The following is a 72,089-nucleotide window of genomic DNA, read 5'->3' as shown; positions in this document are numbered from 1 at the left end:
CAACCTGGTGCAGTGGAGGGTTTCCCTGCCCATGGAAGGGGGGATTGGAACCAGATGATCTTTAAGGTCCCTTCCAACCCTAACCATTCTATGATTCTATGATTTTATTGGCAGTGGTGTCACAGGTCCCAAGGTTTGAACCGTTTCTTGTTCTGGGTGAAACCAAAACGCTTTACTGAGGCTGCTCAGAGCTAGACGGTGTGGTTGTCCTGTGATATGGGCATCTTTTCCTTTCTCTTCCCATGCTCTGTGAGCTCTGCCCACAAGGATACTCAGGCACAAGAACACTGGCCATCACCCAGAGACACAATCTGTGGCCTGAAAAGAAATTGAGCTCAGTTTTTCCAAATTTCGGCCCCACCTAATGTGCAAATACCCCAGCATCCTTGATTTCAGCTAACAAGAGCAGCTTCTCTCCAGCATCCTTCTGCTGCCTGAGTTTCAGACAGATGCTGACCCTGAACAACTAAATCAGGTGCTACTTTCAGACTCCCTCTCTTATTTCTGCTTAGGTGTGAGCTGCCCACAAAGCTGGACCTCCCTTAATCTTTATCTCCATTTCTTACTACATGGGGACTAAGAGATACTCCTCCTAGCTAGGTAATATACAGAATGTACAGAATATGTACGTATTTCAGGTGCAATGCAATATGTAATACAGGGTGCAGTATGTAACTAGCATTGCCCGGTCCCGGGCCTTCACAAGCTTGAACTTTTTATACACTCTTTTCTATTTTTCAGGTTTCATTTAAAGCTGTGGTGAAATTTGCCAAACACAAGTATGCTGCCTCTCTGGTTAAAACCACTGATCTTCTCAGAAAAAGTTTCAAGCATATTTTTCATATTTTTTTACTTTTAGGAAACTTTAGACTGTGTTGTAGGGAAATCTAATTTCACAGAACTCCTTCATTTTATGGACTTTTTTGTCATTATAGTTGAAGACATAAATTATGAGGCCTGTTTTTTCATCCAGTAATAATAATATAACAACAGCTTACTACCACAATGGACTGCCTGTCACAAAGTGATCCCACATTGCAGCCAGATTCAGGCTCAGAGAAGGTCTAGAGGATCTAAACAAATCATCCTTGTTTAGAAATGTTTACATACTGGCTTAATATGGCTTGTTTATATGTAACTATTACAATTTGTTCATCAAATGCTGAAATAAGGTACCCAAATGAGCACTTTGCAGTTGCTGTGCCATAGTGTGACTTTAAGCATTTAAGTGTGGTGTTCATTTTTTCCTTACTACAGTCTTCTCTTGAATATCAAGGAAGTTCATTTATAATGGTTCACACTCACTTTTACTCTGCAAAACATTCAAATGTTCATGTTCATGTTCAAATTCATCAGTAATCCAAAAGAAAGAAAATGCAAATTTTATCTCTCTGTTTGCACTTTACAATAAATTGTGCAGACCTTGCTGAAGTGATCTAAAACCAAAGGTAATGTGCACAGTTCCTGTTCACTTTGATTCCACTTCACAGCCAACTATTACTCTCACCTGGCTCTTGCCCACAGCCTAACCTGTGAAATTTTGTCAGTATCCCTCCTCTCTTCTCCAGCCACAAGCTATTTGGCGATATGGTCAGTCTTAGAGCAATGCTGGAGGAAGCCTTGGTCCATGCACATAGACATAGGTATGTGTGGCATTCTCTTTTGATTGGCAGCCTTCTCACTGCCTGAGCCTAGATGCAATACAAAGAGCAATAATTAAGTAAAAAAAAAAAATCTGAAAAAGAATTGCACGCATCGTTGAGGAGAACTGCATGTGACACGGGAACCATATGTGGAAGATCATTTGTCTGAAGTAAGTACCATTTGGGTTCAATACAAAATGTGCATTTGAAAAGTAAGAGTTGAGTATAATAACATATTTTAATGATAAATCTTTTTCTCCACAACAGTTTCATGTTGTTGTTAATGACCATTTTGGATCTGTGCCCAGAGCGAAGACATTATCCTTGGATCTGGATAATGAGTTTGTGAATGATCCTGAACAAATGGTGAAGTTATTTACTAATAACTTTGTTAAATCCACAGATGAGCTTTTCCTTAATCTGGGTAATTAGCATCATAATTTGAAAGTATTTTTTTATCTCAACTTGCCTCTGACGAGTGAGGATGGTTTTTGTTTTTCCTTTCCTATTTTTTGCTTAACTGGGAAACTGAAGGAGATTCTGAAGGCAGCAAAACAGCTGGCTATCTTTTCAGGATGCCAGAGTTACTCAGAGTTACAGACTTCTAGCTATGGTTTGGATGTTGATCATGCAAAGGCCCATGCGCCGGTTCTCTTGTCTTTCAGTTGCTGTGACCTTTCTCTTTGAGAACCTGGATTTCTTGGAAGGATAACATGAGATAGCTCTAGATTAGCCCTAAATTTAAAGAAAAGCAAAATGCTGGAATGCAATTAAAAGTACAGCTATTATGATTACCTGCTGATGATATTTAGGGACCACTTTTATGTTTTTGATATTTGACGAAACACATCATTATGAATTTTATTCATATTTGAAGGAAGAGTGATTATTTCCAGTTCCGAAAGTTTGGAAAATTTTATCCTGGCAATTTATAAACCAACTTCCTTGCACAATATTTGTCAAAATTACTGAAAACAACTGTAGCTGTTGTGTCTGCTGAATGTTTAAACCAATAAAATATTAAACTTTTGTGCACCAAAATTTCACATAATGAAAAACAATTCCATTACTGCTAGACTGCTTAAACGTTGAAGACAGCAAAACCAAGACCAAATAATTAGTGCCAGATTTTCTTAGGATGCTTGCAGAAGTAGATTCTTGTACATCAGTAATAATGTTTTGTTTGTTCGTAGTGTGTGTTTCTTGCAACACACAGAGCAAAATAATTCTGATTTCCTCAGAAATAATTTCTGATTGCCTGAGGTCTAACCTAGGTCGGCTCTTTGGCTGGAGTGTATCGAAACAACACTGGCCAGGGTTTGGTTCATGTTGATAGGGGGAAGGAAAGATCTTGCCATGTTTTGAGACTGTCTAAATGCCAATGACGTTCAGTTTCCAGTTGTGTTCAGTGGGAGCCAGCAAGCAGGAACCCAGAGTTGGGCTCTGTCAGTCTGGAGGAGTGTCCTCCAGCTGCCATTACATGGCACACGTTTCATCCGGGGTTCAGGGACAGCTGAGTGTGTTCTGCGCACTTCTGTCTAGCTGTGCAGCTTCTCCCAGAGGTGAGGTGATGCACACAGGTGTCTCCATAAGGCCATCTGGCACTAGAGGGAGTGAAAGCTGGTGTAATCTACTTACAGACACCAACACAGCTTGGTTCAGGTGTGCACACTCCCCAGATTTGCTGGTTATGGCAATATAGATCCACATGGCAAGTCCAAGTGCATCATACATGATCTTCCTGACCTCTTGCCTTCCAGTGCAGACCTAAGAGTCAAACAGAGGCTAAGCAAGTATGGCTTGTATACTGCTTGACCACATGAGAAGAGGACAGCAAGAAAAGCAAATAAAAAGACAGTGAATTCTCCCTACATTAAGTGAACATTATTGCAATGTATTTTGGCTCTTCAGCCTGTGAGTTACACCCACTAGGACTCCCTGACGCTTCAACAAGTGGGTGTAAGTAGGTCCAGGGGAATATTAAATTACGACTCTTCAGCTCTGAATTTGGCCCAAAAAGTGCAGAAAAAAACTTTGAAAATCAGGGAACATCATGATTGCAGTTGTAAAGTATTTTGCTCACTATGTAGAACACATCTGTAATTTATGTAAATTACTGTTTATGGACAATATTGAACCTTTGAAGTTTTGCTTGTTGGGCCATAATGACAATAAAAGATAGCCACTCTAATAAGTATTCTTAGTAGTATTTACCAGGTTTATATTGGTCTTACTTTTCAGAGTAAACAGACTTCAAAAGGAACAAATGAACCAAAGATAGGTAGAGATAAAATCCCTTGTATAATGCTTCTGAGGTAATAGTATCAACAGTTGCTTCTGATGCAGTATTTCTGTCTTCTTTCAGATAGATTACAGGGCATTAGATATTCACTGAAAACATTATTGAAAGCTTTGGAGAGATCCCATGTCTTTTTCATTTGTCAGGCTTCATAAATACCACACACAAATAATTGTTGTCAAAGAATGTTACTGAGGTGGTGAAATTGGGTTTATAAGCTAGGAGATGCCAGGAAAAAGATTTCCCATGGGACCTTAACTTACCTGCCTATGCTTGGAATTATTGACAAGAGATATTTATTCCTACTGATAAAAAGTATTGATACGGATCTTAGTTTATAACAGTGTATTAATTTTTCTCCAGTATCTCCATTTATTCGGTACAGAGAAGGGACTGAACTAATTTAGAGAGCATCCATTCAATATTTTATCTTCTCTTCATTGTTCTTCTAGGTCCCATTCACTGCAACATTCACGCTCTGCTCTGAAGATAAAATTATTGATTTCCTCTGTGCCTGTCATCAGGGTAGCATCTATACATTTCACAAATGTTAATTAAACTTTGCAAGCGATAAGGAGTATTATTACCTCTATTTTATAGAAATGTGCCATAGTAAGAGTAAGATTAAAGTTAAAAGTTATCCTCTCAGAAGAAGTGAATCACTTGGAATGATATGATTTCGCAGGGTACCCAGTGTTACAGTCGATGTTTACACTATACACAAAAGGACACCTTCTACTTTCCACTTTACACATCTGGCTAAAAGTCCTAGTCACAGCCCCACAAGACTCAGCTACGCACGATGCTGCCTCTGCTCTTCCTCTCTTTTCTTTCCACGTTTAGGAAACCTGAAAAGAGCAACTTGGGTGTACTCTGAGCCAAATCCTGTGTGTGGACAATTGAGATACCAGGAAATTAGGTGTGCTGCTGCTGATAGCACAAACCTGGCAATCCAGCTACAGTCATGCACAGTATTTTACAGGCTTGAAGGCTGAATCCCATTGACCTCCACGGCAGGGGTGAGTGCTCAGCCCTTCTGAAAATGATACCATACTGTTCCTATCAGGACTGTTGAGAAAAACAGGGGTAGAGGTAAACTAGGATGAGCTGGATGTTGGTGAGTTGCTGGGGTGGGTTGAGGCCAGCCAGTGACACCTCAGCCCCAATCCAGTTGCTTATTAACTTTCTTCCAGACTGACGGGGGAGAGAATTGGAAGGGCAAAGTGAGAAAAACTCGTGGGTTGATATGAATAATTTTAATAAGTTAAAGTTCAATAATTTGAATCAGTTTAATAAATGAATGGAGGGGGGAAAATAAAGGAAAAAAGTCCCAACTGATGCAAAGGCAATCACTCATCACCTCCCACCAGCAGACTGATGCCCAGCCAGTCTCCGAGCAGCAGCTACTTTGGGAAAAAAAAGTCCTTGTTTTATTGCTGAGCATGATGTATATGGTGTGGAATATCTCTCTGGTCAGTTTGGGTCAGCTGTCCCCTCCCAACCTCTTGCCTACTCCCAGCCTACTTGCTGAGGCAGCAGAGTTAGAGACAGAGAAGGCCTTGATGCTATGCAAGCAGTGCTCAGCAACAGCAAAAACATTGATGTGTTATCAACACTTGTTTTGGTCACAAATCTAAACCACAGCACCGCACAGGCTGCTGTGAAGAAAATTAATTCCACCCCAACCAGACCCAGCGCAGTTGCTCACATCACATAGATACTGGCTGGCAGAGTCAGAGTCTTGTTCTCTAGAACAGAAGCCACCAGCTTTGAAAATAAGAATTTCTTTTTTTCCCCTGCCTCTTCTCTGATCTTTAAAACAAGTAGGGTAGAACGCTTAAAAGACTTAAAGTTTTCTTCACTGTGCAAATCTGTGGTTGACGTCTTACTTCTATGCTGTGCAGATTTCCACTGAGAAAGAGAAAAGGCCCTTCCAGGCACAAAGATCATCTACCCACCAGATTTCAGGACTGTGCTCCAAAGCCTGGGAAATGAGAGTTTTTAAAAGAAAACATCTACAAGTTCTTGACATAGACAACATTATATACATTTTCCCCTAGGTTCTTTCTTGGAAATGACTGAAAATTTTCCAAAACAATTATCAAAAGAAGTCCAAACAAAATCATCCAGAGGCATCCAGCCAGCAGGAGAAATTACAGCTAGAATGACTGAACTTTGGCAAAGCTATAAGGTCCTTATAATGGAAAGTATTGGGTAACCTTAGTGAAAGGCCAAAACCAGTTGAGGAATGAAGAAAGAATGACCATGGTGGCCAGTGATTTAATCTTCCATGTATCATGCAACCCTGTAAAGGGAAGATACAACCCAAAATGCGTTTGGAGATATCTATGGAGAGGACACAAGAGAGCAAGCTGATTTGACCTTTCTTTTGTCACTCCAGGCTGTCAGGTCTTCCACAAGCTGTACAAAGCTTTTCCTCCAGTAGAAAAGTCAGTGTTCTTTATTTGAGATATTTAGGAGAAATGAGATATGTGCATCCATATCTTTCTGAGGTCCACATAGAATTACCCACAAGCCTACCTGAGCAATGAGTTACTACCTTCAGCTGCTGCTTCTAGGCTTGGCATTAGCTACTCAGACCTCCCCCAGGCAGAACATACACCATCTTTTTCTCTACTCAGTAGATGACAGCTCAGCGTGCAGCTGGCTTGCAGAGGCCTGTGTAAAGGATATTCCAGGCGTTTCAGTTTAAAGTTCAGCAAACAAGCGCTGTTACTAGCCCATTTCAATGCAGGTGCTACAGTGGAGTATTGGGATCGAAAAAACTCCCTCATGCTCTGGCAACAACACATCTGCTGCTGCTAACAGGGCAGCGAGGCCACCAGCTCTCTGCCTCCTGAAGAGGCAAAAGCACAGAGACCGAGAGCAAAGCTTCGTATCGCTCACCGGCTCTGTTGTTTCTGCAGGGACAGTTGGGATGGAGGGGGAGGGACTATGCCACACGTTTACAAAATAACACTTTGAAGTGCAGAGTTTCATGCTGTCATTTGTAATACTGTTTTCTTCACAGAATGAGGCCAGGTATGCTTGTTGACAGAAATTTTGGTCAAAACCTGTCAAAATCAGCATGAACTGCAGAACAAGTATATGAACACCTCTTCATTCAACCTTTTCCCTTATGATCTAGAGAACACTGGGATTTCTTGGGAAATGGAGAACTGCAAGACTGGAGAGGAGTGTGAAGCATGGAGCAGCAGTAGACACCATGTTCAGCCCTTGTGCCATATGCAATGCAAGCACGAAACATTTCCCAAGGGAAGGAAAACAAGACAGAGGCACCGCCTGACCACTGTTTCTGAGGGCTGTTTATAGGTTTAAGTATGGAAGGGTTCGGTTCTTCTGTTGCCATTTAATTTTCTGAGTTTAGGAGGACTGCTAGTTTTGCGTTGCATTAGACTTTAGAAAGTATGCTTTAAAACTGGTAACAGGCAGCTGGTCTGCTTGTAATGTTTTTTTCCCCCCCCCCGAGATCCTTGTGTATGTAATAAAGTTCCATTTTTCTATTTATTAAATGGATGTTGTCTTGCTAAGAAACTTGCAAAGAAACAAGTATCCAAATACATACAGAAGAATCAGACAACAAAAATCACTTTGATAGCAAAATTATAACACAGTGTCGTTTATGTTGGAGGGAACCTCAGGAGGTCTCTGGTCCAGCCTCCTGTTCCAAGTAGGGTCAGCTGTGAGAGCCGACTAGGTTGCTTAGTGCTTTCCCCCAGTTGGGTCTTGAAAAACCTCCAAGGATGGAGGCTGCACATCTTCCCTGGGCAACCTGTGCCCCTGCCTGGACGTACTCAGGCTGAAAAAGTTTCTTCTTATATCCAGGCTCCCGTTCATCGCACTGTCCTCCACAGCCCCCACGGCCCTTCCTGCAGAGCTGCTCCCTGGACACCCAGTACCCAGCTGTCCCATTGCAGTAGGTTAGTCCATCCCAGGAGCAGAAAAATTGTACTTGTTCTGAATTTCAAAACATTTCTGTTGGCCCATTCCTCCAGCCTGCCTAGATCCAGCACTGCTCTCAAGCATAGTGAATACACTGCCTAGTTTGATTTCATCTGCAGACTTAATGAAAGTGCACCGCATAACCTCCTTCAGGTCAGTAATAAAGGTATAAAATAGGATAGATCTCACTTGTAACTAGTCTCCAGACAAGAGGGGGGAACAATTAACCACTACCCTTTGAGTGTGATGATCCAGCCAGTTCTTCATCCATCTAATAGTCCACCCATCTTGACCATAACAACCCCATCTTGGACACAAATATGCTATGGGAGACTGCACCAAAAGCACTCCTAAAATTGAGGTAACTGATATCCACTGCTGCCCTCTCATCCTCAGGTCCAGTCTTTTCATCACAAGGCACTGAGATTGGTCAGGCATGATTAACCCTTGGCTCCTAGTCACCACCTTCTGTTTCATCTGCCCAGAAGCTAATTAGACTTGCTTAAGGATTTTCCCAGACACCAAAATAAGGCTTACTGGTCTGTAGATTTCCAGATTGTCCTTCATGCTACATTGTCCTTCTTGCCCTTTTGAAGATAGGTGCAACAGTTGTCTTTCTCCGATCACTGACGACCCTCCCTGATCTCCATGACCTTTCAGAGATGATAAAGATGACTTGCAATGATATATTACAATGACATAAATCAGCTTTTTTGGTACCCTTGAACAAACCCTATCTAGTTCCACAGACTTGTACACATCAAGGTTTCCCAAGAAACTATTGACTCAATTCTTTTCTCCTTTCCTGAGTTTCCTTTCTCCTGATGGTTGCTGCTTGCACAAAAGCCTGAGAGATCTTGTTGGTGAAGATCAAGGCAAAGAAATCATTGCTCAGCCTTGCATCTGCTGACACTGCTACATTCAGTAGCGGTTTCAGCTTGGAGACTATGAGGTGCTCCTTCTCTCCCTTGATGTTAACAGTCAAGTCCTAAGAAGACCCTGCTAATGTACATTAGGTGTGGGATGTTTGTGGCAATACAGCAATGATGCTTTGAGGCGGTTTGCTTTGCCCCATCTCATAGAAGCAATAGTATATGATGTAGTAAAGGCAGGATGTGAGTGGATCTGCTACAGAGCTGCACAATCTCTGTTTACCCCTGCAAGCCTCAATCAACCCAGCCAAAGAGCTCAACTTTATGCTATTGTATTTTATTTTACATATTGATAGTATTTGTGTTTGTGACTAAAGAAAGTTGAAACTTGCAAGCCATTTTCGTGTCCTGTTGGCCCAGATGCTACTTCTTTCACAGAACTAAAACACAGAATGCAAAATTTTGCTGGTGGTTGATGTAGCCCCTTTGTCTCACAGGAAAAGGGAGGGAGAAGTTTTGAGTCATTCAGCATAACCACAGGGAAATATAGCCCCATCCACATTCATTTCCAGAAAGGAATTTGAGGTTTGGATCATATAGAAGAGGAATTACTGGGCGGAAAGGACTTCCCAGGCTCTGCAGATAGAAGGACCTTCCAAAGTGCAGATGGATTTTATCGTTTCTGTAATTCTTCTAACTCTGTGTTTCTCATTTTACGAGTGTGAGCTGTCTCTGCTTCCCTGCCCCTTCCCGTTGGGCTCATTCATCTTTGTGTAACCCTGATTCAGCAGCAGCTCAGTGCCTCCCGGGATGAGGGTGAGAACTGGCTGTATTTGCTGGCTACAGGAACAAACATTACCTTGCCTGAGAGGAACGGAGCTGCTGCCAGCAAGTAGAGTCAGCTAGCAGAGCCTTGGCCGTAACTGCAGCCACCTCTCATTTCCCCCTCCTGCAGGGAGTGAGCTCCTTCTGACTAACTATGCTTTCTGGTAACACTTCATGATGCCTTGGACCTTCATGCAGCCCTGGGGTGAAGGAAGGGAACATGGAAGTGCAACCTCCAATTTCAGAAAATGTGTTCAACCTTTTCCAGAAGAAGTGACAACTGTGATGAATCAATGGACAGCCAGGCTCTAAACACATATAAGCCTTCGGAGAGCAGTACTTACCTGTTTTGACAGATGTCCCAAGTAACAACGGGACCCTCATGCCAGTCTTTTTAGCTGTACAGCTGGGTCCTCATCTGGCTTGCCCATGTACCCACTTCCTTGACATCTTAGCTCCAAGCTTTGAAAAAAGGAAATAATTACAGTAAAGCCCCTCTTTTCTATTTATTCAGAATGAATTATCTCATTACAGGGTTTGAGATATTCATTTGGGTGAGGAGAGTTATTCATTTAGAAAGATGGCAGAGCACTAATATCATGTTGGTCCTACTGAAGTCAGTAAAAGCCCAATTTCCACTGATTGCAATGCATTTGCTGTGAATACCAGGTGCCTGTGAGGAACTGTTGGAGCTAAGCTAAATCACAAACATGAGTTTTGCATAAGTTATTTGGAAAAATATGAAGTCTGTAACCCTGTTTGTGTCTTCTCAGAATGGATTTCAGTCCCAATTCAACTTTAAATCCATGAAATACGAAAATCTCTCTGCGCTGATAGCAGGTACAATACATAGTCCTCCGTTACTGTGACATGGCCATGATCTAACTTCTTTCATCAAACTAGAAGCAGACTGCTCCTGTGAGCCCTCCATTTTCTTCACTTTGGAGCTTCTTTGCTGACTTTGGTAGTTGCCCCAGAAACACAACTGCTGTAGGAGGTGATAATGCAGGAGATGAATTCATCCACTGACATAGCTATGTGGGCATTTGATCATGAGACAAATCTTGAAATTAATTTCTTATATGGTGGGGTCAAAATGGTGAAGAGTGCAGCATTGGGATATGATCTGCTCTGCTAATCAAGTAGGCTGCAGCATTTTATACCACTGGAAACTTTTTTCAGGGTGGTGGCAGTTCTTGTAATGGGCTACTCTTACCAAAAAATGACTCTTAATCTGAAGAATCTTGTAAAAACAAGACTGCAACTAATAACTGCAAAGAATGAATGTGAAAGCTGGACGTTCATAACATGTATGTGTCCAGGTGAACCCTATGGAGTGGATCGTTTTGTGACATTTTAAATCATGCATTGAAGTCTGTCTTCTTGCTAGTTTTATGGCTACTTTATGCTGGCCATGCAAAACACCCTTATGACTGATATATTCAGGCATATTCACTGAGTTGTAGACCTTGGCGTTACTGAATCAACTGAATGACTTCAGAGCTACTCTCTCCTCCTGCTGTTGCTGATAGTCTGTGGTCATGGTTTTTCTCGTAACTGAACACTTTAACTGTCCTGTAAACTGTCAGTGACCGATGTCTGATCTCATTTACACCCGAGCCTGGACAGATGTGCAGCCAGCACGAGGCTGCAGAGCTCAGGGATCGCAGGTGAAGAGCTTCGTTCATGGTCCAATGCGCTAAGCCTTCTGCAGGAATTAATTGGTCATGCAGCCAATACTTTGTTAATGTTTTTCTTGGCAAGAGTGAACTGAAATGGTTTGTATATAATTACACAGCTTTACTTTGACTTGTGCTTCCCAACTATGCTGACGGGCAACATTTTTGGCTATTAAGAAATCTATATATAATCTTATACTGTACATGGTGATGATATATGAATAGATATTGGAACAATGACTGAATTCCTTCATGGTTTATTAATACTGTTCTGAATTTAAACAGTTTTGATTAAATGCTTGCTCAGACTCATGCTGTTTTATAGCCATGTGACGCTTTTTAAAAAGAGGAATTTCCTTCTAACTTGTTTGTGTAAATACCAGTCTGATCAGAACATGGAATTTATGTGTTCACAAAATTTTGCCTTTGAAAATTTGTTTTATTCTGAATCAAAAGAAAAATGACATTTGAACATATTTTCCCTACACGCCATCGTACAGAAATTCCAACAATACTATTCAGAAAATGGCAAATTCTGTTGGAGTTTGAAATTTGATTAAAATTTTGAAATGGTTGCTGTATTTCTTTATGTTTTTAAATTTTTATATCGATATTACTTTATTCTGGTTTTAGTATTTTGAAATCAGTTCATGACTTCAGTGGGACTACATTTTATTCTATTATTTTTAAAAATCATAAAGTTTGGCTTCTGTTTACTACTCATTAAAGCACTTTATCTTCTCGATGCAACTGTCCCCTGTTTCTGTTGGATTGAAAGAATTTATCAGACTGTTCAGTTCCAATACAAACAGGAAATACTTGAACGGGAGAGATACCAGTTCTTTGCAAAAAAACAGTAGACACCATGATCAAGGAAAGAGGTTTCATTTAGTGATAGATAGCAGCGCACAGTAATGATTTTAAAAGATAGTACCACTCAGTAGGGAATAAAATATTTCAGCTATGATGTAGTTTGTATTACATTATGCTATGTTGTCATATGTCAACGGCAGTAGTATATAATGTGCCATAAGTTAGAGAAATGATTTTAAAATGAATACGAGACAAATAGGAACATATTTCAGAATGCCAAAATGAAGTTTCATAACGTATGATGAATTTTATTTTCTTGAAATAGTCAATGTTTGTGTTGAAAGCCTTTGGGGGTGGAGTTCATTTGTATTAACATATTTAAAAATGTTTCAATTTTGAGGAAAAGAGCACTATTGCATTGGAAAATACTTTGAAGGAAAAGTCAGCCAGGATTTAGGTACTGGTCTAAGACAAGATGGCAGTCTATTAAAAACTATGTACGAAGAAAATGAACACATTTCAGGACGTATGCAGATGTGGATGTAGATATTGCTGCTCGGTTTCCTGAGAGATGGTCTGAGCTGTCCTGAAAGTCAGTGGTAAAGATGCTATTTACTCTTCATCTCTTATAGGAGTGGGTATTTTTTAGTCCTTTAAAGCTACGAAATATCTGCTTGAACTTCAGCTGCTCTTTGAAGATGCTTTTTTTAGAGCACTTTTACTACTTTTGCTCTTTCTGATGGTGCTAGCTCTAGAGAGCCTGGTAAAGCGCATATTCACAGACATCCTTTGCTTTAAACTTTCACATTCAACAGCTTGGAAGACCAGAAGCCGTCACTGAAATCTTGGCCCTTCTGAAGTCAATGGGATATTTGCCACGGTTTCAGCGGAGCCAGGATTTACTGCATGTTGAGAGGATTACCTTTTTTTGTATTTTATTGGCAGAAAGGAAAGCCGTGCAAATCCAATACAGTTAAACAAACATATGATGGGCTTGGATGTGTAACTCCTCTTTGTATCTGTACTAGAGGCAAATTGTGCTGGAACCTGCCAGTGCTCATTGCAGGCAGGCAGTAGAGTCATCACTGATTCATAACAATGCAAAGTTGTTTGAAAGCCAGAATTTCGCATACATCTGTAGGAAATGTTGATGAGAAGCTCTACAAGAGCCGGCAATGTGCGCTTGCAGCCCAGAAAGCCAACCATGTCCAGGGCTGCATCCAAAGAAGCATGGCCAGCAGGTCAAGGGAGGTGATTCTGCCCCTCTACTCTGCTCTTGTGAGATCCCACCTGCAGTACTGCATTCAGCTCTGGAGTCCCCAACACAAGAAGGACATAGAGCTGCTGGAGCAAGTCCAGAGGAGGGCCATGAAGATGATCCGAGGGCTGGAGCACCTCTCCTATGAAGATAGGCAGAGAGAGTTGGGGTTGTTCAGCTTGGAGAAGAGGTGGCTCTGGGGAGATCTTATAGCAGTCTTCCAGTACCTGAAGGAGGCCTACAAGAAAGCTGGAGAGGGACTTTTATGAGGGTATGTAGTGATAGAACAAGGGGCAATGACTTTAAACTGAAAGAGGGTATATTTAGATTAGATCTAAGGAAGAAATTTTTCACTCTGAGGGTGGTGAGGCACTGTAACAGGTTGTCCAGAGAACTTGTGGATGCCCTATCCCTGGAGGTGTTCAAGGCCAGGTTGGATGAGGCTTTGAGCAACCTAATCTAGGGGAAGGTGTCCCTAAATGATGTTTCAACACTACCAATGATACAGCAAAGATAAAGACAAAGCTCTATAGAGGGGGAAATGATTTTACTTGAAAAACTGAACAAATTTCACTTATACTTACACTCTTGTGCACATATTCTGATGCTCACAAGCACCAGGAGAGGTATATACCCAAATCAATGCATTCAGGCATCCAGATGTGAATACCCAGGTCATCTGGTCAGGACTCCCTGGCAGGTAGGGCAAGGGGTGCCACCTATGAAGTCGTCCCCACATCTCCTGGTTTCTTCTTAGGTTGGTGACAATGATATGGTTTTATATGTGCCTCCTTTGTACCATCAAGGAGTTGAGAGTTATTAGTTTTTCCCATCTCTCTCACCTTTATGTCTTCCAGTCTGGCTGTCCTGGGAAGCTGCATCCAGATCAGCTGAGGTCTTCACAGGCTGCTAATCCAGGTGCTGTCGGCTGCTGTTAGGCTTATAAACCTTCCCCTGCTGCTTCTTCAGCTGGTTGCCCACCCTGACCTTCCCACTCCCGCTCCATTCGTACCAGTCCTAATGCTTCTACTTTACATGTAGTTCTTTACATCTAGTTTTTTACATGTTGATCCAAAATTCAACAGACTTTCTTTGTTGGCAACTTTTTCAAGGTCTATACAAATTTGAGCTACTTGTGAACAAATGCAGCCTCCTTTTCACTTATTTTGCTTTGAAAGTGGCTCTATTCTGATGCTAAGATTAACTTTCCCTCTCAGTAGAAATATCCATCTTATGATGGATAGTTTGTCAAGATTGCAAAATTTCACTGAGTAATTCTTATGTGTATATATATTTTTTGTATTACATCATACTGGGAGGCCTTGACAAGACATATTTTTGTGAGTTTATGTTGAAAAGAATCATCTTTTTCAGCTTAACTGCTTGGCTGTGAGGTTAAGAGACGCTCATTGATGGGGCCCCCTTGTGCTAAGCTCTCTAAGATGAGTGAAAGACATTATTTTCTGTCAAACTGTAAACATCACATACTTTAAAAAAAATATCTCGATACAGGGATGAGATAGTAGCAAGGTATCTTAATCTGTTGTCTAATGGTTAGTGTAGTTTTGCCTCTTATAGACTGTCGCATGTGAAGAACTGCGTGAAGTTGACCAAATTAGAAACAAAGCAACTTTCTAACTGGCAGGAATGAATGAAGGCTTTAAAATGAAATGCAAGAACAACCTCCGCCCACAAAAAACCAGTCCAAAAGTAAGATTTAGATTTATTTGATTCTACACATATTTTTGTCATTAAGCTTTGTAGCATATTCTAAACTTTGCTGCACTGTTATGCACGTTAAGCCACCGATTCCCACATGGCGCGCTAATGGCAAAGAAACACTTGTGTCACCAAGTTGAGGAAAGAGAAAGTCTCAGGCAGAGACACAGAAGATTTCAATGCTTTTCTCAGACATGTAGCCTACATGGAGATGACACCATACAGGGTTTCTTTGCTCTTCTCCCCTGTCTTAGGACACCTGCATGAGCTCCTGTCAGTCATAAGAGCAGAAGGAAGACAGAATTTAATGAAACCACAGTAAGGGGGAAGAAAAGAAAAAAAAAGGCAAAGCCAGCTAAGATCAGCTAAAATCTTTAAAATTTAGAGAGCTGGGCAGAGTTAGCGTGCAGTTTTGGAATAAATGAGTCAAAATTGCAGATGGTGCAGAAAAAGAAGAAGGAAAGCTGTTGATAGTAACAGCAGAGTTGCATCAGCTAAGCACGTGTATGTGTCCATGCAAACATCAGGATCCCCACAACAAGAGCCTGCAGCCTGGTACAGAGCCCATTCACATCTGCGGGAGTCCCACCACTGCTGGTGGCTGCCCCTGGTCACCGCCTTTGCAGGCAAGAGGCTCCTTGGACTCTTTCTTTCTTTTATAAACAGGGACAACAAATTGCGATTGCTAATGTATATGCCAAACCGTTCTCATTCTTCGAGTGGCTCCAATGATAATTTTCAGAAGCGTTCTGTAAGTGGGTGCTATACATAAGTTAGAAGTTTGATATATAACATTCCTTTATTTATTTGACTTTAAGCTTCACTGTCCTATGGACTTCTGCTTGCTCAGCTGTGTCAGCCCTGGCCCTGAAGAGGTGAAGAGAGTGAGACAGCTGTCCTGCAGAAGCTTTTTTGTATTTCCTACTATCCAGCACCTGCAGTTTCCTTCAGAGGTGGAAGAGGAGGGATGGAGGGATCAAGGATCACCTTGCACAGTGTTGTCAAAATAGTTTCCCTATAACCAAATACTAAGGCCAGGTTTCAAAAACACATTGATTAGTTTTCTTTTCTCCCTTTTTGCCTGCTTGCTCGTTTGCATCTGTGGGAATATGTGTGCATGTGTGTGGTTTTTTAAATTTTTTTCACAATTGTTTCACAGTCTCCCTTCTGATGTCTTGGAGACCACACATTAAGGAGCACTGGGTGTAGACTACTTGTAAGATTTCCTAGTAGCATGAATTTAAGCTTGAAATCCCTTCTGCTCTTTTCTTTTTCTTCCCAGAAGCAATATCAAAATGCCAACAGACATTTTCATATGGGAACATATTTATGTTGCAATCATCCAACGTACTCGCATGCTGCAAGCATAAACCCATCAGGGTATGGGACAAGCCACTACATTACTCTGAGGTAAATTAGGGAGTGAACTTATATCATAGTGATGTCCTAGTGATAACTGCAGTTCCCTTCCATTTTCCTTTCACGTGAAGTAGTGTTACCTGCAGTGACAGTGGTAACCTGCCTTCTGCTGGCTGCAAGGTAGGAGCTCACACCGAGGTACTGCACAGTAAGGTCATGGCTGGAGAATTTGTTCATCTTTCTGATTTTTTAAGGCTCACCACAATGGAGGGCAAGGTCACTGCAACACACGGCAAAGGAGCAATGAAATGCCATGGAAAAAATAAAGGAATATACACTTCATTTAAACATGTATATATGTGCTATGCTTCCTTCAGAGTAATGTAAATGAAACACCACAGAAAAAGTGTTTCGTATTTCTTTTAGATGTGGGATATTTGTTAACATTGTAGAGTGGACACAAAACCAATGGCTTCATTTTGAATTGTTATATGGTGTTTCTTTTTCCACTGTGCCTAACAAAAATCATTTATGAAGCAAAAGAAAAAAAACAACCTCTTTATATTACGTACTGTTAATTCAGCCTCAAAAAAGAAAGGAAAAAAAAAAAAAGAAGCCATTTGGGATCCATGGAAATATTATTGGATTGTTGCTGCAAATTTATTGCTTAAGACAAACATTGGATTAAATGACAACTATTATAATGGCACCTTCGTGGCCAGTACATGCATTCATGGGAAAGTGTTAATATTCCCTGCAAAGCAGCTGAACTTTTCAGAAAGGAAAAAACTGTACAGTTTTCTCAGAGGGCAGTCATGTTTTCTGAAAATTCACCAGAAATGATGTGAATTTTCAGAAAACATTGATGTGAAGGAGATGTGAATTTCAGAAAACATGATGTGAAACCTGCTTGATGTGCTCAGGAGCTCTGGATGACTGTGAACATCTCCTGCTAACAGCACTTTCCCAACAGCCCCCAGCACCCAGAGCACAGCCCAGACAAAGTCCGTAAGGAACAGCACTGTTGGGTGGCAGATGATGAAAATGAAGCAGAAAGGAGCTGTGCATCACTTCGTGTGATGGTGAAAGGGTCAGGAATAAACCTAGACCTCCTGACTCCATACCTTGTGGTCTCCCACTAGACATCTCCTGTTTTCCTTTAAAAATGTTGACAGCTTACTGAAGAGGAAAATCTACAAACATTACACATTCCACTGTCAAAAAAAAGGCTTTGTTATTTGATATAGCAACTCTTTTAATTATTGCGGTAACTTCACAGCATGAGGTTGCAAAGGGCAATTTCTTAGCAGCATTTATGATGATGTCTCCATGGATAGAACGCAAGTCCAAAGAACTGGCTTGACATGCTGGAGTTTTTACAGTCCCATTCAAGAACATTTTAATAACAAGCATCATGACTTCCTTGACTGAAAATAGTGAAATTGGTACTGATCCAGTGAGAACTGACCTGATTTTTCATGCATCACTTGAATCAACACCAGCAACTGTTTCAGCTCCTGTTTCTTTGGATTTTAGTTTCTGATAGAAACAGATGTACACAAACCAAAGAGACAGCTTTTCCCTGTAGGAGCCAAGAATTTAAACAAAACTTCATACACCTTCATCATACTGACTGTACTTCAATAGTTTGAATTTTCAGACAAATGCAAACTTGTTATTAGCAGGACTGATTAGACATCTGGATAGTTAATTTAAATGCTTTCATTAGTCACGGAACATTTTTGTTGTTTCTTATGAGTATTTCTACTAAATGTGTTCACAATAAGCCATTTTTGCCACTTCTTACAGTGGGAATATTACAGGGGTTAAAACTAAAATATGTGACAGGCAAAAGCTCTCCCCTCTATGTACAGTAAACACACCGTAAAAAGAAAAAAGTATTCAGCCATGTAAAAATGTGATATGAAAACTGAAATCTTAAATTGTTTTTGGTCTGAAGTAAGTAGCAAAGTTCTGTCACCTTTTGGCCTTCTTACACTTAATGGTACGAAGCACGCTGGATTCTGCACTGGACTAAAGCTGAGAGAACCTGGCAAGCTTTCTTCTTAAAAAACCCCGAACATTAGCCTACATCTCACAAGCCAAGCATGCATCTTTGGGGATTTTGCATCACACTCAGAATTCGGTCTATGCCTGAATAAGGTTCACTGGCTTAATGGAGCATCTTGCATGGGGTAACTCTGCTCACAGGTTTGCGGTTTGCATCGCGAGAACTTGTATCAGCTCTGCACCCCTTTTCAAGCAGGTTGTATAGTGACCGTGATATTATAGCAGCTGTGCTATAAAGGATGTATTCTTCCCCTGGCCTTGTTAAACAGGAGCTATGATAAGCAGTGCTGCTGGAAATGAAAACAGCAATGTTGCTGATGTCAATGATGTCAGCTCTTACACAGTTTCACAAAGGGAGGTATGGATCTGTATCTTCATGTTGGTGATGGAAAAAAACGACACACAAAGCAGCTTCTTACACTCATCAAAGAGTGAGAGGTGGGAATTCAGGTATCTTCACTCCCCAGTTCAGCACCCTTCCCGTTACTGGCCACAATATTCAGTGTATGTATATGAGTTTGTAATCTCTGGAGGTGAGCGTGCACTCAGATACACCATGTCATCTGCCTTGTCATGGTTGTTAGTAGATCCTCTGCAAGGCTGAGAGGTTTGCAGGCTTAGAGCTCTCAGGCACCATGGGCCATGCAGACCACTGTGTTTATGTTCTTACCATGGTGCTGTGGTTTAGCCCAGCCGGCAACTCAGCACCACGCGGCTGCTCGCTCACTCCTCCCTGCTGGGATGGGAGGAGAAAATACAACAAAAGGCTTGTGGGTCAAGACAAGGACAGGGAGGGATCGCTCACCAGTTACAGTGACAGGCAAAACAGACTTGACTTGGAGAAAAAAACTCATTTAATTTGTTACCAATCAAATCAGAGTAGGATAAAGAGAAATAAAACCAAATACTAACAACACCTTCTTCCTGTCCCTCCCTTCTTCCTGGGCTTAATTTTACTCCTGTTTTTCTCTACTTCTTCCCGTCAGCGATGCTGGGGGACAGGGAGTGGGGCTTGCAGTCAGTTCATCACATGTTGTCTCTGTTGCTCCTTCCTCTGCCGGGGGAGGATTCCTCACACTCTTCCCCTGCTCCAGCATGAGAGACTGTTCTCCACAAACTTCTCTGACGTAAGCCCTTGCCATGGGCTGTAGCTCTTCACGAACTGCTCCAGTGTGGGTCCCTCCCCTGGGGTGCAGTCCTTCAGAAACAGACTGCTCTAGCACAGGCTTCCCACTGAGTCACAACCTCCATCTGCTCCAGCGTGGGGTCCTCCACAGGCTGCGGGTGGGTCTCTGCTCCACCGTCAATCTCCATGGTCTGCAGGGGACAGCCTGCTGTCTCAGCATGGGCTGCAGGGGAATCTCAGCTCTGGCACACCTCCCTCCACTTCATCTTCACTGACCTTGGTATCTGTGTAGCTGTTTCTCTCACATCCCACTCCTCTCTCCCCACCACCATGCCAGGCCTGATGAACCCTAGCAGCCCTGGCCACAGACAGCTGCCTGCTACAAAACTCCACCACACAAACCCAACACACGTGATGTCGTCATTAAAGAGCATGATGAGATTTTCAGAGTTCGCTGGTATGCCAGGGTGCTGGGTCCTGGTTTATATTGACAGAGAAAGAGCGTGGTGACATCTCAGGTAAGCAAACCCTTTGCTACAGGCACTACTATGACACTATGTTGAGGATCAATGGGGCTGCTGGACCTTGAGTCCCTGTATGATCCCAGTCTGCCCTGCAAGGATCTCAGAAGAGCCATGGTGGACTATCCTCAGGCTGTCCGCTCCAGGCTTTTAATCTAGGTTTCATAACTCCTTCTTTCCTTGAATACACAGCATACTAGGATTTGGCAGCCTCCAGTTGTAGGTGGTCTGAAGGGCTCATGAAGCTCTTGAACTTTGACATCACAGTGGCACTAATGTCCTCCTTAAGCGCTATATTAGCAGCTCTGAATGTGGCCTCCGTGTCCTTTCCTGGCAATAAGATCTGCAAGGGTAGACCTTTATAATCAACCTTATGCATTCCCAAAGAAGCTATCGGGGCTACACATGAGCTGAAGAGTCTCAGCTTTAAATATCTGACCCTTGAAAACCTTCATAGCCTTTGTGGATGTTTGTGTGAACATAACACTGCACCTTCATAAGGCAGGTTTGTTTTCTGCCTTTACTGATCTGAACATGTGAAATACTTCAGATCATCTATATCATATAGCAGGGTCAAGGATTTTAATTTATAGAGGGTCACAGTTGCTACTCCTTTTAAACACCAATGGAATTTTTCAATATCCTTGAAGTAAATCCCTTTTGCAAAACAGTAAATGTTAGTATGACAGTATGTCAAACATGGATTTGTTCCGAGATTATTTACTTACAATTAGACAACTGTGCTGGCTCTCAGAGGGGCTAGTCAGCAAAATCAACATTATTTGAAAGAGCAGCAGGATGGCCAGTGTTTTAGAATCTGAGGAATGTGGTTTTCTTAAATTCCACAGCCTGGTGAGATGCCACAGAACTAACTGATTTGTTCTTTAAAGGGTCTTTTTTGGGCCTATTTTACACATATCTACGTTTTAAAGCTTCTATTTTGTGAGGAAAAAACAGATAGTGATTTCTCTATTTTAAAACTTCTGAGTTGAACATTTTCCTATTAAGAACAAAGTATTTTCCATTCTTTTTTTTTTTTTTTCCTTTTACTTTGACATAGGTGTACATATAAACACACAAACCTTCCAGGCAGGGTAGAACAAGGAATCAGCTAGTAGCAGCTTCCAGGAGTGAAATTTCCAAACACGAAAAGGCAGTTACTCTGTTTGCAATTCTGATCTGCTTCATGCCACCATTAGTATTTCTGCATGCTGCAGTTTGGGCTCTTCTTTGACACTGCTGTTTCTTAATAAGCTTTCCTTGTAAATCTTTTCTGCGTGGTTTGCTCGTTCCTGAGCTGAAAGCAAAAGGTAGAGCCTGTACTTACATGCGGAGAGGCAGTGTTTAAGTTGACATTCTTCCTGGTGTATGTTTTCAATAAAATCTTAAGTATCTTCTTTACTAAATTGGTATGTTTCTCTTCGTGGACACAGTGTAGTTCAGCACATACTTTTAAAGCAGGGCAGGGACAGCAATGAAAGTACAAAGCCCATTTGGGAGTTGAAAAATGGGAGTTTGGACATCTTTTACACACACATTGAAGGGCTGGCTTTTGGTTTAGCATAACCCGACAGAGTGAGGGCAAAGCAGACGTGGAGCAGCTCTTTGCCTGTACCAGGGAAAGCAGCTGGCAGCAAAGTGGAGAGCTTCTGGGGCAGAGCATCTGCATGGCAAAACGATGGCAGCCTGGGTGCCTCCTTTGCCCGAGCCGCAGCTCTGGACAAACAGACCCACTGCTGCTTCTGCTACAGCATCTGAGGCGGCAGGTTTAGCAGGGACATCCCTCCCAGGGAGCCTTGGCAAGACCCTTGCCCACCTCTGGCTGCACAGGAGCAGCTGTGCTGCTATTCCCCTGCTCCCCACGCCAGCCTTGCTCCTCCTGCCTCCTTTTTGGGACCAGTCCTGGCCTCTCCTTTTCATGGCTGCCTTGCAAAGCCCTCAGTGCCTCTGCTTGACACCATATATTTGCATGAAACAGATAAAGGTGATGGTATGAAACATTTGTATGAGCAGACGAGGCTCTGCAGGTCCATGTGAGATGCAGATAATCTTACAGGGATGCAAAGTTTGAAGGAGAAGGTCATTGAAAAAAATGTTTTAAATTACTTAACTAGTGTATTGTCTATCTACACATACCACCATTCTTTAATTTTCTCTGTAGAATAAAGAGTCTGTATCCATTGTATGAGGCTGCAAATATAAGTAATATTCTGAGAGTTGCCACTATTTTTCAGATTAATTAAAAATAGCCCTTGAAATCCCTGAAGTCTGTTTATAATATCCCAATCAGTTTAACTTGCTCTTTTCAAACTTTACCTGAAACTTCAAATCTGACTTCGAGATCTCTTTAGGATTTCTGGTTTACCTCTTAGAGATGAATTCTGTGAAGTGCCACGTTCGTTCCCTCCCTCCCTCCCTCCCTCCACCTGTTGCCATCAGGACTGGGCTCTAAATGGATGAGAGCAGATAAATGAAGTATCAGCCAGCGATTCTTCACATCAGCTGTGTCAGGTAAGGAGGTGAAAAAGGGAGGGGAAAATCTTAAGTTTTTCATACATGTTACAAGGCACTTTACAAGCTCATCCTCCTTACAAGCTTTCCCCATTGGAAAAAGGGCCAGTGACAAAGAGTAGATTTTCTTACAGATTTACAGATTTGTATTTACTTGATAAGCTAGGTAGTGTCTTGCTAAAACATTAAAGACATTTTTGCACTCAGTGTTCACATAATGATGTGGAAACAGATGCCAGAAATAGTCTCGAGGGAGGAAAAAGAAACAGTGAACTAGGAAGCCAGACTCCCGTTAGGGCAGATAATTAGAATATCTGAAGAGTGACAAAATTCCAGTGCCAAAACAGCTCCATTTCACATCACGGAGGAGGTTCCAGGAAGATGGAATAGAACAAAGACCCCAGAAAATTTCTATTTTTTGTTAAAATTGTTGCAAAGCACTCATACACTATGAAATCTGCTTCACAAGCACCATCTCTTGCTAGTCTGACCCGTTTATTCAGTCTATGCCTTCACTACTTTAGTATCTGTCCTTTAAAAATTTGCAAGAAAAAAAAAGGTGTTGTCTACCACAGGAATTTACACCACCTTGAGCACATGAAGTTTTACATGCACCAGAACTAAACCACACACAAGAACCAGACCCAGATCAGCACCAGAGCTGGCTGTAGATGACAGGGGGTCAGCACTGCTGTAACCTGTCTGAGATCCACTTGTACAAGTCGGCTACATTCTGCACAAGGGGACCTGGGGCTACAATGACCATCAGGACATATTTTCCCTTCAGGACAGGAGAAGGCTGCTAGTGCAGATACTCTTCTTTACACTTGATTGTGTAAGGGAAGGGGGAGGAGGAGGCATCTGGCAGCAAGGAACAGAAAAGCAGGAAAGAAGAGGGGATGTGTTTTGCTCTGCTCCATAGAGTAGCCCTGCCCTGGTCCATTTGTTGTGCAATTTAAAACTGCCTGTCAGCAACGTTATTTATGGCAAGGCACAGGCTGAGTCTCAGAATCAGGAAGCCAAATCCAGCTTCCCTGATGTCATTCTCCACCCAGGCTATTAGGTTTTTAGCCTTATTTCTTAAGAAAATGATTCCTACGTGACTTTTGCAGCCTGTTCATGATGAACTGTGTGTCTTCTATCACTCTTTTTCTCAAGAGCTTTGTAAAGCAATTCACCAGTTTCAATCAGATTCGGCAGAAGGGCACAGGGCTCTAAGCTGTTCAGTTTTTACATGTTTCATGGAACCATTTGTCTGTGTAGAGAAACAAGACCCAGAGGAACATCTGTTCCTCAAGGGAATGCAGACAGAGCTCAGCTTTTGTTCGATCTGGAAGTGGCCACCTCTGCCGTCCCCACATGCACGCTAGCTGGCTGGCTGGCATGCAGGCATGTCTGAGCCAGCCACAGCTTGTGCTGCCCAAAAGATTTAGGGGCACTGAAAGACAGTGGAGGGGGTTATCTGTACTGCAATGGCAGGAAGCATGGGGGACATGAGAGGAACTGAAAACATGGGGCAGAATCATGAAGACACAGAGAAGAAATGGGATGATTCACCAAGAGGCATAGAGGCTATGGGGTGCAAGTCTGTGGTAAGACACTTCCAGCCCTTACAGAGCACCTCAGCCATCGCAGGGCTCCTGGGCTCAGGGCGACCTTGCACACATCTAGCTGAAGTCTGAGAGAAGTGGCAATACATCGAGAGCAGAACTGAGCATACTTCACGACATTCTGTATGTTTCTTGGCATAGACAAAGCACTGGAGATAAACCAGATGGTGCATAGATTCACAGATCGTAGTTGAAGAAGATTAAAGAAACAGGGCTTTTGACTTTATAAAATAAAGACTCACAGGAACCTTAAGGGTGGAAACAGAAATAGGAAGGGTCCAGAGACATGTCGATAGCAGAGATGGTTGCATTCCTAATAATAAACCAAGGGGCTCTGATTTAATCTATGGAATGACCAGACACAAAAGGAATTCAAGTGGAATTTTCTGCCTGCAGAGCAGTGGATAGAGCATGCAGGAAAAACAGTGAAGGAAGAAAAAGGTGTGGTATGCAAGTATGGGCTAAAAAGTATTGTGGAATTTATCTAGAGACTCAGAGAGGGGCACACTTAATTAGAAAGGACTCCTAGTTTCTTCCTGTCCCAGAATGTCTCTCATTTGCTATTAGCAGCTCGGCAGGGGTGGTATGATACAATTATTCATTAGGTAAAGGAATTTCAAACCTTTGCCCTACGAGGAGGCTAAACTTGTCACTCAAACTCAATCCTGCGTCTTTTCATGAGCCTGAGCAATAAACAAAGATCACAGAGCCGGGCTGTATTTCAGTTTTGTGAGTGCTCCGGGATTGAAATGGAGAGTTTGCTCCTGGCCGTCTGCGCTGTGCTATGCTGCAGCTGTCCTGCACACACCATCCTCCTGCTTTGCTACATGGGGCTGAGACAGGCTAGTCTTATCTGCCTAAACTCATCTCCCTCATGAAATGCATCAACTACAGCCTCTCCTTTTCTAACAAAATCATTAGCTGTGAGTGCAATAACCATATTTTATGTTCTGGGCAGAGAGGAAGATGCAGACAATGAGGTTACATAGCTTTCTGGTCGGGTCTGCACGAATAATTAATCTTTTCTATCATACTGGTGTTGCTGTAGCTTTTGTGGTTTAAGGGTACAAGAAAGGTACTATTTTTTATTAGACTGAATGAATTAATTGCAAAAATGGGCAAAGCTTTTAGATTTGTGTCTCTTTTTTTTTTCAACTATGGCAGGTAGTCTAATAAAATATTTCCTCCGTCTACAAATCTCGTTTTTCTGATTAAATCTCTATAAACTAAAGACTGCACTGACTTACAGCACATTCAACATTATCCTCATGTGTCACTCTTCAACAACTAATAAATAAAAATATCAAGTTAATGTACATCAAAGGCATTTAGAATAAAATCTTCAAATTAAACAGGAACATATGTAGCTCACATATCTTTATTTGAATAAAGAATATGGAAAAACTAACAAAGTGTACTATTTCAGCTGATCTGTTTTCCTCAGAAAACTTTGCTGAGTAAGACACTGAAATGTTAAACTTTGTTTCTCTTTCCATTTCTGTTGCTTAAGGAATTTTCTACAATACTGTGGAGTGTGTGTGTCGGGAAAATAACACTGCTTAAACATTTTTTATAAGTCACTTTGATTCTCTTTGTTATGCTGGAGATTTAATGTTTCTTTTGACATCACAGCGGTTGTTTTTGCAAGGACAGCTTGGGACAGCAGCAAAGTAATCTTGCTCGCTTCCATCTGCACGTATAGAACAAAAAGTTAAAAGACATCAAGCAGTTTTGACGTACGTTCAGCGGATAACAAGGAACTACCAAAATCCCACAAAATTCTCAGAAAGAGTCTGAAAAAAAAAGGAAGCAAAGTTATCCAGAAATAACACCATTTAGTTTGTGACCAAACTGAAGAGCAGCATCTCAAGTTTCTTTGGGAGGCCACTGCTCGGGATCAGGTGCTCCTACGGGATGTATTCTGCAATCCAGGTTTTCTCACTAAGGTTTGCCTATGGGACTGTCTTTGCTTTCCTCAGCGGTATTTACCAGCCAACCCATCCAAGGACTGAAATTACTGCCTCTGATTTTTGAAGGATCCTTTAGTGGGCAAGAGAGGTATTTCCCCTAAGACAGTGGGTTATCTGTCAGCAAGTGAGCCACCCCTCTGCAAACACCAGCCCTTTCATAGTGGGGCTACTTTTGTGCAACCCTATGTTTTCATATGATTTCCACAGAAATCTCCAGCAGCAGATTCTCCAGACAGTGGACTGATAACGTTCTTTGCTCGATATATCGAAATACAAGCCTGAGCCTGGAGAATAGGTACTTTCCATCTCGGAGTATTTCCTTTTGTACAACTGGTTACAGCTGCATTGGGATTAAATTCCCTTAAGACTTCCCCGCAAGGTTGCACTAGTTAAAGAGATATACATTGAAAAAATGGAAAAGCAGATCTTGCTTTTTGGAAAAGCAGCTCAAAAGTTTTCCGCCAAAATGTATCACCTGCATGATCCAAACAGAAAGCAAGCATATTGAGAAAACATGATGAAGAAAGCAGTGAAGCAGGTGGCCTTAAACTCAGGGTTATGGAAAATGTGACAACGAGCAGAAATACCTTTATTTCCAGCATATCAGGCAGAATAAATTTTCCTGTCATGACTAACCTGGAAGAAGCTAAACTTAAGTACAACTTAGGTATGCTAAACAGTTATCGCTGTATTGTGCCCAATACTGCAGACAATGCAAAGCAGGCCAGGGCTCTGCAAATACTCTGGGTAACTTGAAGAGGAGCTAACAAGAAATTAGACAATCCAGTGAATGCCTCTATATTTCTTGAGTTTAGGCTTGGTACACTATCAGATAGGAAGACGCATTTACTTTTAATACTTACTGGTGGGCTAAATCCCTCTAGTCCTTACTCAGATTCATTGTGCTTGGTGTTTTGCTTGTGTAGGATTAAAGAAAAATAAAATGCAACAAAATACACTGTATACCAAGTGCTTTAGCAGAAAAGACAACATCTACCTTACTGTGATCGTATCCACAATGCGATACCAACACGAAAGCAGTTAGAGGCAGGATGGTGAAGAAAACACCTCGTTCAATGAAAGAAACCAGAAGAGCTAGGCAAGGAGGATAGGTTCACCTGCATAATGCTATTCGGCCAAAACTCCTCATCCTTCGTGAAGAGAGATTACTCCTTTATGAGTGGGAGCATAGCACGGTCTCTCCCTCAGTGGGTAATATCGCTATTGCAGCCCAGTACCATTCAATACCCCGCTGCCACCTTGACTCAAGCATTTTACAATGGCTGTAAAAGGTAGATCTCACAAGCACTTCTTCCAGGCCCAGGATTTCTCCAGGGAAGTCTCCCTCCCTGGACAGTGTCATCTTTCCCATGCAGACATGATCAGCACAGCTTCCTTCGGCTTGGAGGGAGTGATGGAGGGAATCATCCTGCAGAGAAACTGCAAGATAATTTATAGAGAATATTCGAGGAAAACTTTTGAGTGGCAAGGCTATGAGGATATCTTGCAAAATCTGCATTGGCAAACACAGCGATATAACTGGATTCCTAATACAATTGCCTCCAGTTTCATATGCAAATAGAGTTTTTGTATAATCACAAAATGGGAGCTGTCTGTCAGTAAATCTTTTTCATTTTACCGCCAGTTTCTTGGCTGCTTGGAGCACAATGAGTAAGAAATGGAAGAGTAAGACCTTAGAGCACCCAGCTGAAACGTTAGAAATAGAAAAATTATGTGCTAAGGATATAGACTTGGTATTTCTGGCAAATGTCCACATTTAAGTGGACTTTTCACATGATATAGATAAACGTTGTGAATTGTTGACAAAATATGATTTTTCTATTTTCTCCATGACATGAAAAATCCCTTTTTTGTTTGTGCAGTAAGTCCAAACACCAAGGCTATGCTTAGTAGAAAATGCTATTTAATTGCAAGTAAATATTGAAAACATAAGTTGAGTAAAGCTTACGTGGGATTTTTTTTTGTGCAAAAAGCAACTGCTTTAAGTGCCCATAAGAGAGTGAATACAACTGCTTGTCTGGTCCCACTTGGAAAACTTGATATATATTTCTCTTTAATATTGACCAGTGTTGAAATAAGTAGATTATAAGGTTTTCTTCTCTAAACTCCTCCTTGCTCTGGCAACAGTTATAAGTCAAGATGCATGAAGGATAAGTGAGCACTTTATACGATTATCTTAGTCTTAACTAATGTTTGCTGGATTTCCAGAAAAGCATCCCTCTGATGAGGTTATACATGTGAAGATTCTCCTGGTATCGAAGATAGGCTCATATTGGTTCCTCATGGCCTTTGGGCAGAAGTAAAAGCATTTTGTCAAAGAAGTTTCTGTCAAAATGTCTCTAAACTAATTTCTCTGAACAAAAAAATAAATATCATCTATTGGCTCTGAAGCTAGAACAGGAAGGAAGCTCTTCCTTTAGCTGAAAGGAATGGAAAGAGAACTTCCTCATATAAAATTTGAAGGAAGGATCAAATAAAGACAGTAACTACCAGCAATCATGGGCATAAAAGCATGAAACTTTTTAAAATGGAAATATTTTTATGCCTGAGCACTGAAAACGTTTAAGAGAGTACTTCATCTGAACGTGTTCATACCTCTGAACATGTTGCAAGATGAAGTACGTATCTTTCATTTCTAAAACCACTTCCGTTCTTCAAGAAAACTGGAAGTGGGTTTTGGATACAATCCGACAATTGAAACAACTACTCTTTTCTCATGTTGCTACGTGTCACAGAGCATGACTTTTATTGTGATTTCTTTGGTAGCTGTTCCCTTCCGAATTACATGTGAGTGTGTACACTTCTTCAATGATCAAAAAATCCTCATCTGTTTGCATATGTGAGAAGCAAAGCCTGACTTAGACATTACAATATTTGTCACGTGTAACGAGAACAGAGGTTAGATGTGGTTTCAATAGTGGTAAATCCTTTGCTAACACATGACCTGTAAGAAAAGTAGAGAGCCTCTACTACTTACTTATGTTATAGCATCTCTCTTACTAATCCACTCTGGCCTTACATGTGCTGCTCTTTTAACATAGATGTTTCAGACAGATGGGAATTGTAGTCTATTTTTTTTTAGTTAATGTTCTCATAAATTATATGATGGATCTGATCTCCTCAAGGTTTCAAGTAATGGAAATTTACACTTGCAAGAAACCATAGCAATAAATTATTATGCTAATAAAGGGAAAGTATAGATGCCATGAGATGACAACAAAAGACTGTGGCAAAGATTATTAAATGTTTTTTATTGAAACAGCAAGATCTGAGGGCCCTATAGCTCCCCAACATTATGACAGTTGATAGAGAGACAGGGATCATTTGTCCATTTGATGTGTCCACGTTACCAACATAAGAAAATTTTTCAGTGATAGCTTTAATATTTTGCAGATACGCAGGCTAAAAGCACAGGCTTTTCTCTTATGTCCCTGCACTCTGGGTGGCTTACGCAGCTCTTACCTAAACCCCATATGCTTAGGACCTTGCTTGTCCTAGTTGCTTACCTGTATGTTTTCAGCAGTACATAGACAGCAGCTCTCAGTTGCAGTTTGTTGCCCTGGCTGGTGGCTAAAAGCAATGCCTGAACATCAGTGTCAGGCCTTTCTCTTAGGTAAAGATTTTGTTGCATTTTTTGCCTGTTTGGCTAAAGATTCAGAGATGGAAACATTTTTCTAGGAGAGAAGAGAGAGAGAAACCGCTGCTGGGGAGGAGTTTTCATGAATAAGTGCCCAGGTTTTTCAGTACTGCTGATGATCACTCAGAAAAACTATGCACAGAGATATCTAAAGTTCAACTCCCTCTTGGAGCCTTAGACAACATCTACCAGTTAGAGCTAGAGAGGAATCTGTCACAAAAAAAGAAAACTAAACCCAAATGCTGTCAGTGCGTGCCGTAGTGCTGACCTAGCTTCTTACACAAGGGACTGTTGGATTAAGTGATTCATGTCAATGGATGAAGGAAACAGTGAATAGTGACAGGATGTGAGGTCCCAGGTAATCAATCATAGTTTGTATGTAGCTGATACATTTGCATTTACTTAATCTGAAAATATAAAACCTGATTTTACCTCTCTTTCAATTTTATATCCTTCTATCATGAGACTGACAGAAATCAAAAGTGCATCTTTTCTTTCTGATTATCTTAATTGCATCAGATTGCATTTAATGTCCCAGCTGAGACATAATTTGTCTGAGAAGTACTTTATATAGGATGAGCGATGCACATAGTTTGACTACAGATGTGATGATATTCCATGAGAATGACAACATCACTTCAGACTCTGTCTAACAAGTCTTAACAGAGCAACTGACCTCTTGCAGAACACAAAATAACAAAGTTTTCTGAAAAAGTCTTAATTTTATGTGTCCTGTTTTATTCAGCCAGGCAGAATACTCCTTCCTAGACTTTAGAAATATGGAATAAATGGCAATTATTCTATTTTCATTTTGGAAAGCATCATCTGGTTTAACCTCTTCTGTACGGATATATGTACCTGCCCCCAATATTCCCAACAGAGCTTAACGGAGTAATGATGCCACCTTGGCTATTAATAGAATGAGTTCAGCTGATTAGTCAAGCTTAACCTACTTGTTTTGACAGGTCTTCAAGTTTACTTCTGTTTAAACAAGAATAGAAAGCTTCTCACTGAAGTATGAAACCATATTTTTCTGTAATGGCAGTGAAAAGAAATGAATAGTTCAGAGGTGCCAAACAAACATTTAAAGTATACTTTGCAGAATAAGTGACCCCTGTCTGGTTTGTTTCCTCAGATGTAGTGAAAACATCCAACCCACATAATAACAGGAGGTGTGTCAAAATCCTTTGTTAGGATGTAAGCAAGAAATATTATTTTATGCATTTATTAGGTAAAAGAATGGGTATTATTCACTCTTTAAAATGTCATTTAATGGAAGGATCTGCATTACTGTCAGGAAACTATAGGTTTCAACGCTGTATAGTAAGTCTTCACTAAATGTTGCTTGATCTCGAATAAAATAAACCTGAATTCTAAATGTGAGTCCAGGTGAGATGCACACAAGGCAGTTAAGAACTAAGACCCCTTTTATCTATGAATTAAATGTACTGTTCAGACACTTTTTTTCCACCAGGTTTCATAAGACTCTTTCTCTGCTATATTCTCCATGCTCAGACACTGACAACTAAGGAGATAATTAAGCCCTTAATGGAGGAATGTCACTGAGGCAGGAGAGGACAGGAGCCCTTTTATTTGGTAATGCAGAACAGTGGCCAGCAGGACAGTTTCCCCTGGAGCTACGGCTCTTAAACACAAACTGAGAGGAGTTCCTGTGTAGCTTCTACAGCTGTTCCTCGTCTCCCTTGGGCTCATCACTCAATTAGTGAAAGTTTCTGAGGCAAGTATCACAACGTGATACATCACGCCCATGCTTCCCCGTCTGTGTTTTAGCTTGCATCTATGCACGTATCCGAGGTGCCAGTCCCCTGGTTGTGCAGGCAGTGCTGGTTGTGCAGCCTGCCAGGGCTGGGTGGGCAGGCGAGATGGCTGGCTGATGCACACCGGTGCCTGATGTCAGTCTGGAAACAGAGCACAGCCTTGACCCAGAAACTGGAATTGAAGACAGCTCTGATTGCTTACATATCGCCAGAGCATCCTCGTCTGCAGTGAAAACATTACTTATCAATCTGAAAAGACACATAGCTCCATAATTATCCAGTTCTCTTTCAACCACAACTCTGAACTATCAGACTGAGACTTATCTGTCCTGATATGTAATAACAACCAGTCTGGTAGGGTGGCACCGAGGAGCACAAGGGACTGGCTTTCAGGTCTGAAGGGACCGTGAGAAGGGCAGAGGAGGAGCTGCTTGCACGCCAGCCACAGGCGACCCAGCTCCCGGGAGAAGCTTGCTGGAGGCACTTTCTAACATCTGGTTTGAGAAACAGCTGTGATTTGCTGGTCTACATAATTGAGATGCCTCCCTGGAATCAAGTGTTTCCAGAGGAAACTCAGCATCTGAGCAAATAAGACAACCAGGAAGGATGTGAGTTTGAGATACACAGAAGTCATGTCTCCCATCTCTTTGTCGGTGTGCTAAACATCTTTCTTGGGTACCTTGCTTCTTCACAGGAGATTTATAAGGGGCAGTGTCAGTGCTGGAGCCTTCTGGGATCACCATGTGAAAGTTAGTAGCTCATGACTCATCCTCTGTCTCTGCTCATGGTATTTGAGCTGACAGACACACATCTGTCTCCTTGTCAGGGCAGAGTTCTTGCCCAGGAAGCATTTCCACTCCTTTGTCCAGTCTCTATCTTCAGACAACAAAACTTTCGTTTGGATTCTATTCTACCTACCTCTGTAAGGGTATTTCCCCTCATATTTAGGCTAATTTTTTGCTACTTTGATTTCTTTGCGCTAACCCACACCCTTCTGCTCGCTCCTCAGCTGCCAGCCCCTATGGCGATGATCCAGCATTTCTCTCCACATCCCTGTATCAAATGCTCAATTTCTCCTGTTAAGCCTTTTCTTGAAAAAGCCTGTAATCAATGTGTATTTTTGATGAAATTCTGTGTGAAAGCCTTTTATATGTATTCCTGATAAATGGCTCTCCCATCCTAAATGTTGCTTTGAGTAGTGAGGGGGAAAGGAGAAACGGAGGAGGCAGGGATCAGGAGAAAGGGAAGAAACAATAATAGAAATATTTTACATTCTCCCAAACACATGAAACTGTGCCTATCATTTCACAATTAAAAGCGGGATTCAGATGCCTTTCCCCAGAGTGTTTTGAAATGGCAGGCACAGTTTTTGCTGTTTGGAGACTAAGATATTTCTAAATATATCATACAGCAAAAGTAGCCTTTGCTGGATTTTTTTAGCAAGATAATTTCCTATGGAAGCTAATTTCTTATTAAAAAGCAAACACATCACTTCTAATGGTTTTGGGTGCATGCCTCTGACATAGACGAAATTTGGGTTTCAATTATATGTGCCAAAGTTCTATTTTTTCAGGAAAATACAACAATTAAAAATAATATAATTGAAAACAAATGCAAACAAAGCACAACTCACAAACAAGTAGGGGAAAAAAAATCCCGGTCTTATGAAAACAAGTCATTATCTTGGCCGCAAGCAAATTTTCCAGGTCAGTCATCTCTCTCAAACACATACAGCCCTGCCATTTGACCAGCTACGGCATTTTACACTCACATGTACATAGCTTCATGTTTTCTACTGCTTGCTCCCTCAGTCACACCCGATAGCCATGAATGTGGTCTCCTTTGCTCACCAGTGCATGAGGCTGAGCCAGACCTTGGGCTCTCGCTTGTGCGCTACACGAGGTTCCAACCCTTCAAGTGATTTGAGGTGACGCACCTCCAACTTCTGTTAGGGCCAGGGCAGGCAGCTCCAGAAGACAATCCTGGGTACATCAGTACTTGTTAACTCTAGGGTCAGAGTTGTGCCTAAGCCCAAATATTGGATTATCCACACTGCATACAGGAGTCTTCAAGCTCTGGCTGATGTCCCAAGCAAGCTAGAAGGCTGACAACTAGAGAAGCCCAGGAACAAGGGAGGAACTGGCCCTTTCCTCAGACAGCATAGAAATCAGCACTTCGAGATATAGTTCAGCAAATTCAAGTCCAAATTTTATCATGGCAGAACAGATGTAGCCAAGGAGACTTAGACTCTGGAAAAGAAATTTGGGGTGGTTAGCACATGTGAAATTCAGGGCCTTTGTTATCATGCCTGGCTAAACCAGCTACCTCCCTAATTTAATACATCTGCATTGAGAAAACTGACCCTAATCCTTATACGCTTAAAAATTTTTGGTCTTGCCTGTGGGAATTTTGAATTGCCAAGTAGAGCAAAGTTATATCTCCAGTTACATAAAGTCCTAAGCATTTATTTCAAAGGACAGAAAGTGCAGAAGACAAATCCACTCACAAAGACACAAAACTATCATATGCAAATCTCCCTTCTTGTGACTATGCATAAAGACAATAATATTGCAAAGTTGTCGAGACATTTGTGCTATTGCAACTTGTAAAAAGTGAAATATTCCTCATTCCTCAGCTAACATTCCTAAATATCTTATTATTTAAATGGAGTTATTTAAATGGCAGACACATAAATGCTATATAAACACCTCTCTTACAACAATGATAACTTATTTTGTATGCAAATATGCATCTATTTCTCACTGATTCTGTATCACTACATAAACAAGAATAGAAAGATTACAGCTTCGTATTCAGCAAAAAGCCCAACATGTAAACTGGGATCATATCTCTGCCATGAAAGTCACAGGATTCTTACACTGATATTTTTGGGAAAAGTACATAGTTAATCGCGCCCATTAATCAGTTTTGTGTTGAGTCTAAAGCTAAGAATTGTCATATTGAAACTCGCAGGAGCTCCGGCTTAAAACTGCAGAAAAATATTACTGCTATGAACTAGATCCTTAGGGTTATACCAGCTGTGCTTCTGGCCCAGAACATGAGTCTCTTCTCATTTAAAATCCAGCCAATACTTGTGTAAATTATGTGGGCTGATCTCAGTTTTGTTGGGAAATGGACAAACTGTGGTAAAACAGCTTCTCTCCAGTGGCTGAATCCTGCAGGGCCCTATAGCTAGTGCTAAACTTCTCTCCTATAAGTAACATTAAAAGCTTTTAACTTCATCAGACCTTTCACAGAGAAAGCTGAGAAACCTATCTCCTGAAGACATCTTTAGCTAATTGAATGTTCACGCATTTAATTTCTGTGAAGATGCTGTTACTAGTGCTTTCTGAATAGCTCTGCTTGTGGCCATTTAGGTATATGTATTTGCTGCATGCTGAGCTATATTCTTTTTGGTCTCCTGTTGACTCAGACAGAGGCTGTAGATTGAGTGGAAGTCTTGTTCATGCAGAGTGAAGTCAATAAGAGCATTTCCAGGGACTCACACGGGCTTTGATGGGCCCTAGCCTGAGACAAGAGTTTATAGTGTTTGGAACTAGAAAAAGAAATGAATGAGATCATCTGGTCCGATCTCTAGTTAATCATAGGATATGCAAGTTTTACCCAGATACGCCAGGACTGAAATAGCACAGTTTTTTTAACTGGGAGATTAGAAAGTGCATGCCACAGAGAGGAGAAACGGAGGTCCCTTCCTCACAGCATGGCGCCCCAGCTGCTGGGACCTGCTTGGGCGAGATGTTTCCAGGTAACTCCAGCTCCATTGCCAGCCACCGAGATGCAGCCGACTGCGCAGCGCGGTACCCGCTGTCTTTCCAAATCCTGAAGGAAGCTCCGATTGCCAGACTGCTGAAGAAAATTTAATCAATGCTGTTACTCATCAACCTCCTGGACAAAGGTGGTAAGCAGAAGTCGTCAGGCTGACATACTTTAGGGCCAGGAAATACTGCAAATATGAACCAGCCTAATCCTCTTACAAAGTGTGTGTATGTATAAAACAACATCAAAAAGAAAAACGGTTGTACAAGGTTAAATGAAAAATATGTCTAGCCCAGTACTAATTCCAAAAGTAGCAGATGCTTACAAGAAATACAAAAAGCAGGCCAATATAAAATCATCTGTCTCATAATTAGTGGTTTAGGAATCTCTTGAACTGGAGGCTGGTCCTGGACTGATAGGTACACAGCAATAAACTGATGGAGAGGTCTCTTCTCCAGGAACTGCCTAATTTTTTTTTTTAAGCCATCGAGTTTACTCCCAGAATCTGGATTGATACCCTTTTTCTTTTAATATATTTAATGACATTATAAGAACTCTGTGTGAGGGTAAATCCACTTCCTTCTCATAAGCTATCTCAATATTTTCCTTACAGCTATGAGGAAATGTCTTATTTCAAGGCTGAATTTTTCCAACTCTAACTTGCTGGTGCTAGATCTTATCATACCCTTGTCAGCACACTTGAAACATAGGATGGAAAACAGATTTTTCTCTTTCCCTTCCCCTGTTGTAATGTATCCATTTTTAAGTAATAGCAACTCGAGATTTTTAAAATCCTGATCCAGAGGACCATTTAATCGCACGATTTACTTTAAGTACGTAAGTAATCCCATTGACTTCAATGGGACTACTCTCAGGCTGAAAGTTAAATGCATGGTTAAGTGCTTTGCCTGAATAGTATTTAAGTTCTTTTTAATTTCTCATTTACTCTCATTCCTTGCTCATGATACTCGATCTGTACAATGTGTTGGAAGCACAGCATTTCAAGTAAATAGTTCAGCATGGGATCACGTAGGTTACAACACAGCAATTTCTATTGCAGCTTTTGTCTAGCACTGAAGGAATTCTGACTGATGGATACCAAGGGCTTTTTTGATGTTATTTTCTCTGAGGAACTAATACTCTTCATTCCTGTTAATTCCCTCTGCTGCCTAGTTTATTTGTTCAGCAGTGCCCTAAACAAGAAAGGTTTCCTTCAAACAATAGGCTGCTTTGCACTCTGTGTGCGTGTGGTTTACTGAATCCAGACCTAGGGAAGATGTACTGGTCTTCAGCTGGTATGAATCAGAGCTGTCTGCAGAGATGAAGGAGCTATGCTTATTTACATCAGCTAAGGATTTGATCTGTTGTCTACTGCGTTAATACACAAATGTGTGTATGTGTGCAGTTAAACATATAAGACCTGGGCAGAGGAATAGGCCTTCAATAATCTGCTCTTGGGATATGAGATATAATGTTAGAAACACAAGGGCAAAAGGCTGAAATGAAAGTTTATTTCTTCCTGAGGTCAGGTATGAAAATACACAATATGGTATTGTCTCCCAGCTCAGCACCAGTAGTAAAATACTTTTGAATAATGTTTGCAACATATTTACATTCATACTATGGACCTTCAAAAGCTTTCTAGCACTTAAGGTGTTTTGAACGAATCTGCATTATTTCAGAATTTTTAGTATTAGTCACTGATCATTCCTGTGTCCGACATATACCAGGGTCTCTGGCTCCTTTTGCCAACAATGCAAAGTGGCCATTTCAGATCAGCCAAGCTAGGAATTTAAGTATTGCCTAACTCATGGTTTCAATTATTTTCTAAAGATTTCTATATCTGTCTGTTGACCAGATGTAGAGTCAAATCCCTTCTGTAAGGTGCTCAGAATATACAGTGAGATTACTCCTTAACATAGAGTACTGCCCCAATACTCCAGATTTTTGTCAATATTCCAGAGTAAAACCTTGTTTCATGAAATTGCCTGTTAGTAATCTGCATATACAAACTCTATCGAACATCACAGAGATCCAATTATTAAATAACTAAATAAAACTCATCTTGAATGAGCAAACAGTTATGTTTTTCTGCCCAATTTCCAATTGGAGCTGAGGTGACTTTTTTTACATCTTCAAATTTTATAAAAATCTTAATGTAGCGGTGCAAAATACCCCTGATTTGCATAGGAGACAGCTTAGCTTTCCACAGCTCAGGAAAGGCAGTGCTCCACTGTAATGAGACCCTCTAAAAGCAAAGAGGTCATTGCTCCAGCAATTTCTGGAACAACGTTTTAATGTAACTGCTGAGTCAGACACGCAAAGCCATAAAAAATTTTGTACCACTGAAAAGCACTGAAGCATTTCGCTTTAGCATTTTTATGTGAAAAAAAAATAACTCCGAGGTACATGTATACATAAAAGCCTATTCCAAATATCCTTCTGGCAGGTAGAAGTTCGTGGATTTCTTGATCTGGAGACAGCATTTTTGCCAGTGTGCTAGGCAACCACAATGGTCCTATCTTTCAAGATATTTTTACATCCTCTACCTGTAGGAAACAAAATAAAAACATCAGCATCAAGAATCCCAACCAGCCACTGCCTAGAAAGTTGGATGTGAGATACTGTGCTGGACTCTAATTATAATGTAGTTAACCCAAACCTAAGTGAAAATGTAGCATGATTTTGAAGTATTACAGTCTAATCCTAAGTAAATTGTTGTGCTATATTGTGCTCTATAGGAGTTCGCCTTCATCTTTTACGAGTTTAACACTCTGATTCAAGTATTCAGAAAGATGATGATTTAGATGTGGTAGCTGCCATCTTGGTTGACTGCAGATTGTGCTAGGAAATGGTAGATTTTGTATGGCTTGAAATAATTTCTAACTTGGTTGTGTGTTAAGTGTAAATGCTTAGAAGATGTCTTCCATGCACTCACTAGCTGAGGGGCACACACTGTGCACACTCAAATCTGGACTGAGAAGTCCCATGATTCTTTTCTTAGTGCTTAGCACTTCACAGTGCCTGCAAATGTATTAAGCAAGTTGAAGTGTGGGCAAATCCCCTAGTCTTTGCCAGAATGGTTTCATACCAGAGCAAAAGGAACAGGAGGAACAAGAAAGGATTTCAAGGGTTATACAGTTGTCCTGTTCTGTCACATGTGCATCTTCATGGGCTTCCTACATTTTTGTTGCTTGCAAAAACTAATTAGCTGTTGTTAAGGGATAACAAAGTGTATTTTACTTCATATTCTTCCAACTGGAGAGACTGTTTTCATCAGTGTCTCCCTTAATACTTTGGTACTTTGTGGTCTTTCCTATCTTACCTTCATTTCTCTTTCTGCCTTTTTGTCTCATTTCTAACTCTCATTTGCTCTGAACTCAGTTTTTCTTTTTTATTCTCCTCCCGTTTGTCAGGTTTCCGTAACTAATGTTGTTTTTTTCACAGTGCTTTAAAAGCTTTGAGTACTGAGGCAGATGCATGGGGCAGTGTACTAGTTATATAAAAGGACAGCTGTAAAAACATGTGTGACAGCAATTAAGCAAGAACTCTTAGAAGCATGAAGTCATTAATTCTAATTGCAGTAAGGCTCTTCTTAGAAATTGTCCCTAATATTTGAAATCGAGACAAAGTCAGCTTCAGGCAGCATTCTAGCTTTACTTCCTCCACTTTAGTGCTACTGCAAGCAAGGGGATTGTGTGTATCCTATTATCTGTTATATTGAGGAAGCTTTTTCTTCAGACATCCCTCTTTGCACTTGCTGTCCCACAGGCACTGGAGCAGGTTCCACTTTAAATGCAGCAGAAGTAAGAGGCCAAGTGACCACACAGAGGCTTATTTCCCAGCAAAGCAATTTCCAGTTTCTTCACCAAACAATATCAAGGCCCTATCCTGAATGCTTCAAAAAAGCAGCAGATTAGGGCAGTTAGAAGCATCTTCAAGAGCTGTTCAGCACCTCACAAACTACATATTGATGATTCAGTCACCTTAATTTCATTAAACTCCAGAGTTGTTTCCAATAAGCCACCACTCTTAACTAGCTGATGTAGAGCTCAACGAAGAAGATAATGCTTAAGCAAACCAGATGAAAACGCACAAAGAACTCTGTTCCTTTCAGTTGCAGGCTGAAAGCTGATATAATACATGTCTGCATGTAATAAAACTTTTTTGTTTTAATGTTCCTAGGGAAGCTTGAAACTAAATCCTTGCAAAACATCTGGTTCAAAACTTTGGCATTCTAATATTAAATGCTTCCTGAAATCTGTTTGTGTAACTGTACCACGCAGGTTTGCTTCATAGCTTTATAATAAATTGTTTCTAACTCATTTTGTTATCCTTGCACTGACTTTGATATCTCCTGCTGATAACATAACACCAGTAATAGTGCTACTCCAACTTCAATAGTTAGCTGATATCCCAAGCACAAATTCCGAAGACAACCACATAATTTTTAGGTTTCAGCTTCATATTGCCTTACATTCAACTCCAAGGTTTTATTTCTCTGTTGCTTAAAATTAATTAAATTCTTTTACATTATAGATTTGTCTTCCCAAATACAGTGTTCAGTATAAGGATAAAGTGTGAAGAAACTCTGCATGCCCCTGTGAACACCAGTTGTCACATTACTGCTGGGGCTGGTATGTAGAACTTCGTGCTAAGCCCTGGAGGGCTTGGAAAAAAAATATTCAGCAGTGAAGTGGAAGATTTTTTCCACACCTAACAGTCATCTTGCGTGTCCACAGATAGACAAGTAAAAGGAAATCAGAAAAGGCTCATACATTTTAAAGCACGCTAAGCCTTGTGAAGATGGTCTAGCTGACCTCAAAAGCTGTAGCTTAGTAGATCCAAATAAAGCCACTTTAAATCTTAGTGTGATGCTCTAAGTTATGCAGGCTGATTCCATGCCTTCAGTTGGTTTCATGTTTGTGCTGAGCGCAGTGCAGAGTCCTGACCCTCCTCCAGACCGGGCGATTGTGTCGGCCCGACTTTGCTGCAGGGCTTGTGAACTTCAGGATCCTGTCGTGCTAACACAGCTGTGCTACTTTTGGGGCCCGAGCTGGTACTTTTGCAACATGCATAGCTTAGACTCAGTCTAGCTCTCTAACTGAGGGTAGCCTCAGCTCCTCGCTCTGAGGCCTTCCAGCATGACTGAATGAATCTCAGAAGCTCGCCTCTCTCTCCGGACTAAAGAAGGAGCCTTGGTTCCTAACTTCAGCTACTCAGGTAGAGCTTCAAAGATAGACTGAACACAAACTGAAGGAGGGCTCCAAGAGACTTCGAAATACAAAGAAAGCAGAAACCACTCGGGGGCTCCAGAAGTACTAAAACCAAAACAAAACTAACTTCATATAACAAAGTTGGATTCTATAGCCTTAAAACCCATACTAACTGTTAGCAAAGCTTTGTGCATGCTTTAGATTAGCCATGTAATTACATGATAAACCCCCACTAGGATTTAAATTCAGTTGAAAGCAGTGGAACTAATGGTGTGCTTACAAATAAAGCTAATTAAGATTTTGTAGAACTGGGGACTATTTCATTAAAGTATCAAATTTAATACCAATATGTAGCACTTTGCATGACCATAGAGTCTATAAATATGTACAGGTATTTTCAGCGTGATCGTTATATGATTGGCCTAGCTCAGAAAGAAATGTGAAAATACATACTAGGAAACAACTCTTCAAAACAGCAAATAATTGTGTAAATATATAACTGGAACAGAATCCTACAGCTGATGTATAACACAGGAAATTCCATTTCAACATATTTCTTGATGCTTAATCCTGCCAGGTGGAATGGATCAACAAAAAGGGAGAAGTCACAGTGCATTGTGAAAAAATGTTATACATTTGTGGAGGTCATCCAACAGGACAGAAGGAAACTCCACAAAGCACCCACAGCTCTCATTGCTCGAGTTCAGCTAGGTTCAAGCTCAATGGCTATCTGTATCATTACAATTATTTGCATTTCAATTTATCAGTATCTTGCAAAAAGACTATTTTTGCTGAAATCCCTTTTCAAGCTATTTCCTCATTTTTTCCAATAAGCGTATATTAATTTAAATTAAATATAGCAGTACTGGAATAACAGTTGGAGTGGGGAAAAAGACACTTTGTACAACTTGCTCACAAGAACTTCTTCAGACTGTCTCTAGTATGACTCAACATTAGAAGAGTACCTTATAATTTGCAACAGCAACAGTGAGCACTGGATCATTGCTTGTATTAGACTGAAAAAAATAAACATGTCAGTACAATGTCGTGACATGGCATACGATGGCTGATCAAAGCACTCAAATTTACAAGCAAATAAAATACTAAGAGGAAACTATTGAACATAGCAGCTGAGATAAAAACTGGAGCTCTCCACAATAGGTCACTGCAAATCAGATTTGGAATGTTAAAAGAAAAGAGAGTGGATATTTGATACGAAGCCTGAAGGTATAATTGGTGAGATTTTTGTTTAATTAAATTCAAAACGGAAATGAGAGAAGAAAAGATTTCCAGAGTAAGCATGACTAATAACTGCCTTTCAAGAACAGTGTTGGGTTCCTAAGTGTACTTCAAAGGTTAAATTTAACAGGCATACTAGCTCTAGACAGTTTTGTCCTCAGGTTCCTTAGACCTCCTCTTTCAGCCATTAGATATATATGAAATAACATGAGAGCAGAGAACTAGAATTTGGTGTTTTTGTAAAAAGAAACAGATAAATATATAACGTCTTTTTCCATATGGTTAGATAGTGGTTATAACAAAGTGTGAGGGATAACATCTAAGGCAATGCAACTGACTTTGCAATGTTTAAAATCAACTGAATTGAGAAAAGGAGCCCGATACCCACCAGGACTCCATGTCTCAGCATTAGGTTCAGCACAGACTTTCCTTAAGGCCTGACTTTGCTAGGTGCGAGAGTGTGTTTGACCAGAGACCCACAGAGACCTTCAGAAGATGGGCAATTCCAAAAATAAGTGGTGGGATCTGTGCCAGAGGTAGGAGTGCTGCTCTCCCTCCCTGCCAGACTGAGATCTCCTGCTTTCTTGCAAATTCCTGTGAACTATGGGTGATGTGCTGAAACTGCCCTTTTCACTTTGGATCAAGCAAAGCTTTCTCTATATCAAGTCAGGTCTGGAAAGGCCAGCAGTAACTTTTGCTAGTATGTGAATATTAGCAAAGATAAATGCCAAAAAATGAGGGGGCAAACCCTTGCAGTGAAAGACGTGGGCTAACATGCATTTCACAAGTATCTGCAATAGACTGTCTTCCTCTGTGCAAATGTGTTTTCCTTTTACTCTATCCCAGGCCAAGCACAAGGCCCAGAGAGACAGCCTGCTCCTTCTACTTCAGCCCAAGCTCCAGGGGCGTTAGCAGACAGTCTGGCCAGGGGATCGCGAAGTCTGCAAGGATGCTTGCTTGGTATTGCCACAACAGAGAACTCGAAAGATTTTGTGTAGTCTTGGTCAAGGAGTTAGCAGCATTTCAGTGAGCCAGGAATTCATACATATATGTTAAAACAAAATACATATTCCCCTCCCATCCATCATTTTCAGAAAATAAGAGTGGAGCTATCTTAATTTTAATGCAAATTGAGGACTACTCAGCTCTCGTGAGACCCCACCTAGAACACTGTGTTCAGCTCTGGAGTCCCCAACATAAGAAGGACATGGAGGTACTGGAACGAGTCCAGAGGAGGGCCACGAAGATGATCTGAGGGCTGGAGCACCTCTGCTATGAAGACAGGCTGAGAGAGTTGGGGCTGTTCAGCCTGGAAAAGAGAAGGCTCTGGGGTGATCTTATAGCAGCTTTCCAGTACCTAAAGAGGGCCTACAGGAAAGCTGGAGAGGGGCTTTTTACAAGGGCGTGTAGTGATAGGACAAGAGGCAATGGATTTAAACTGAAGGAGGGGAGATTTAGATTAGATATAAGGAAGACATTTTTCACTCTGAGAGTGGTGAGGCAGTGGAACAGGTTGCCCAGAGAAGTTGTGGATGCCCCATCCCTGGAAGTGTTCAAGGCCAGGTTGGATGAGGCTTTGGGCAACCTGATGTAGTGGAGGGTTTCCCTGCCCATGGCAGGGGGGTTGGAACCAGATGATCTTTAAGGTCCCTTCCAACCCTAACCATTCTATGATTCTATGATTCTATGACTTGCGGTTCTCATTAGAGCTAACAGGTTCTCCACTCTTCCTGATAATGTGTTTAAAAATAAACCCCTCAAATCTCTTGCCTAAGAAGCATTAATCATGCTAAATCTTAACCATCAATCATCAATTGGCTGTTATTAACTAAGAGGTAAACGAAAAGCAATGTGATGTTTTAAAACTGCTGCGACAGACCATGAGCTACAGACATCTACTTTCCCTGTCTCATCTTTGACTTCAAGGGAGTATTATTACTGAATATCACAAGGTAGGATACGACTTGCTAGCGATATTTGTCCATATTTTACATCGAGCATCTGTTAAATATCTCATTTCAAAGTATCCAAAATTTCACGCAGGTCAGATCCCAGACATATTTCACACGCATAGATTACCTGAAGAAAATCATTAAGAGGCAAATACCCAAAACATTAGCAAGTATAATGATGTACAAAAGGCCAAAATTTGCTTATCTCATTTCAGACTCTACTCGTACACCTGTTTGCATGTGTATTCCTGATTTTTTTTTCAATTTCTGTATCTTCAGAAGGTATACGAAGAAGGCCATTACATAATCCAGTGTTCTTTATAGCAAACTGAAACTACACTGAAGAGATTAAATGTTGGAAGCTATTTTTAGCCAGACTAATTGTAACAACTTCACTAAGAACATAAGCTGCAGATGTCTCCTAAGGTAAAAAGCAAGATGATGGAAGAGCTCGTAAGTCGAAAGGCTACTGACTACAGGAAAATAGCAGATCCAAATTACCTTAAATTGTGCAATTCTGCCCAACGCTCCCTCTAGTGGTTTTGCCCACAGAGATGATCATGAACTCCCATACACGCAAAATCCTCTAGCCTAATGACAAAACGTCCCATTAATAGGATTAAGTACCTTCTCATCAGATAAGTAGAACATGGCAAAATCCCTGGCACTCCCAGCAATTAGATCAGAACACAGCCCGACCCATTCCTGACGCAGGGAGCAATTTGCAGAGGAGGTATTTCCGTATTAATGGTAAATATGTTGGGGATTTTTTACTTTTCTTTGGTAATGGGTTCATATTTCGTTGCACATTTAACTGGTCTTTTGCTATAAATGTAAAGGTACAATATGCAAGTAATATAGAAGTAAATCCAGGCTATAAATAAATCCAGACTCATAATTTACGTATGTACTTGCAGCTGGTAACGGCATCTCCAAGAGGGCTATAGTGCCTAACAAGAAGGCACTTAAATACTGTATTCACTTAATCAGATGAAAACTATGAAGTGCAGTTGCATGGTTTCTAAAAAATAAACTTTTCTCTTCTAACTGCTCTTGGGAGGGAAATAAAGCAAATGGCATTTCTTTCTCTTATTTTGTAGGAATTTCTTTCAATCGCTGATGTGTTTGTTTACAAAACTGATCTAATTGCCAATTTCCTCGAACATCTATTATTGTGTCTGCTATATTAACCATTATCCTGAAGGACAATGAAAGTGATTGCATGTTTGGAGACAAGGAAGGGAATAGCATTCTAGAAATCTCTTTTTAAATTTGACAATAATGTTTAGCATGGATGCATTTATAATAGGAACTAAGAACACAATGTGAGATCAGTAGCTAGTGTGTTTCACAAGGTAGAAGAGACAGACTGAGCTGCATAAGCTTCCAGTTTTATATATACATGTCTCGATTCTGTTAAACCACTGTGCAAACTCAGTGGAATTTATTTAGTCTGAATAGGTAATTGCAAATGAGGTCAGGCTTCTTACTCATGTGTTTTCATTAACAGTAGCATTTAGGTGCATATTAAAGATCTCAGAAACCATAGTTAAAGTCAAAACTAACAGGATTTTTATAATACTTAGTAAAGATTACACCTAGGCATTTAAGCATCGTGAAGACACTTACATTTAACTGCACCAACCTGCTTCTTTAACAGAAAGAACATGAAGTCTTCTTGGTTATTTGTAATATGTGTGCTATGGCTGAACGGTCATCAGTGTGCACCGACAAGGCAGGAGGAAACGAATCTCCGCGAAAACCTGAAACGTACGTATGCTTTTCTTACCAGAAGTGTGCTTGAAGCCCCTGGGCTAGGTCTCCAGTCTCCTAGTGCATTTTGACTTGCACACTCGCTAGCGTCAAGAGGATCTGCTTTCATGTGTGGAGCTTAGAAACCATCATACATCTGACTATACGCACAATGGGGAGATAAGAACAACTGGGATGAGAAAGTAAAGGGATTAGCAGATAAGCATCCCCTTACAAAAAAAGTATTTACAGCATTTTTATAGGTTATTTGGTCCTTCATAGATCATTAGAATATAAACTGAACCCTAAATTCAATCCAACAGACTTTGAATTATTTTGTTTGTTTAAATGATCTTTGAAAATGTTTATTCTACAATTATATGCTTTGCTGGAAAAGACGGTTATTATAAATAATTGAAATAAAATTACCTAATTTAGAAAAAAGCAGCTATTCTGCACATATTCACCTTTAAGCATGGCTGTATTTTGTGGATAGAGATCCCAAGAAGGTCAGCCATGAAATATTCCTTTGCTTCAGTCTACATTAATAATATTTCTGTAAAGAACAAAAAGTTAGAGGAAGGGAAGAAAGATTTAAAGGAAGGAATGACTGATGTGCTTTTGGCAGTCTCATGGTGATGCTTTCTTCACTTGGTTTGTATAGCTCCAGTGATACTCAGGGTATTTCTGCAAAGGCAACAAATACAGATAAAGGACAGACAATCATGCAGAGCTTCAACGTGCAACGTGTGGGCCAACCCGGGCTTTCACCAAAACTCTACAGTCTTTACTTCACAAGAAGTCTAGAGATTGCATTTTTATGAAAGCAAGTTGAAGGCACCAATAATCTACGTTTTCAAAATGTAAAGGGAAGTTGTCACAGCCTGCTTTCAGATCAAATAAATATATAGGTTATGTCATTAGGAAACCAATGAGTAATTCTGGAAATATCCAAAATCCAGATGAGGTCCCAGGCAACCTGCTCTAGTTGACCTGCTTGGAGCAGGGGTATTGGACTTAATGATCTCCGGAGGTGCCTTCCAGTCTTAACTATTCTGAGATTCAGTGACCAGAAGTGGGACAGCCAAATATATAGCTGAGTTACACACAGCTGTTCCCTGGCAAGTGTGTGGACCAGATCCTTATTTGATAGAAATTGACTTGGCTCTGTATTATTCAGGATTTACTATCTCAATAATTTGGCTGTGCAACTGTAAGGAGACATAGAGCTGTTTCACTCTCCTTCGTCATCAGTGCATGACAATTTGTGCTACTGTTAAAATCTGATTAAGTCACTATATAATTTGGCTTTTTTTAGTACTATCTGAAGTTGGAGAGACAGTACGTAGATGAAGAGGTAAGAAAGCTTTGATTGGTATTAAGCAGATGAAAATTATGATGGAAAGAAATGAAGATAAGCACGTAGATCTGATGAAACATTGAAGAAAAGCAGTGAGAAAAACAGGTAACTAAAGTGCATCAGGTTTTTTTTGTTTGTATTTTTGTTAAGTTGTGGTTATTTTAACCAAAGATGAGGCAGGTTGTACGCAGATTTACCCTTCCTCCAGGCAGTGGTACAGTGTGCCATTAGGCCAATAAGTAACCCAGAAGGGAGTCCCTTGGTGTCTCCCATTTTCTGGGAAGAATGTAAAACCACATTGTATGTACACTCTGAGCAGCATACATCTCTTTATGTGGCAAAGCCATGACTGACAGGAAATCTTTGCTTCTCCCTTTCTCTCACTAGTGGAAGAAAACTCTCAGGGCATCTCTTACCAATGTTCTCACTGCCTGTCTCCTGGAAGCTGGAGTTGGGCTAATAGACATCTTTCACTAGCCTATCAGGAACCCAGATGTTCACATTTCAGAATAATTTAAAATATTAGTTTATCTTTGCCAATTTCTTAAGAAAGAGCTTGCTTGCTGGCAGGACCCTGGCAGACTGAGGCTTTAACCTTGAGGGACACTTTCAGACTGTGCTGGAATAAAGCACTGAAAAAGAGCACTGCCTGCCTCGCTGGTGACATCTTCCAGACTGCATGGTTCTTTCAAAAGCTAGAGATGAAGATTTTCTATCTTTCCTTAGAAATACAGCTTTCTAACCAAGTGACATCCCGTTAATTTTTCCCTACAACTGAATGTCTAAGCTATTTCTAAATTGAAACTAAAAGAGAACTAGAGAACATACAGCTGAGTTACCACAAGTTAGCAAGTTACCTTCTCTCAGTCCATTCTGGTTGTAAGGTAAAACATCATCTGACACCAACCCTCTTTGGGATTTGAGGTCTCACATTTTATTCTGCGGTTGGGAGGTAACTAGCAGCAGCCTAGGCATAGTCAAGCTGATGGTGACCACCATGTGGCAATGGAGAAGTTGTGCAGTAAAAGGAGACATTAAATGATGTATGTAGACTCAAACATTACTTTGGAGAGACAACCTGAGTCTTGCAACATCCAGAAGAGCTGCTGCAACAGCAATGTATTGAATAAAGTATTGTGCTTACTGCTCATTTTTTGAAATCCTCTGCTTCACTGAATCCAGACCAAGGTAACTGCAAGGAACTGTATAAAGGTGTTTCATACAGGAGGTCCAGCAGCTCTGCCTCGCATGTCTCAAACTTCAGACCTTCAGAAAAATATCAAAGCCACAAATTATAATGTGCTCTAGAGAAAGTACAGGGAATCAGGGGAATTTCCAATGTCCTAGCACAATGCCTAGGCTCAGAGTCACATCCTCAGATGACCCTGAGAAATAGAGACTACTGTATATTTAAAAAAATATAAAGACTCTCAGTATTGCTTTTGATGAACTTGAAAGGCAATTCTCTTGGCCCAACATCCAGTAGTTTGTTTAAACTATTTGTATTAGCAAGCCAAAAAGTTCCTGATAGTTTTCTAACATCTTTAGGAAACACCAGTACACTCCTATTATCTACACTGCTGTTAGTTCTTCCTGGATGATTTCATTTACATGGAACTTATATCCACAGTGAGAGTTCATAAAACATTGCATAACTATATTAGAAAGATCAGAAAATAATTAAACATAAACTATGAAGACCACAGTTACTGTCACCACCAAGCACATTCTGACAGAATTTTTCTTTTCTGTGAGCCTCTTCCCTATTGAAATGCCACCAGAAAGGAATAAGACTGACCAATTAAAAGGTTTCTGTCATGCTTAGGAACAACCTGGAACATTGTCTGGAAATGTAAAGCATTATAATATCTTGTACTTGCACAAAGAAATTCATGATGTGAAATCTACTTCATTAGGAAGAACTCTTCTGTCTTTCCATTGCCAAGTCTATTCTAAAATGCTGCTTCCAACTTGCTCAGCTTTGTGCTTTACCTGATGAAGAATGATCCAGTAAATAGAAGCAGCATTGTAAAATGCATCTTTACTTCCCTCCAGCACAGAAGGAGTGCCTCACACTTCCACAAGAGTGGGAAGAAACCCCTTCACTACAGTCTTTTGATTAGTATAATCGCAAACAGAGGAAATGCGTATTTCTGCATTAGGGAAAGAATTCATGTATGGCAAGGACCTAACCTGATGAAATATCGGTCCCTTAAAGAATAGAGCAAAGCAACAAAAAAGGGTCATTTGTGAAACAGATGAATACTGCAGATATGATACGGAGAAAAAAGATCTGAGCTGAGCACATGATCTTATAAGAAGGTTCATAGATTCATAGATTTCATAGATTTCTAGGTTGGAAAAGACCTTAGAGATCATCGAGTCCAACCATCCCTAATCCCCATTAAACCATATCCTCAAGTAGATCATCCACCCTATTCTTAAACACATCCAGGGATGGGGACTCAACCACCTCCCTGGGCAGCCTATTCCAGTGGCTGACAACCCTTTCAGAGAAGAAATACTTCCTAACATCCAACCTGAATCTCCCCTGACTAAGCTTATGCCCATTTCCTCTTGTTCTATCACCCAACACTAATGTAAAGAGTCCTTCCCCTACCTCCCCACCATCTTTTCTCAAGTATTTATAGGCCGTAATCAGGTCTCCCCTCAGCCTCCTCTTCTCCAGGCTAAACAGCCCCAACTCCCTCAGCCTCTCTTCATAAGTTTATTTTCCAGCCCCTTGACCAGTTTAGTCGCCCTTCTTTGGACTCACTCCAGGAGCTCAATATCTCTCTTAAAGTGAGGGGCCCAAAACTGGACACAATATTCCAGGTGCGGCCTCACCAGTGCCGAGTACAGGGGCAGGATCACTTCCCTGCTCCTGCTGGTCACACTATTCTTGATACACGCCAGTATCCCATTGGCCTTTTGGCCACCTGGGCACACTGCTGGCTCATATCAAGCCGGTAGTCAACCAAGACCCCCAGGTCCTTCTCCGCCAGGCAGCTCTCCAGCCACTCTTCCCCGAGCCTATAGCGATGCTTGGGGTTTTTATACCCCAAGTGAAGGACTCTGCACTTGGCCTTATTAAAGCTCATGCCATTGGCCTCGGCCCAACGATCCAGTCTGTTCAAATCCCTCTGAAGGGCCTCCCTACCCTCGAGCAGATCGACACAGCCTCCCAGCTTGGTGTCGTCCGCAAATTTACTGAGGGTACATTCAATCCCCTCATCCAGGTCATTGATAAAGATGTTAAACAGAACTGGACCCAGCACTGAGCCCTGGGGAACCCCACTGGTGACCGGCCTCCAGCCGGATTTAGCCCCATTTACCACCACTCTTTGGGCCCGGCCGTCCAGCCAGTTTTTAACCCAAAGGAGGGTGTGCCTATCCAGGCCAGCAGTTATCAGTTTCTCAACCAGAACACTATGAGAAACTGAATAGTGTTGAATATTCAACTGAAAGGTTGAATACTTCTTGCACAAAAAGACGTGTTTATTTTTTTCATAACCTCAAAGATACAGGTAGACTGTACAGATCTGTTTGGTTTTGTAGGCTGTGCCTTCTGAGAAAATGATATCAGAAAAATCCTTTAAGGAATAGTTTTTCAATTTTCAGTTCCCTCCATATGAGATTGCAGCTGAGAAGACAACCTACTCTAATGGTTAGAGATTAGCAAAAAAAAAAGAACCACAAATAGCTAAAATGAGCGATCAACACAGGGATAAGTATTTAGAACATTAATCTGAAAATTGCCCTCAACTGAATCTTTTTTCTTATTAGCAAGCCTTGCGACTTATGGATGAAGTAAGGAAAGATTAGAAGAGGAAGAAAGACAATGTCAAATATCCTTGAAAACTTATGGATGAATGTGAATCTTGTTTAGAAAGTGCCTGCATGAGATTTTATACAACTTGCAAACATGGTTTGCCAACATTTAGAAGAAAGGTAGGAACAAATTTTGTATCTGGAAAATACTCTTGAATTCACCTAGCAGTTTTAGAGACAGCATATCTTAGTTTCTCAATGCCAGCTCTGCCACTTATACCAGGTTACTAAAATTATTTGACTTGGAGGGTGTGGAAATGTGAAGTTATATGGCAGAGATTACATGCAATTGTATTCATTGAACATTGAGCCAAAATGAGATCAGTTGCACCCTGGCGTGACTCCATGGACACTGATTATTGCCCTGACTCCAACAGAGTCACGCCAGATACACTGTTGTCTCTCACAGTAGAACTTACATTAAGATGCTCAATAACCATTTGTGAAAAATACCACACAGATTCTTTATGGTCCATCTGAAAACCAGCAGAGTTGAAAGTGTAGATATAGTCAGCAAAATTTCATGGGGAAAAAATCACCTATTTATACAACATCATTCTTTCCTATACTTAATTTAATCTACTCTTTAAGTAAGAAAATAGCTTTAAAATGCTTAACTGTTTTTTAACAGATAAAACTGTCAGCAAAGGAGATTCCCCTAATTCTGTCAGAAAGAAAATATGCTTTCTTGGCTGGTACATTATTATTACAAGATTTAACAAAATCGTAATCACATTTTTTATTTGGGCATGTGCTTTAAGTGCAGCTTACAACCGAAACTGCGCAATTACTGCTACCGAAATTTTAGCCAGATTACCTAGCTTTCATATCCCCAGGCACTGAAAAATATGATAACTTAAAAATGAAACATAGTATGTTTCAGTAATGGCAAACTTTAGAGCAAAGGTGTTTAACGTTTGTGCATATCTTTAAAATTGTTCAGGTAAAAATGTGGAAGATACTAAATTTAAGACTATTGGTGATACTTTTGGCTTTTTAGATATCTCTCATGGATACCTCAAACATATCTCTTAGATTTTGAGGAGCCTGTGTATGTCAGGTTGAAATTATTGCAATAAAAGTCATATACTGCACTGTCCCTGTCTTTGACCCTCTTGGTAACTTCCTCAGTGAGCTATACGGTTTATTTGAAGCATTCGAAGAAAGAAGTGTGTTCTGACCTAAATAATTCTAAAGAAAGAGGACAAAGACGATAGCTGTGGCTGATGACGCAAAGGCAACAGGGGCAATCCTGTTTTAGGCTGTTCCTGCAGTGCCATTTCACAATGCGTCTTCCCTCTGAGCTGCACTGTTGGTTAGATCAAGCAGCTGATCTGATTTAAAAAAAAAAGGTATACGTGTATGTATACATATGTGTTTGGCAGGGTGTTTCTTAACCCCTACCAGTTTTCTAATGCCATGGAGTGTGGCTCCAGAAAACATTGCATCTTCTCAGGTGAAGGTGGTACATTAAAGCAAGGAGCAGGGAACCGGTGGCTGAGGGGGACTGGGAAGGGAACTCTGCAAAGCAGAGTCAACGCTGGGTCTCTTCCATCATCAAACCATGGACTCTGGGCCACTGCTTCATTGATTTTAATGGGTTTCAGTTTGCACAAGCACGTGAGGACTTGGCCATTGGTGAGAGAGGGTTGGGTGTTTACAGATCACAGTGAGAACAATCACCCTCTGTTCCTTACGCTGCACATGAGTACCACAGAAACGCTTCCAAGATAAAGTCCAAATTGTTTGTTGGAAGAAACCCAAACACGGATACTAACTTTGAGCCTCCACAGATTAAAGACTAACTGGCAAACCTTTTACTCCAGATCTGATTTGGAGCTAATGATTTAGACTGAATGTACTTTCACTCTTCAGAGTCTAGTGTCTTAAATTACTTTGGAGAATATGCTGCGTATGCAGTTATTAAGAGGGCATTGTTTCTATGGGTACTTGAAAAATTAGAGCCACTTCCTTGAGACATGAAAAACTGATAACCCATCAGGCAGCTGATCTATCTCCTTCTTATACACAGGTTGAAGATTTCTTGAGGAAAATACCTCCACTCATTTTTACTTTTCATGAAGATCAAGGAAAAGACACCCAGTTTAATGAAAAGCCTGAGAAAGAGGATACTCAGCTAGTAAAAATGGAAGATTTATTTAGCCAACTATTATCAGACATGGGCTCAGTATTTGACAAAAGTTTCATTTTTTTCAAGCAGATGCAAAAAGAATTTGACCAGTCTTTTCAGACTTATTTCATGTCTGATCTGGACTTGAATGAGTCTCCCAGCATGCCAGCTTTACCTGAGGATACTACCAGAAACGACGGCTCACAGAAAGGCTGGGGTATACCTGGCTTTGTACAGATAGTTTTTGATTTCAGCAAGACGGTGTTTGAAGGTGTCAGTGAGGTGATTACCGAAGTATTTGATGAATACAGAGATAATAGAAGAGATGTGCCAGAACAAGCCAAAGGCAAGTGTTAGAAAATTAAAATCACCTGCACTGTCAATGTGATCAAACTCCTCGGGATTGCTAAACTATGGTTAATGATTCAGTTTGAAGTATGTTAGTGTGAGATGCAGTATGGGAGCATGGGAGCTCTGGAGGCTTTCTTGGTTAAACAGGCATGGGTCAAGGATAACTTTATCAGTTAAATTAAAAGGTACAAATCACCTAGAAATATCAAAGAAGTATCACAGGGGGACTTACAGGTCCTACACAGCCTGATTTTTACAGCAATTCTCAAAGCATTTGCAGGAGTTTCTCAGAAGCACTTGAATTCATGACAAATATAGGTTTTCATAAGGCTGACTGACGGGTCTGGTCTCAGCACTTGTCAGGCTACAATATGTACCATATCATATTGAGATGTCACCAATTCTAAAAAATTAGAGTAAATCTATGACATGTCAAGGCATATCCCTGCCCTTGTCAAAAGCCATTAAGCTCAGCCAGACAGCTGCAAGCCCTGTTTCTAGGCTTCCACAGCAATGCAGTGTGCCAATCAAACACAGACAAGCCATCAAGTTTTCCAGGGACCAGAAAAATTCTGGGCGTAACACTGGTTTCAGCTGATAACTCTCAATAGAGGAAGCAACCCTTGGTCAACTTTTAGAATACAAATAAGTCTTATCCTTCATATCTTACTAATGCAATCAGAAAAACAAGCATCATTCAAACACATGCTGTTGCCTATCTATAAGGAGATCACAGTAAGGACATGCCAGAACTCTGAGTGGTAGGAGACATAACCACTAAATGGTCACCAGGAAATACAAAGTTAAGTGATCCTACAACAGTACTTTTCAATTTTTCCTGTATCATGACCCATGTTACCTCAGAAAGAGCTTTGGTACTGTTCTCTCATCTAGCTGTATGTGATTATGAAACATCTTGACTTGTAAGGGTCAAAAAGATCTTATCAGAACTCACATGTTTTAGAAACAATGTGTGATAATATTAGCAATTATTTGGCTGTTAGTGGGGAATACACTACTGTGCCTTTATAAGGGAAAATACTATAGCGGCATGAATTCCTTGAAAGAAAATATGATTTGTATCTTCTCCTGATTTCTGTTTTTTAATGTTTCATTCCTTTTTTTTTTTGGAGTGGAGGAGGGATGGATTTATGCCAGATGTTTTGGATTAAGGGCAAGAAATTATATTCTAGCACACAGAGTAGGTAACAAATGTGTTTATTTATCAAGACCCTAAGCTTAATGGCGGTCTAAAAATACTGTGACTCCATTCTAGATCCTGACAGAAGTGGCATGTTCTCAAAAGCTGCGTCAGGGCGCCGGAGGCCTCTGTGCAGGGAGCTTCGGGAGAACTCCTCTGGATGCCCACAGTTTCATGAGAGATGTCAGAAATGTCAAGACAATCTTTTGCACGGTAAATAGCTATTTTCTGATTTTTTTTTCTGTAACGCATTAATGACCAGTTTTTAGATTTTGAGGCTGTCATCTTCCATTGTGCTGTTTCCATATTTTTGGAATTAACATTCAGTCACTGAGTTTTTACTGTAACTACGGATACAAACACTGCTCCTCGTTCCAGACGACTTCAATTACCTTTTCCCACTGTCTCCACAGAGTGTCAGTATAACTCAGTTGTTAACATACCGCTGGAGGTCCAAAGAGAAGTTCTACTCTCGATCGCAAAATGCCTATATATTTTGTTAGAGTTGCCATCCTGCAGAGAAGCAAGAGGTCAGGCAGTAATTGATCCCCGCTGGGTGCAGAAGTGCTGCACAGAAAGTGAGGAGAAGCTCAGACTCCCGATGCTCGCTGCTCCTGCAGACAACCAGACGTAGCGTCAGGTAGCATTCGGCTCCTCACAAGGAAAGCAAGTGCTGAAGAGCCTGCAATTACTCTTTGTCGAACCATGTCAGCAAACAGAGCTGACATGAAGGACAAGAAGGTGACTGCTTGTCAGTACGTAAGGAGATGGCAAAGCTCTGGCATGTGCTGCCCATGGGCACCTGGAAAAAATTCAGACTGCATCATCTAGAACTGCTTTCAGGACTCCTGCTGCAGCATCACACATCTGTGTTTCCAGAATTATTTAGGTGTTAAAAGCCACAGAATATGCTTAAACCCAAATATCTTCAGAATATCTCCAGTGCAGTAAATATTAATGATCCAATGACACATTTTGAAAAGAGTATCAGACCACTTCCATCTGACTAAAATGATAATTTTGTCTACAGCTGTGTATTATAGATACCAATTTGTATCTGTGGTTACTGTACTATCAGCCTGAAGGTCTCCCTTGACAGTCCCATTTGAGAGAGAATAAATGGAATTTTTCCATAGTAATTTTTGTATAGGTTTAATATCACGTTCTTGTTTAAAATCCGTATTTTAGTAAAGAAAAAACCAGCAGTCTTTAGTTCTGAATTAATGGCAGATTATACTAGTCAGATATGAATCTCTACCTGTTGTTAGATAAATGTTAGGCCTTAACACTCAACACAAATACTAACATACATTATGGGCTTTCTTGTAATAACCTATATACTTGGAAGGATTGATAATTAAAGATGTGCAATTAAAACAAAAGACAATGTACAAGGAGATTATGAAGTTGCTACATGTAAAATCTACCAGTTCATATTTAGCGTAACAGATAACCTATTGCCATGAAATATGATATAAACCTGAAAGTACTTGGTAAATCATTGTAATATAGCAAACTGGATAATTAATCCATTTAGTCATTATAAGCCTAAACTAAATATATCAAAGTAGGTCACAAAAAATTACTTTTTTTTTTTTTTAAGCATTATTTTAAACACCAACCCAAAACATGCCCCCTTGCTAGACTTTTTTACAGTAGTTTCCTATAAGCTTCATGCTGTCTGTCTTTTTTAACAGATTGCCCAAATGTTCCTGAACTGCACATCAAGTTCGATGAAGCCTTTAAGCTGGTTAATCTCTCGGGGGAGCAGTATGAGCAGATACTCCAGGTGGTTCAGCGTCACACAGAAGACACTTCCTACCTGTTGAACAAAATGAAAGAAAGATTTGGGTGGGTGTCTGAGTTATCCAATATGACCATTGGACCAGAAAACATTTTCAATATAGTTAAGGTAAGGAATATCTTCTGAAGGGAACTATTGCACAGTAGTGCCTTTGACCTATGCTTTGCTCATACTTACACTCTTGGGGATTGTGGATGGTTAGACATGTGTAATGTTTGGGTTTTACAACACAAAGATCCTACCCATCTTGAATTTATCTATGCTTGATAATCCCTTGATGAGCTGAAACTCCAGAGATTAGAAACTATTTTCCTCTAAATCCTTTTAGTCTGATGGATGGCTGACAGGCTAACCTGAATCACTGTCTCATAAGAGTAAATTGACACTAGGAGCTTTGACTGGCCTCAGATTCCCTTCACAGACAAATTTCTCTGTACCAATCAGTAACACATCCTTATTGGATCACTGAATATCTAGCTATATGTCTCTGCCTCTACCTATATTTCCCAAAGCTCAAAGGGGGCAAATGTTATGCAGGTTATTGCAGTGGAAGCTGCCTATCTTTAACAGCATCTATCAATGCTCCAATAAACATGTCATGATTAACTGTATCTTGCACACAAGAATGTATCTAAGGTAAATTCAATCAATTTTCTTGGGCCAGGAACAAATCCTATTCTCCCTTCCAACTCAGAAATCCAATATACAACTATTACTACAAAACTTTACACAGAATGATTGTCCAATCCACAGAAAATCACAAAATCAGGAACAAGGGCACAGGTGATATTTAAGTAGACTTTCTCAGCAGGATCTGAGCTATCTATCTCCTCTAGAAAAATAAAGCTACGGATCTAAGTCTGACTTAGAAAAACATACAGAAAAATTCATAGGACTGAATAACTCCCATCACACAACCTTTCGTCTTGAAATTCGTGGGACAACTCACACACAAGTTACAGAATCATAGAATCATAGAAAGGTTTGTGTTGGAAGGGACCTTAAAGATCATCTAGTTCCAACTCCCCTGCCATGGGCAGGGACACCCTCCCTAGATCACGTTGCTCAAAACCTCATTCAACCTGGCCTTGAACACTTCCAGCGATGGGTCATTCACAATTTCTCTGGGCAACCTGTTCCAGTGTTTCACCATCCTCAGGGTCAAGAATTTCTTCCTTATATCTAACCTAAATCTACTCTCTTTCAGTTTAAAGTCATTGCCCTTTGTCCTAGCACTACACGCCTTTGTAAAAAGTCCCTCTCCAGCTTTCTAGTAGGCTCCCTTTAAGTACTGGAAAGCTGCTACAAGATCTCCCCAGAGCTTTCTTCTCCAGGCTGAACAGCCCCAGCTCTCTCAGCCTGTCTTCATAGCAGAGGTGCTCCAGCCCTTGGATCATCTTTGTGGCCCTCCTCTGGACTCACTCCCACAGCTCTATGTCCTTCTTGTGCTGGGGACTCCAGAGCTGAATGCAGCACTCCAGGTGGGGTCTTATGAGAGCAGAGTAGAAGGGCAGAATCACCTCCCTCAACCTGCTGGCCACGCTTCTTTTGGTGCAGCCCAGGATACGGTTGGCTTTCTGGGATGCAAGAGCACATTGCTGGCTCATGTTGAGCTTCTCATCAACCAACACCCTCAAGTCCTTTTCCTCAAGGCTGCTCTCAATCCATTCTCTTCCCAGCCTGTACTTGTGCTTGGGATTGCCCCGACTCATGGGCAGGACCTTGCCCTCGCCCTCCTTGAATTTCATCAAGTTCGCACAGGCCCACCTCTCCAGCCTCCTCTCCTGCCCTCTGGATGGCATCTCTTCCTTCCAGTGTGTCAACACCACCACCCAGCTTGGTGTCATCTGCAAACTTGCTGAGGGTGCACTCAATCCCACTGTCTGTATCACTGACAAAGATGTTAAACAGCACCAGTCCCAATACCAACCCCTGAGGAACACCACTCGTCACTGGCCTCCATTTGAACATCGAGCCGTTGACCGCAACTCTTTGAGTGTGACCATCCAGCCAATTCCTTGTCCACCGAGTGGTCCATCCATCAAATCCATGTCTCTACAATTTAGAGACAAGGCTCTCATGTGGGACAATGTCAAATGCTTTGGACAAGTCCAGGTAGATGATGCATAGATGATGTCAGTTGCTCTTCCCTTATCCACCAACGCTGTAACTCTGTCATAGAAGGCCATCAAATTTGTTAGGCACGATTTGCCCTTACTGAAGCCATGTTGGCTGTCACCAATCACCTCCTTTTTTTCCATGTGGCTTGGCATATTTTCCAGGAGTATCTGCTCCACGCTCCTGCCAGGCACATAGGTGAGACTGACTGCCCAGGTCTTCCCTTTCTCCCTTTTCAAAAATTGAGGTTATGTTTCTCCTTTTCCAGTTGGTGGGAACTTCACTAGACTTCCATGACTTCTCACATATGATGGATAATGGTTTAACAACTTAATCTGTCAGTTCCTTCAGGACCCATGGATGCATCTCATGGCCTTGTACACCTGTATGCACTTCCAGGTTCCTTAGATGGTCTCGAACCTGATCCTCTCCTACAGTATGCGGTTCTTCATTCTCAGAGTCCCTGCCTTTGCCTTCTGTGGTTTTTTAAAGTGGGTTTTTTTAAGTTTTCATTAGGAGATTGGAAACTCTTCATAGATGTAGTTAATGGTATAAATATTAACATGCAGTTCTTTAACACGGTCTTGCAGTGCCATGTCAGCTCTTCTCACTGCCTACAATAAGCTTTGGCATAAATTCAGACACCCACTGTCTTTTGAGAAGAAAGTAATTTAAAGAAAGTAGACAAGTCTAAAATATTCTTCTATTTAATTTTCCCCTGTCAAAGACAGTAGGCACAGCAGGTGTAAACAAAACTGAAAGTACGCAGTAGTTTGTAGTGTCTAAAGTACTGATTTGCTCTCTTCTAGGTGGTACCTGGAGATCCCTCTGCTAAAAATGAAACTGTGGTAGATGTGAATATTCTGACTTCACCTACTTTCACCATTAAAGTTCCTCCCAACTTAGACCCAAAGAGTGCTGAATTCATTGAATACATAGCTGGGAAAGCACTGCAACTATATAAGCAGAATTTTTAAGTGGTAAGTTCATTCTTTCTCCTTTTATAGAGAATATAATTCTTTGTAAGAGGTGTTTACATTGCAATAAACTGTCATTGGAACAGGATCCAGTCATGGTATATTCCAGACCATCTTCTCAGAAAGGACACATTGATTGAGAGACAAACACAAGCATTACAGAAAACAAAAACAAATGCTCAATGTTCTACCCTGCAAAACACAGACATGACAATATTAAAAGACTTGACTTATTTAGCTGTGAAACCCTCAATCTCTAAGTAACATCTGGGATGAGGTAATGTGATAATAAATGTTCCTTCAGAAAAGAATTGCCTCACAACCACAGTCTAGAGCCTTGGCATTGGAAGCTGTGTCTTTATATTCATTAATCATGAATGAACTAAAATTACTACTATTCATTATGGGTTTTATTTTAGGTGGTGTTTAAGAGCATGCTCCTTACTATTTTTTATGATAAAAGCATGCAAAGTTAGAATCAGCACCAGGACTTGAACGAGCTGTCTTACCATAACATTTCCCCATTAGCAGTGCTCTACTCAGATTAAGTGTTAGCAGTGTCTGCAGTTGGACTTGTAGGAATGTGCACAAAAAGATCCTTCTCATGCACTCATAGCTAATTTTGTAGAAAGGGCTCACAGAGGCCTCTCTCCATGCTTAAGAGATTTCCGGACAGGGAGGGAAGAATCAGGCAGAGGCATGGGAACACAATGCTTCACGTTCCCTAACTCCATGGAGGAATCTCCAGGAAAGATGGGGTGGTTTGAGGTGGCATCATGTTGCTGTGGGGCTAGCCAGCTATCCAGGGAAACCCAGGGGGCTCTGGGGTGCACAGCTCCAGTGGCCTCCGATTCTCACAGCTGGCTCTCCCAAGGGCCAGAGCCACAAGAGATGTGAGACCTACAGGCAAATCACTGCAGTGTCCCCCCCAGTCTTCTGAGGAGGCACTAGACTTGGACATGGCTCCTCTTGAGGTCATGGGCGTCTGATATCCTCATCTCAGCATATAAAGCATGACTTGAATGCGCACAGAAGTCTCAGGAGGTAGACAAAAAGGATTCAACATTTATAAAGTACATTAAGAAAATAAAATTTCAGCATTTTATATTGACTCTGGTTATTCTTTTGAGTTCAGACTCACAGTTTTTAAAAAGATGAAAGAAATTGCTTCCACCAGAGAGGCTAAGGTGGGCTGCAGAATTTAGACAGAATATAATAAGCCTCACCATGAACTTCAATGACATAAATACTGGTGAAATTATGTGTATATTATACTTAAAACAGAAACTTTTAAAAAGTATTTAGAAACATATAAAATAAAATGTTCAGCACAGTTTCTCTACAACTTTCCTTCAAAACTCTCTGTAATTTACATGCAGTTATTGATATATACTGTTTCAGATGATCTAAGACTAATCTTCAAGGCCTAATGTGACACTAATTTAATTAGTCTGATTATGATTTTTAGCCTGAATCTTGGTCTGAGTCTTCTGTGCAACATATCTTGCGTAGCCATTTCATACCTAATAACAGTAAGTAGCTTTAATTTCCAAATCACAATACCATTTTATGTTCAGTTTGCACAACAGATTCAAGGTACATGAAAGCGTGACGAAAGCAAAGAGTTAAAACACAGAAAGATCTACAAGAAGGGAAAAAGAGAAAAAAAAAAATCTGTTTCAGTCTGGTTTTTATGTCCTGTATGTTTCTACAGCAGGACACTGGTACATTCCCCATACACTTATTTTTCTAACATCTTCTTCTCAGTCCAAAACCAAAATGTCAAAATGTTTAATCATTTTTTTTTTCTCTTAGGAAAGAAGATGTGTGAAGTCTTTCTTCCTGAAATCCAGTCAGGTATACTCCTTAGGTGAAATACCCCTAAGCTCAACGTACAGCTAATTGTTAAATGACTATGGTTAAAATAGTTGCATATAAATAAAATTTTGCTTAGTAAATACTGTGACATGCGCTAGCAACCAAGGACTGTAGAAATCTTTTAATTCAAAACCAAATTCAAATCCATTTCAATATTAATTTATTTAAATAAAATGTTATTTATGTTGTAAACTAGGTAATCTTTGATAACCAGCTATGGACGTGGTTACACAGAGATTTAAGGAAATAATGAGCTGTAAGCGTACAAATAATTCCTATTTGCATACTTAAATTCAAGCACATTCTTAAGCCTTTTCAAGATTGGTCCCTACAGATGTTGCATATTCAGCTAAGTTTGAATCAACCAGATTTCCATATGCATGTAGCATATTATTTTCCAATGAAAATGTTCCATTTCTTCTTCTAGTTGCTTTTGACGTTTATCACGTACATTAAATGACTTTTCTGAATAAGCAGTAATGAGCAAGCCTTCTGCCTTTGGCATGTCTTACTTGCCATTCGCCTCTGGAGTCATAATTAACAGGGAATCTTTTACCAGAAAAGATGTTTGTTTTTCTCCTACATTACACACATTAGCTTGCAATGGTATTTGCAAATTATAATAAAGGTTAAGAACTGATATATCTCTCAATTAGAAGCAGAGCTCTAGGTGATTTGGTTTCATTTGCTGTGTCTGGCATTTCTAAGCATGTTGCACACAGTTGTCATTCACCATTTCTAAATGTATCTCTGCTAAATGAATGGTATTCATTTCAAAGTGTACAAAATCACCTATATGAGGTATGAGTATAGAAAAATAACCATACCCTAACTACACCATACCTTTTCCTTTACTTCTATACATGCAAGTAAGTACACACGTTTTAATTAGTGGAATAGACAGGTTTTCCTGCCGGCTGTGAGAAGTAGCGTTTTCTAATCCACAGTCGTCTTGTTCCCTTCAGCCTCCGTTGTACACGCCCGTGTTACAGGCTCCTAATCGCCAGAGATCAGAAGTCGTAACGCCTGTAATCACACCAGTTGTCAGAAAATTGGGCTTTATCTGAGGGATAAATGACTCTTACAACATGCTTGACGTATTAGATACACTAACGAAGAGACGTTCAGAGGAGAGTCAGTCGGACTAACAGTAAACCTAGAAAATTTCCAAAGGACACCACCTTGGGAACAGAGTAAGGCAAAATGTGTGTAGTTGGGAGCACACACGCGGGTCCGGCGCCCGGGACGGCCTTTCGTCAGCGGAAAGAGCCGTGCGGGCCCCGAGCGGGCGGCGGTGGATGATTTCCAGCGTGAGGTGTGGCAATTTACACGGGCAGCAGAGGAACCGACACGGCAGCAGAGGAACCTCTCGCCTGGGCGCGGCCCGGGGGCTTTCGTACGCCCCGCCGGACCGCGCCAGGTGCCCGCCGGCCCTCCGCCGTGGGGGCGAGGGCGCCGCTGCTGCGCTCTCCGCCACGGAGGGAGCGGGTGGCGGAGCTGAGACGTCCTGGGCGATGGGAGGGCCGCGACCGGGAGGGCGGGAAGAAGAAGGGCGGGAAGAGGAAGGGCAGGAGGAGGCGGTGGCGGCGCCCCGCTCCGCCCGTCCCTCGGCACCGCTTGGCGGGAAAGGCCGGGCTTTGGCGGGCTCGGAGGAGAGGCGGCTGGTGGGAGGGGGACAGCGGGGCAGCCGGAGCCTACCTTGGCCCGCAGGGAATCGCCCGGGACGCGTCTCGCCCGCCATGCCTGCCAAGGGCGAGCTGCCGAGCGCGGTCGCTGCCGACCCCGAGCCCGGCGAGCCGCAGTACCTTCAGCAGGTCCGGCACATCCTGCAGCACGGCCACCGAAAGGAGGATCGCACCGGCACCGGCACCATCTCCGTCTTCGGCATGCAGGCGCGGTACAGCCTGAGAGGTCGGCACCGCCGGGACCCGCGGCTCCCGCCCTAACCCCCTGTCCGCGCCCGCCGCGGCTCCAAGGGCTGCCGCCGTGCGCCGGGGGCAGGGACGCCATCTTCTCCCCCGGGGCTGTTCCTTTCCCGCCCGCGGAGAGCGAGGTGTCCCTCCGCTCAGGGCCGGGACTCGGACCCGCCGCAGGGGCCTGCGGAGGCGTTTAGGTCGGTCCCGTCAGCTCCCTCGCCCGCTCCCCGCCAGCCCGCCGCAGCTCGGACCCTTCCTCTCCCTCGGCCCAACAGCCAGGCCGGGCCCTGCCCCGTAGCTGTCACCTGTTGAAAAAACGGAGCAGATACTGAGATAGCCTGTCCTGGACCTTCCTACCATTGAAGCATAGTAAGAAGGGTGGTTTGTGAAATAGATTTGGCAAGAATTTTGTCTTAAGTCTCTGCTTTCTCTTGCGAATGCCCACACATACGCTGCAGTGCGTACCAGTGGAAGTTTGTCCAGGTCCCCTTGGACCATGGATGATTCATCTTCCCTCTCTGTCCAGGAAAATAAAAGTCAGATTCTTGTCTAACTTGACATGAATATGAGAATTACACATCCTGTACCAACTTCTTGCTTTGTATCCAAACCTCTAAATGTGGCATTACTCTGTAGGTGGAGAAAAACCTAAATTGGGTCACTCTGAGAAATTGCTGGTCACCTCTGACAGTCTGAAACTCTTTTTCAGATCAGTTTCCACTGCTAACAACAAAGAGGGTATTCTGGAAAGGGGTGCTGGAGGAGCTGCTGTGGTTCATCAAGGTTTGGCATTTGGATGTCTCTGTGGGTGGTGTGCCTGAGGGTGATACCAACAGAACGAACTAGTGTGGAGTGGATTAAAAATTTTGGAGTAGCTGCAAATGCTTCTGTTCGTATGAAAGAACAGAAGAAGTATAACCATGGAATATTTTGACTACACATGGAAGGCCATTGTCTTCAAGACATTCTGTACATTTTAGTGGAGACTATTGCATTGTTACCAATCAGAGGAGTTCTTCTGTTTCTTTTTAAGGGAAATAGTCTGAAATAGTGAGGGCTTTTGACAATTGCCTATACCCCACAGTTATAAAGCCTAGTATAGTCTCTTTTATTAGTGTTTGAATAAGAAATAGTAATATGAAGTAGACTGTAGGCAATTTAATGATCTGCTTTTTAGTATTGAGGTAGCTTTCATTGATTTGAACAGAAACAAGAGCTGAACCACAGGTGAAGTAAGACTGATGTAAGCACTAGACTTTTTAGTAGCAAAAACCTGAGATCTTATAGAGCTGATAGCTGTAGTTAGAGTATTAAGATTCACTGTAGATAATACATTACGATGTAAGTGTTGCTTTATACGTTGTGACGTTGTCCAGGTATGGGAAAGTCTAACCATTTGCTCGTTTGCTAGATAGCAGGACTCAAATACACTTTTTTCTTTTTGAAGTGTCTTTTTTTAAAATATAAAACACTAGACAGTCCCCAAAATGGGACACTGTCTATGTTGGATTTTTGAGTGTGCTAATTTGGACATGTTGCAGAACTCAGTGAGATTTCTCTGGGTTATTTTGTCATTTTTGTCACTTTAACAAAAGGATCTTTAAGACCTTAAGCTCATTATAGGTGTCTTGGCAAAGACAGTGCCTAGGCTCTAAATTTTTTGTTTGTCTGTTTTATCCATCTGTAGAGTAAAATCTTGTTCTCTGCAAATTTGTGTATGAAATGATATACCACAGTTGACCTTGAGACTGTGCTGTTTGTGCATTCACAAAGTTAGAAGAATCCTGAGTTAAATAATAGCAGCGTGACGCTTCAAACTTCATCCTAGTACGTTCCTGATAAGTTTTATTCTGTCCATGTGCAAAAACTTCATCCAGTACATTAATCAAACTGTTCATCCTTTGTAAGTGGATAAATACTGTAGACTAGCAAAGCTTAATACAGCTGTTTCAAATCATGTCCTCTGTGTTAGGATTAGGATGTAGACTTCTTACTGTCTGTGTTTTGTAGGGTTCTACAAACGCTAAAGAGCTCTCTGCAAAGGGTGTGAAGATTTGGGATGCTAATGGATCGCGTGAGTTCCTGGATAAGCAGGGTTTCAGCACCAGGGAGGAGGGGGATTTGGGACCGGTTTATGGTTTCCAGTGGAGGCACTTTGGAGCAGAATACAAGGACATGCACACAGGTAATCACATACAAATACAGTCTTGATCACTTAGTGATACGACTGTCACCTCCCTTCCAGAATACCAATGCAGGGTCCTAATTTCCGTGATATAATTGTGCTGGCAAGAACTGATGTCAGTGCACTACGTTCATTGGAGACTATGGAAGAGAAAGATTTTTCCATTCTGCAGCTGGAACGATATAGGATGTATCCACAGCTGATGATGGTGTGGACAGAATAGCTGTAACAAGTTATGATGTGATGCAGTACCTGTTGCTATTATTTTCAGGGAAACTGGTTCATTAAACTTAACTGTGAAGCGTCTTGATGGCTCTTTTCTAACTTGCTGAAGAAGAGGATGTGCAAAACATTTGGAGGACTGCCATTAAAAAAAAAGACTCAAGAAAAGATTGTCCCTACCTGGTTGGTGTGATCTTTAACTCAGAATAACAACATGGTTAATTATATTTTCTCCTGTTGGTTTTTTGTCAATACAGTCTCAAATTAAAATTCACGTTAGTTACAGATAGTAGATTAGTATTGGCATGTTGACCGCTGGCAGGACACAGTTTTACGCTAACAGAAGTGATGCAAATTGTGAACTGACATGTCTAAATACTTAAAATGTTTTAGCATTCCTGAACTTAAAAGGTCTGAGGCACCACAGTTTGGAAAAAACGAACAAGATAAATTCCCATAGGTTTCATTACCGATGGGTTTCCTTAAGTCACATTACTAATGGATAGGTAATTAGCTTCAGGAACTAACATAACCATTTGAGAAGGCTTCTGGCACAGCATTGCTGGCAGAAGAATTCCCTGAGATGCTAATTATATATTACTAACTTGTTTGCCAGCTTGAGTCTCCCTGCAACCATAATTTGGTGTTGCTTTGCAATAACAGTTATTAGAAAAAATTAGTTACCAGCCATACCGATTCACTGGCATGAGTCAGAACAAAACAACTAATGACTCTTTTGTTCTGGAATCCATTCTAACGTTCAGTTAATTCCAGTGAATTTCTCATATAACTGGTATTAAGCCTAAAAATCATCCTGCGAGCGTCATTGGGTGAAATGTAATATCCTCTGCTATACATGATTAAAGTTCCCTTCTGGCACTGAATGCTGTGGAAATTTAGTTTTCATACATGACCTTGTGAGTGCTGGATGGATGCGTTTATTCATCTGTCAAAAACTTCCTCCTTTTGAGCATGCAAAGAATGCTGGCACCCCATGTTACTGGTCTCGGCATATTTTAGTTCTGTTTTGGTTTTTTTTTTCCAAGAAGGAGCACAAGTAGCATGCAAGTTTAACATTTAGAAAGACATCTTAATCCAGAAATGCAATGAGCAAATTACTTTAAATACCGTGAATGACTAGGTGGTAATATCTTGCCCATTCCAGTACAGCTTTTGTCCTCTTTAGGTAACAAGTCATCGTGAGTGATGAATTAACATGCTTTGTCCAATTAGGTTTTTTGTATTGCAGCTTTTGTTTCCTGGGATGTAATGTTGATGCAGACTTCTTACTTGGTCTTAAAAAACGGCTAGTTCTTGAGGCTTGGAATAAAATGTTCTAAACAGGAATGGTCCAGTTTCAGTGGGTGCTAAAGGTACTCAAAGCACTCAAAAGAGATGGAGGGACACAGGAAAATGTCATCATGAGAGTATCACAAGCCTTAGAGCACCCTAAGAAGAACCAGGAATAACCTACATTCGGAGGCTGCCAACAGATAAATTTAATCCCTTTCAAAGTTACAATAAAATCTTTATAGAGGTTTTCATTTGGGTATTACTGTTCAGTGGGATGTGGGCTGGGCTTTAAAAAAATATCATGACTTGAATCTGTCTGGCTTAGATCATATTTGGTTTCTTTCTTCAGATTACTCTAACCAAGGAGTTGATCAGTTGCAAAAGGTGATTGAAATGATCAAAACCAATCCAGATGACAGAAGAATCATTATGTGTGCTTGGAATCCCAAAGGTATTGGAACAGCAGACTTTTAAGTTAACACAGTTGTACGTTATCTTGCTGGATGCTAAATTATGTTCTAATCCTGTGTCAACAGTCAGGTCCATTTGGTGTCCTTGCTTGTTCTTTATAAAACTATCAGGAATGCAGTAAAAGGCAAAGGATAATAAGCTTGGTTCTCCTTCTATTTAATTCTCATGTTCAGACCTCAAAAATTTTGAACCATTACTTCAAAGTTTTTCTCTCCAGGATAAAGTGAGGGATATACCTGGCTACCAGCGTCTTTGACATACAGTCTCTGTTAAAACGCAGCAATTCTTACTTTAAACAGGTTAAAAAAACAAAACCAAAAAAGAGTATACTGAAGCAGTGTGTCTGTTTTTTAGCCATATAATAAATTCTAAACTTACAAAAACTTTAAAACTAGAGAAAAAAAAATTATTTGTGTTTTAATGACTTCCTTGAACATAGGCTGTCTAGATATCCGTTCGCTTTGTAGGGCTGCTTCTAAATAAGAGCTAATGCCAGAGAATGTGTAACCAGCAGCAGTAGAGCTGTGCACAAAAAAAATCACCTAGCATTTTCCACTCAAGGCTCTGAAAGGGGATGCCACATGCTGTTGCTGTTATTTTCAAGGTTAAACATTCTCAGATATCAGGAGATGCCTGGTTAAAGTTCTCCTTACCTAGCTGTAAATGCGCTGTCTGCGCTTTTAAGTGTAGATAAACGCTCAAAAGATCTTTTTGTTTTCTGGTTATTATTTTTTTATTGATCATTACTTTTATATCTCAACAAGCAGTAAAGGCACGTTGTGATGGGAAGAGAGTAAGATGAAGCAGTTGGAAGTCACTTTAGGGTACATGTTTAATTTTACTCTTAATGTCTTCCTTTAATGAAATCAACTGTTGCACTGAGGTGAGTAGAACTAAACTGCTGTGCAGCATTATGGCATAAATCTGTTCTCTGGAATATCTGTTTATGACTTTTCTGGTCATACTGCCCAGGAGACAGCTTGTCATGACCCAGACTTAATTGCTTAGGCAGCAGGTGCTTTTAAAGAAGAGAAAAAGCAACAGAATGACAGTGCAGTTGGATTTTTGCTCTCTACTGTATCTCATTAAATGCTTGTTCGGGTTTTGCATCTTCTACATTTGTAACACACTAATGCTGCTATGATTGTTTTTTTTCCCCTCCTTCCTGTACTGCAATTCCCAGATATTTCTTTGATGGCTTTGCCTCCATGCCATGCCCTTTGCCAGTTCTATGTTCTAAATGGTGAATTGTCTTGCCAACTCTATCAGAGGTCTGGAGATATGGGACTAGGAGTGCCTTTCAATATCGCCAGCTATTCACTGCTCACATACATGATTGCCCATGTCACAGGGCTAAAGGTAGGCTACTCAGTCATTTTACTTAATCTTGTCTGAGAAGTGAAGGACTAAAGATAAGACTCTGGTCTTATCTCTTGATTGACTCTTAATAAAACTCATGTCATGTCCAAGAAGTGCAATGAACATACTGTTCAAAATCTTGCTGAAATATGTGTGAGAAAGGGCCCCCTGAATTTAATGTGAATTGTTTCTGTTCTCTATGGGCAGATAAGATGAGCAATGTAAGAGTTCCTAAATTCAGGTCAAACAGATAGAAGATTCACCAGGTCTTTTTAACAGAACATGCCAAAACTGACCTGTTCCACTAGACTACTTAGAAACTTGAACTGAGCACTTGTCCTTATGGAATAATAATATACAAGTGATTAAATTTTGTAGCTTGTGTCTTTTATTGGAAGCAAACAGTAGCTCAGCGGTTGCTGTCAAGGTTCCAATTTGGGTATTCTGCCCACCTAACTTCCAGCCGTAATTTCAGTTGGGTATTTTTTTCATTTCTTGTTGTAGATGATTATATGGAGTGGTAGTGTTTGCTCAAGTAGCTACTGCCCTGACTCCAGAGCTATATTTTGTGATTTGGCAGAGTAATATAAATGTACCACAACCCTCTACAAACAAAACGTGCTTTTCTTTAGAGCATATGAAAAATTATACTATCAAGGCCATTTGGACCTGATCCTCCTCCTACCAGTAACACAGAATCATAGAATGGTTTGGATTGGAAGGGACCTTAAAGATCATCTAGTTCCAGTGCTGTTGCCATGGGCAGGAACACCTTCCACTATATCAGATTGCTCAAAACCTCGTCCAGCCTGGCCCTGAACACTTTAAAGGGGAATTTAAAATAGAGAAGTAGGGAAGAACCAGACTTCACAGCAATTGCAGACCTGCTTAAGAAATTAGGCCAAGGTACTAGAAAAAAGTGAGGTTTAACATTATGTCCATAAAGCAGCTGTTGCCTCTCAGCCACCTCTCTCACAGCTTTGGTGGGTTTTAGCAGGATATTTCCAAGGGCTGATCTACATTGGTCAGAGGCCAGTAAAACAGACACCTATTTTTAAAACTTACCTAAGTTAAATTAGATTGCTCTGGGGCTGCTGAGTTACAGAACTTGCAAGCTTGCAAAAATCTGGATGCTTGATAAGTGCTTTGGGATTTAGCCTGTGACTGACACCTCCACTGCCATAAACTATGTTGTTTAGTAGTGACTAAGGCAACTAGTTTGAAACCAGCTTTGGCAAGTCCTGCCTACTAGAAGTGGAGTGGAAAAGTTGAATGTCTCTGCTCCATCTGTTTCCATCTTGGTGACCAGATTAGTAGTACTCCATTCATTTACTGAAGCTATTATCCTAGCAGGATTTCAAAGATAGGTTTTTTGTAAGATAGTGGAAATTTCACTATATTTTTCATGAATTATGCATTAGTCTGGGAAGATAGTGTCCTTTGAAGCTTGCAAGGATGTCTTGATAATCCAATCTAGAATCCAGTACAGAAGCTGCAGTTCCGTACTACATAGATGTAAGACGCCAGGAATCAATAGTGTAAGCATTGTAATGTTTTGCTTTCCTGAAACCTGACTATTTGAAGACCACATGTATCCTCCTTTCTCTTCAGCCTGGAGAGTTCATACACACATTAGGAGATGCTCACGTATATCTGAATCATGTGGAACCTCTAAAAGTTCAAGTAAGTACTTATCTGCATTCTTGTATCCTTTTATCTTCCACAATGCTTATCCAATACAAAGTTGTCTTGGTATTACAAGTATCATTTTGCAAATATTAATTTGTGTAGCTTTTCTTCTCATTTCTACCCTAATAATTGTAATACCTTAACCTCTGTTGAACTCAGGTCACAAACAGAAACACAACACAAACGTGATTGAAATGTACATCAGCGTACTACTCTAGAACCAAGTTAGAGATCCAGAATCTGTACCTCTACTTTTGACTTCATCATTCCAAAACCTTAGCAAACCATCCCACCTAATACAGATAAACACAAAATAAAATGTCTTTATCATATATCAGAAAAGGATAACTTACCAATTCACAGAGTTAATCAGTATGACTGTTTGGCTGAATGAGGCTGTATTTTCTTCAAACCATCCAGAGAACTCGTTGTTGCTTCGGACCCGAACATACCTGTGAGAAACTGCAGCATGTTTGTTGCACATCTGGGCCAGAATTTCCAATTTACTTTTCTCTGGAAGGAATCTAATCTGTAACCACCAGAATTTCTCTGCAGACTGAAAGTGCTTGCAGTGCATTTGGATGATTGGGGAATCCACTTTAAAATTATGCTACTGCTCCCTGTCAAAACACTGAAGTAGATTCCACCTATTTGTATTACAATTATTTTTTTTTTTTAGTATAAGTCTTCTTGGGGAGGAGGGAAAATCTGCATAGCATAATCTGAATCGAGATTAATGAGATCTGATTTATAACACAAAATCTCTGCTTCCAAGTATTAGCTTTGTACAATAAGCTTGCTTTTTTTTCAGCTTCAGAGGGAGCCAAGACCTTTCCCCAAACTTAGAATTCTTCGTAAGGTTGAAGACATCAGTGACTTTAAGGCAGAAGACTTTCAGATTGAAGATTATAATCCTCATCCACCTATTAAAATGGAGATGGCTGTTTAATGCTATAAACCAGCTTCTATTAATATGGAAATGTACCTAAGCTACTTAGCTTTCGCTGTGCTTAAAGTTATGGGGGTTTTATATCCTTCAAAAGATACAAACTTTATTATTGCAAAAGAAAGAGATACTAGTAGACCAGTACTGCTTTCATTACTAAACCGTAGTCACACAGAACAGATGATTATTTGTTCCTGTTGTACTGCGCAGATACTAACCCAGTTTTACATTGTCAGTGAGATAGTTTTCTACACGTTTCAGTTACCATTGGCCACTTCTGTTACCCTTCAGTTACTGTGTGTGAGTAGCACTTGCTTACATGCTTTATTTAGTACTGAAAATAGAGAAGGCCTTCAAGGTTGTAGAAGTCTTTAAATATGTTCTGAAGAGTATATGTTTAATAAAGCTTTCTAAAAAAAATCTTCTGTAAGGGATGATGCATATGTGATTTTAACTATGTTTGTTTATAGGTAGTAGTAAATAAGAACTGGAAAGCAAAGGTAAATTCTGTTTTACTTCAGGATCTTGGAGGGTGAGATTTAGCAAGGCAAAACAAACTTCCCATGGTCTTCATAGATGAACAAGACAAAAGATCTTAATGAGCCTTGTCTGAAATGCCATCTCTGCCTAACATCTCTGTATCAGCATTTTTTTTTAATTCCTCAGTTCTACATGAATGATGAATCTGGTGTAAATCAAACAGAGCTGTAGTTAAACAGAGGTTACCAGATAGTATTAGTAATAATC

General features: G+C 40.9%; 2 protein-coding genes across 2 annotated transcripts; both read left to right on the top strand.

Moving 5' to 3' along the window:
• The first annotated feature begins 45,525 nt into the window (after positions 1 to 45,525).
• Positions 45,526 to 59,383, top strand: CLUL1 (clusterin like 1). The gene is given in 8 exon segments (XM_086609302.1): positions 45,526 to 45,628; positions 46,968 to 47,049; positions 50,782 to 50,839; positions 50,841 to 50,921; positions 52,834 to 53,278; positions 54,560 to 54,697; positions 56,182 to 56,396; positions 59,216 to 59,383. Coding segments are annotated over 8 exon segments (1,290 nt in total).
• Positions 59,384 to 63,000: 3,617 nt separating this feature from the next.
• On the top strand, positions 63,001 to 71,345 carry TYMS (thymidylate synthetase). Its single transcript, XM_086609226.1, has 7 exons — positions 63,001 to 63,172; positions 63,887 to 63,960; positions 65,188 to 65,362; positions 67,227 to 67,328; positions 68,532 to 68,707; positions 70,319 to 70,390; positions 71,208 to 71,345. Exons 1-7 carry the CDS (start codon positions 63,001 to 63,003, stop codon positions 71,343 to 71,345), a joined length of 909 nt encoding a protein of 302 aa, XP_086465352.1.
• The last annotated feature ends 744 nt before the right edge of the window (positions 71,346 to 72,089 follow it).

This window comes from Tauraco erythrolophus, chromosome 3 (genome assembly GCF_009769465.1).
Source record: "Tauraco erythrolophus isolate bTauEry1 chromosome 3, bTauEry1.pri, whole genome shotgun sequence".
Taxonomy (NCBI): domain Eukaryota; kingdom Metazoa; phylum Chordata; class Aves; order Musophagiformes; family Musophagidae; genus Tauraco; species Tauraco erythrolophus.
This window is presented reverse-complemented; position numbering and strand designations above follow the sequence as displayed.

Bases quoted from the DNA above. Each gene is read 5' to 3' on its own strand.
- TYMS (XM_086609226.1), top strand. From the start codon at position 63,001: ATGCCTGCCAAGGGCGAGCTGCCGAGCGCGGTCGCTGCCGACCCCGAG. The intron at 65,363-67,226 runs GTAATCACATAC...TTCTTTCTTCAG, and splicing joins ATACAAGGACATGCACACAG to ATTACTCTAACCAAGGAGTT. The intron at 70,391-71,207 runs GTAAGTACTTAT...CTTTTTTTTCAG, and splicing joins TGGAACCTCTAAAAGTTCAA to CTTCAGAGGGAGCCAAGACC.